We start from the raw sequence: 72089 nt of genomic DNA, 5'->3' as shown, positions 1-72089 counted from the left end.
CCTTGAGTCGTAAATCGTTATTCACTTTACGACGATGAATGTGCACTTGTCCGTCCGATCCGACGGTGTGTTAGTGGCTGAATTGAAAGCCAAACCATTATTGACACACCAAATTCGAGAAGCTCGTAAAGTCGACGACGAGTTGGTTGCAAACGGGCTGCATGTGTTCGAACAAGGACTCGGAGTTTCAAATCGACGATGACGATTGTTTGAGGTTCAAAAGTCGTCATGTGTCCCAAAGAATTGAACTCATTTCGATAATTCAATGAAGCCCATTGTAGCCGAATGGCAATCCACCGGGAGTACGAAGATGTACAATGAATTGAAACGTCGGTTTTGGTGGCATGGTATGAAGTGAGACATCTCCGACTTTGTTTGAGATGTCTAATATGTCAACAAGTGAAAGCGGAACATCAGTGCCTTGAGGATTACTTCACCAATCACGATACCCGAGTGGAAATGGGATCGAGTCACAATGGACTTTGTATCCGGACTGCCATTGTCAGCAAGTAAGAAGGATGCGGTTTGGGTCGTGGTAGATCAATTGACTAAGTCGGCCCACTTTGTCCCCGTACGTACGGATTTTTCAATGGACAAATTAGCGGAATTGTACGTTTCTCAGATTGTGAGATTACACGGGGTGCCTATTTCTATCGTGTCGGATAGAGATCCGAGATTTACCTCGCGATTTTGGAAAAAGTTGCAAGAAGCTTTGGGTACCAAGTTGCATTTCAAAGACCGCCTTTCACCCCCAAACCGATGGTCAATCCGAGTGGATAATTCGGATACTTGAGGATATGTTAAGATGTTGCGTCCTCGAGTTTAGTGGTTCATGGGAACGGTATTTGCCGTTGATTGAATTCGCTTACAACAACACTTTCAATCAAGTATTAAGATGGCACCCTACGAGGCCTTGTACGATCGTAAATGCCGTGACGCCATTGTTTTGGACCGAACTCGGTGAAAGCAAGATTTTCGGTGGATTTGATTAGGGATGCTGAATGAAAGTGAAAGTAATCCGTGAAAGTCGAAGATAGCCTCCGATCGTCGGATGTCGTGCGCGGATCTAAAGCGTAAGGATATCGAGTATCAGGTGGGTGATAAAGTGTTTCTCAAGGTATCGCCTTGGAAAAAGATACTCAGGTTCGGCCGTAAGGGCAAGTTGAGCCCGAGGTTCATTGGACCATATGAGATATCAGAGCGAGTCGGTCCAAAGTGGCATATCGCTTGATTTTGCCCCTGAACTCAAAAGGTTCACGATGTCTTTCACGTTTGATGCTTCGACGCTATAGATCCAATCCATCGCACGTGATTAGTCCATCAGAAATTGAAATTCAAGCTAATATGAGTTATGAGGAAGAACCGATTCGTATCTTATCACGAGAAGTGAAAGAGTTGCGAAACAAGCGGGTTCCGCTAGTGAAAGTGTTATGGCTCAAGCACGGGATAGAAGAAGCTACTTGGGAGACCGAGAACTCTATGAAAGAACGATATCCAAACCTATTTACGGTAAGATTTTCGGGGACGAAAATTTCTTAAGTGGGGAGAGTTGTGACACCCAAAATTGACCCTAGTCGGAATGTGGTTTCGGGACCACAAAACCGAGGCATAAAATAATTAAAAATTTAATTTGATGCCTATGATATGTGTTAAATTGTGTATGACATTTTGATGTTTCAATTTAGAATTATAAATGTGAATTTCACTAGAAAGGACCTAGTAGTAAACTTTGAAAGTATGATGGGAAATGTGTGATGACTAGTTGAGCATGCATGCAAAAATAAGGGATTTGCATGTCAAATTTCCCCAAGGATGGTATAGTGGCCGCCATGACAAGGAATATGGGCAAGGAAGACATGTTATGACATGTTTTGTTAATGCATGATGTGATAAATGATAAAAAATTAAGCATGTAGGAAGAGAAACAAAAAATCAAAATTTGCTCATCCTTCCCCCTTTTGCCGTGAGTGAAAGAGAAGCAAAGAAAAAATTTTGTTCACCTATTTTCTCTTCTTTGGCCGAAAATACTAAGGAAGAAGGAAGGATTTTTGCTTCATTTTCTTTGTTTAGAAGAGATCTAGAAGGAAATTTGGCTAAACTTGCAACAAGAGTAAGGTATGTATGAGGTTGTGTTGGGAGTTTCATGCATGTTTTGGTTGCTAATTTGATGTGCATGTTAGCCATGGCTCAAATCTTTGTTATGCCATGGAAATGGCATTTGGCCAAAGTTGTTATGGTGATAAAGCCATTGCATGCTAAGTGTGAAGCTTGATGATGATGCATGCAATGATGGATTGTCTACTCATGAGTAAGATTTTGAGCTTTCTTTTTGTTTTATCATGATTGAAGTTGAAAAGGAGCATGATTGTCATATTCGCCATGATGCATTCTTGAGCATGATTCATGCTTCTTGCATGTTAGTTAAAATTTGTGTTTTGGATGGCTATGGACACCTTGAAATTGCCACGCTCATATATGCATATATATGATTGCACATTATGTTTTGGTTATGAACTAAGTGATGAATAAATTGGTTTAAAGAAGAAGATGTGGAAGAATGCTTGTGAAATTGCAAGCACAATTGCCTAGCACACATATAAGTGCTTGATGCTATATTATAAGTTTTGGGCCACAATGTGCAAAGCATTAATTAGTAAATTGCATGCTGTTTTGTGAGGTATTAAGTGCAAAATTGACCTCAACATGTACATGAATATTCGGCCTTGGGTAGCCTATTGAAGGCCTTAGCATTTCCTTGATGCTCGAATAAATTGTATTGAATTGCTTGATATAGTATAAAATGTGCATGACCGTTGTGTATTCAAGCTAAAGGGTGGCCATATGACCATTTAAACTCCTTGTCATATTCGGCCATAAGCTAGCACAATGAGGTTTTAATAAATTGAATTTGTTTGAATTAGCTCAAGAGCTTAGAGGGCCACAATTGGACAAGGGGAAGGAGAAAGTGATCGAATAGCCGAAAAAGCCGTTCGACAACATCCGAGGTAAGTCCTCAAGAAGTGACCCTACTTGAATTATGTGAAATAAAGTATGGATGTGTATTGATTATTGATTATGTATGCATGAGTATTTGAATTCTACCCGGCAAAGTCCCAAGGCGAATATGCTTGTGACTATAATTGCGTTTGAGCCTTAGTAACGAAAATGAATTATGTATGTCCAATGATAATTGATGTATGTGTTCATGGGAAATTGAATGATATCCGGGCTAAATCCCAAAGACAATTATGCTGGAAATTATATCCGGTTAAGACCAAGGCAATTGTGCTAGTGGCTACATCCGGCTAAGACCAAGGCATTCGTGCGAGACATTCTATCCGGGCTAAGACCGAAGGCATTTGTGCACATGGTTATATCCGGTTATGTTCAAAGAATCTTGGGCTGGAGGTGAGTGTTGGTTGCTGTAATAAATTCAATGAGTACACTCAAAAGCCCAAAGAATGAGGTGCGATATATGTGCATTGGAAAGTCGACATGTTTGAGCAACATTCGCTCAATCGACTAATGAACTTCAGTTATTGAATTGATTGATACTTTGTGAAATTATATAATGATGAAGTGTGAAGTAAGAATGTGTATTAATGAAATGATGCATTTGGTTATGTGAATGTATTGCTGTAATTAGAGTTGATTATATTCCTTGAGACTTACTAAGCATAAAATGCTTACCTGTTGCTTTGGCTCTCGCTTTCTAGATTTCGCTCAAGCAATCGGATTTGGGATCGTTGAAGTCAAGTCATCCACACTATCAAGCCTCCATTTTGGTATAAATTTTGGTTGAACTTGAGATGGCATGTATAGGACTACCCTTGTTTGTTAAATATGTTGTGATGTAAGTATGTACGGCCATGCGAAAATGGCTCGAAAAGGAAACATGAACTTAGAATAATTGTGGTTTGTATGTATATATTTGGTGTCATGATGTGGCTATGGCTTGGAAATGGGAATGTTGGTCATATGATCAGCCATTGGCATGGTTAAAATGATCATATATGAACCTATGTATGGCAAGACTAGTTGGTTCATGGAGACTACCAAATAGGTAAGACCTACCTTAAAACAGATGCTTCCAGCTGCAGTGACGTGAATGTGAAAAATCACCAAAATTCGTAGGAATGGAATTAAATAGTGAATAAGCTATGTAAATGAACCTTGATGAGTCTATTTTCATATGGAAGAAACGAAATGGTCATAGGAGTTACATGTTAAGAGATATTAAAGCTATTGTGAGACAGGGCCAGAACAGTTTCTGGGTTCCCTGTCGCAACTTTAAAAATTTACTATAAATTATCCAAAAAGAATTAGGATACATACCTTATATTTACAGATTCCATTTTGAGTCTAGTTTCATTAGGAACAAACGACACCAGCATTAAAGCCCTGTACAGAGAGATATTCAAGTTATACCGAGCGAAGGCAGAGCAGTCGATCCCTGTAACATGGGTAACTTTAACTAATAAACTGTACCAATTGGCCCGACCAAAAATCCTAGAAATAAATCCATGGATGGATATATGAGTCTAAATTCAGAGAAAATTTACGAAACCAGTTTCCGAGTTTTGAAACTCGAGATATGATTTTTAAGGCGACAGTGATGCAGTTTTCCAGCCTGACTGGAAATGTCAAATTGGTGGGCAAAACATGTGAACTTGGCTTGTTAACCCCTCGTGTCCGACACCGGCGATGGTCTCGGGTTTGGGGTGTTACATTGCACCTATATGTGTATACATGTTTGCACATGATGTATTGGCATGACATATATACTATTTCAAGGTATATATTTGCTTGTGATGATGTTTCGGTTATGAAGTACATGAGAGATGTGTATTGAGCTACAATATGTAATGCGTTAGTTAGTAAAATGCATGCTGTTTTTGTGTGGTATTAAGTGCATAATTGGCCTCAACATGGACATGCATATTTGGCCACATGAGGGGAAATTGGTGTGCATGCATTCGGTTAGAGGCAAGCATATTGATGCCTATTCTTGGCTTAGAAAATTCGGCTAAGAGGAATATTAACTAATGTGTTGAGTTCGATTCGTGATTTCGTACATATGCGACTTTGATGCCTAATGAGTATATATACTGGCTAGGTATCTTGAATTCCCCTTTCGATGCTCAAATGATAAAACCAATTTATTTGTTAAATTAAGCTCAAGAGCAAAGGGGAGCTAAATCCGATAAGGGGAAGGAAAAAGTCGTCGAATAGCCATCGAAATCGTTCGACCACGTCCAAGGTAAGTTTTCGAGTATCGAAACTTAGATTTTGATTCGATTGAATGAAGTAATAAGCAATCGAAATTGTGCCTTTGTATGTGGCCATTGAGCCGAAATGATATTTTTGCTAAGTGAATTGTGCATAAAAGTTGTGTTATGAAATTGAAACAAAGTTGTGTATAAATGTTCGAGTGATATCCGGGCTAAGCCCGAAGGCAATTGTGCAAATTGTGACATCCGGGCTAAGCCCGAAGGCAATTGTGCGAGTTATGATATCGGGCTAAGCCCAAGGCAATTAAAGCGAGTTGTGATATCCGGGTTAAGTCCGAAGGCATTTGTGCGGGTTACCATAACCGGGCTATGTCCCGAAGGCGTTTGAACGAGTAGCTATATCCGGATAAACTCCGAAGGTATGTGATTCGAGAACTTTGAACTTGCTGTAAAAATTTTCAGTTAATACGCTTGTGAAATTCCCAACAACAAGGTACGTTTCGTGTGTGCTTTGCACACTATGAGTAAGTGTATGTGCGTATTCGCTCCGATGATAAATGAGTTATCGGCCTTGACTAAGCCGTTATTAGTGTATGAATATAAGAGTTGGGATTGTGAAGTAAGCATGTCTTTGAGAAATTGTGCATATGAATTATTGTTTAGCTACTTGAATGCTATGCTTTGGTTGTGTGTATATTATGGCTCAAAACTTACTAAGCATAAATTGCTTACTCCGTTTCTTTGTTTCTCTGTTTATAGATTTTGCTCGTTAGCGATCGGATTCGGGATCATAGAAGTTGAAGTCAACCACACTATCAAAGCCCTTTTGGTACTCCTTTAGTTGAGTTTTGGATATGGCATGTATAGGACTACCCTCGGTTGTTTTAAGTACTTTGTGATGTATATGTGTGCCCATGCGAAAATGGTTCGTAAAAGTGGAGTATGGAATTTGACCATATGTGGTTTGTAATTATATTTGGTTTCATGATGTGATTATGGTTTGGAATGAGAGAGTTGGTCACATGATCAGCCATTGGAATGGCTAAATATGATCATATGTGGACCTAAGTATGACTAGACTATAGTTGGTCCATGGGAACTACAATATAGGTAAAGCCTACCTTAAAAACAGATGCTGCCAGCTGCAGTGACGTGGATGTGAAAAATCACCAAAATTTGTAGGAACGGTGTTAAATAGTGAATAAATTATGCGATCGAACCTTGACGAGTCTATTTTCATATGAAAGTAACGAAACGATCATATGAACAGTATACCGAGAGATATTAAAGTTCTCGTGAGACAGGACCAGAACGGTTTCTGGGTCCCCTGTCGCGACTTTAAAAATTTACCATAAATTATCCAGAATGAATTAGAAGTCATGCCTTATATGTACAGATTCTTTTTTGAGTCTAGTTTCATTAGAAACAAACGGCATCAGTATTGAAACCCTGTACAGAGAGATATTCAAGTTGTAACGTGCAAAGGTCAGTGTAGTCGACCCCTGTAACATGGGTGACTTTAACTAATAAAATGTACCAATTGGCCTGACCAAAAATTCTATAAATAAATCCATGGATGAATATATGAGTCTAAATTCAGTGAAAATTTACGGAATCAGTTTCCGAGTTGTGAAACTCGAGATATGCTTTTTAAGGCGACAGCGACGCAGTTTTCCAGCTTGCCTGGGAATGTCAAATTGGTCAGTGCCATAAGTGGTTTTGGCTTGTTACCCCTCGTGTCCGACACCGGCAACGGTCTCGGGTTCGGGGTGTTACAATTTTATTGGTACCAGAGCTACGGTTTAGTCGATTCTAGGACTACCGTGATATGTTTGGTGTCTATCTATACATGCCATTAAGTGATAATTGATAGTGTGGTGATTTCTGACAATTCGAATTTGTGTTTGTTTATAGCAATGGATCCCGATCCCAACCGAGCAATAGCTGATGATGTGGAGAGTGTGGCGCCTACTCCCGCGAAAGGGACAGCGCCGGCGGACTCTCAACCTATTGCCAGCAATCCGAATGATGAGGCTAGGCAAGCCTTTTATAACGTGATGAATGATTGGTTCAACCAATACATTCGAACTAACACTACTGTTCCACGCCTCAATTCCCGACTAATGCAACCCCGCACCTACAATACCTCCGAGAATCGACCAAGTAAGGTCAAGTAAGCCCCGATCGATAGAATTGAAAACATGGGGCTACGAATTCAAAGCTACGGATAGCGACGATGCCGAGCAAGCTGAATTTTGGTTGGACAACACTATCCGGTGCTCGATGAGCTATCTTGTACACCGATGAATGTTTAAAGTGTACTATCTCCTTGCTACGCTATTCCGCCTACTATTGGTGGAGTACTCGACTTCGGTTGTGCCTAGAGAGCAAGTAACTTGGGAGTTCTTCCAAACCGAGTTCAAAGAAGTATATCGATCGAGATTCATCGACCAAAACGAAAGGAATTTCTTGATTTTAAGCAAGGCTCTATGTCCGTTCTCGACTACGAGCGAAAATTTGTTAGACTCAGTAGATACGCTCGGGAATGTGTTTCATCCGAAGCTATTATGTGTAAACGCTTCGAGGATGGACTGAATGAGGATATAAGGATGTTCGTTGGCATTCTCGGAATACGAGAGTTCGTGGTACTTGTTGAGCGAGCTTGTAAAGCCGAAGAGCTTAGAAAGGAGAATCAAAAGGTTGATGTGGGAACTGGAGAATTTCTAAAAAGGTCCTCGGGAAAGTCTCTTCAACAGGCATCGAAGAGATTTCGAGATGATGTGAGCCGGTCTAGAGGCGCTTCGGGCTTTTCTAGACGAAATCGCGATCGACCCCCTGTGACCACACGAGTCACTTCGATCGCCAGTGGTGGAAATGATCGTCGAGAGAGAACGGAGTGTCAGCATTGTGGCAAATGGCATTCGGGGAGCTGTAGGTTCCGTGATCGCTCCTGCTATAAGTGTGGATCGGCCGACCACTTTATCAAGGATTGCCCGAGGTTGCTTGAACAAAACGTAAGTCAGAGTGGAAACCCGGTGTTACCACTTTGTCAAGTAGGCCATCCGAAATACGGGCAATACTAGTGGCGGTCGAGAGGGCGAGAGATGCTACAACAAGACCCGAGGCTCGTGCTCCGCTAGGACCTATGCCATACGCTGCAGACGCCGAGGATGCTTTGCCTCATCGATGTCATTACGGTACATTCACTCTTTTCGATACTAATGTGATTGCTTGATTGACCTGGTTTTACTCATTCTTATATATGCGAAACCTTAGCATCCAAGAAGACTTTGCCTATTGAGTCTCTCGAGTTTGTAATTGGTGTCAAACCCTTGGGTCATTACGTGCTCATCAACAAAGCGTGTAAGAAAAGTCCCCTAGTATTTCGAGGTTCTTGTTTTCCGGCGGACTTGATGCTTTTTCCATTTGACGAATTCGACGTTATTCTTGGTTTGGATTGGTTGACCATGCACGATGCGGTTGTAAATTGCAAAAGCAAGACTATTGATCTGAGGTACACGAATAACGAGATAATTCGGGTTGAGGCTACGGACTTAAAGGGGTTGCCAGCTGTAATATCAGCAATGTTGGCTCAGAAATACGTAAGAAAAGGGTGCGAAGCGTACCTTGCGTATGTGCTCGATGACAAGGAGTCGAAAAAGAAACCCGAATTTGTGCCGTGGTTTGTGAATACCGGATGTTTTCCACGAAGAATTGCGGGTTTACCACTGTTCGGAAATAGAGTTTGGCATCGAATTGGTACCGGTACCACTCCAATTTCGATAGCTCAGTATCGTATGGCACCAACGGAATTAAAGGAGTTGAAAGCTCGGTTGCAAGAATTGGTGGATAGAGGTTTTGCTCGTCCGAGTTTTTCACCTTGGGGCGCCGGTGTTGTTTGTGAAAAGAAGGATGGAACCATGAGGTCGTGCATCGACTATCGTCAGCTTAATAAAGCGACGATAAAGAACAAATATCCGTTACCGCGTATCGACGATTGGTTTGATCAACTAAAGGGAGCCTCAGTGTTCTCGAAAATAGATTTGAGATCGGGCTATTATCGATTCTGAATTCAAGATTGAACGTACCCAAGACCGCCTTGAGCGAGATATGGTCACTACGAGTTCCTAGTGATGCCGTTTGGGCTTACTAATGCCCTGCGGTATTTATGGATTTGATGAACCGGATCTTGGACCATATTTGGATCGGTTCGTAGTCGTGTTCATTGATGACATCTTGGTCTATTCAAGAAATGAGACCGAACATCTTGAACACACGAGGTTAGTGCTGCAAATTTTACGGGATAAGCAATTATATGCTAAGTTCAAGAAGTGTGAGTTACGGTTAAGAGAGGTTAGCTTCTTGGGTCATGTGGTATCTGCATCGGTATTCGAGTCGACCGAAAAAATTTCAGCCATATTTAATTGGAAGCCTCAGAAATATTACCGAGGTTTGGAGCTTTTGGGGCTTGCTTGGTTATTACCGACGATTTGTAAAGGTTTCTCAATGATAGCCACGACAATGACGGCTACTCCAAAAGGATGTTAAGTTCGAATGGACGGAGAAATGTCGAAAAGTTTCGATCAATGAAAACTTATTTGACTGAAGCCCCAATTCTAGTGCAACCCGAATCGGCAAAGAGTTTGTCATCTATAGTGACGCCTCCTACTTGGGTTAGGTTGCGTATTGATGCAAGAAGGTCGAGTTGTGGCCTATCGTCGAGACAATTAAAGCCACATGAGAAAAATTATCCGACCCATGATCTCGAATTGGTCGCCATCGTATTCGCCTTAAAGATATGGCGACATTACTTATTTAGTGAGAAGTGCCATGTGTATTCGGATCACAAAAGTCTCAAATATTTGATGACTCAAAGAGACTTAAATCTTCGACAAAGACGTTGGTTCGAGTGTTAAAGGATTATGAGCTGGTCATTGACTATCACCCGGAAAGGCGAATGTGGTTGCGGATGCCTTAAGTCGTAAATCATTATTCGCTTTACGAGCGATGAATGTGCACTTGTCTGTTCGATCCGACAATGTGTTAGTAGCTGAATTGAAAGCCAAACCATTATTGATACATCAAATTCATGAAGCTTAGAAAGTCGACGACGAGTTGGTCGCAAAACGGCCGAGTGTGTTCGAACAAGGATTCGAGTTTCAAATCGATGATGACGGTTGTTTGAGGTTCAAAAGTCATTGTGTGTTCCAAAGAATTTGGAACTTATTTCGATAATTCGAACGAAGCCCATTGTAGCCGAATGGCAATCCACCCGGGAGTACGAAGATGTACAACAATTTGAAACGTCGGTTTTGGTGGCATGGTATGAAACGAGACATCTCGACTTTGTTTGAGATGTTTAATATGTCAACAAGTGAAAGCGAACATCAAGTGCCTTGAGGATTACTTCACCGATCACGATACCCGAGTGGAAATGGGATCGAGTCACAATGGACTTTGTATCCGGACTGCCATTGTCAGCGAGTAAGAAGGATGTGGTTTGGGTCGTGGTAGATAGATTGATGAGTCGGCTCACTTTGTCCCGTCGTCGGATTTTCAATCGTCAAACTAGCCGAATTATACGTTTCTCGATTGTGAGATTACACGGGGTGCCTATTTCCATCGTGTCGGATAGAGATCCGAGATTTACCTCGTGATTTTGGAAGAAGATGCAAGAAGCTTTGGGTACCAAGTTGCATTTCAGCACCGCCTTTCGCCCCCAAACCGATGGTCAATTCGTGCGGATAATTCAAATACTTGAGGATATGTTGAGATGTTGCATCCTCGAGTTCGATGGTTCATGGGAGCGGTATTTGCCTTTGATTGAATTCGCTTACAACAATAGTCTTCAATCAAGTATTAAGATGGCACCCTACGAGGCTTTGTACGGTCGTAAATGCCGTACACCATAGTTTTGGACTGAGCTCGGTGAAAGCAAAATTTTTGGGGTGGATTTGATCAGAGATGCTGAACAGAAAGTGAAAGTAATCTGTGAAAGTCTGAAGATAGCCTCCGACCGTCAGAAGTCGTACGCGGATCTGAAACGAAAAGACATCGAGCATCAGGTGGGGGATAAAGTGTTTCTCAAGGTTTCGCCGTGGAAAAAGATACTCAGATTCGGCCGTAAGGGCAAGTTGAGCCCGAGGTTCATTGGGCCATATGAGATATCCGAGCAAGTCGGTCCAGTTGCATATCGTTTGATTTTGCCCCCTGAACTCGAAAAGATTCACGATGTCTTTCATGTTTCGATGCTTCGACGCTATAGATCTGATCCATCACACGTGATTAGTCCATCAGAGGTTGAAATACAAGCCAATATGAGTTATGAGGAAAAACCGATTCGTATCCTATCACGTAAAGTGAAAGAGTTGCGAAACAAGCGGGTTCCGCTAGTGAAAGTGTTATGGCTCAAACACGGGATAGAAGAAGCTACTTGGGAAATCGAGAACGCTATGAAAGAGCGATACCCAAGCCTATTTACGGTAAGATTTTCTAGGACGAAAATTTCTTAAGTGGGGAGAGTTGTGACACCCAAAATTGACCCTAGTCGAATGTGGTTTCGGGACCACAAAACCGAGGCATAAAAATAATTTAAAATTTATTTTGATGCCTATGATATGTGTTAATTTGTGTGTGACATTTTGATGATTGATTTAGTGTTATAAAGGTGAATTTCACTAGAAAGGACTTAGTAGTGAACTTTGAAAGTATGAAGGGAAATGTGTGATGACTAATTAAAGCATGCATGAAAAACAATGGACTTGCATGTCAAATTCCCTTTTATAGGTGGTGGCGGCCATGACAAAGAATATGGGCTAAACATGTCATGAAACATGTTTTGTTGGGCATTAGGGAGAAATAATAAACAAATAAGCATGGGTAAGAAAAGAATGAAAAAAAATGTGTGTGAGTGTGGTATCTCCCCATTGCCGTGAGTTGTAAAGGAAGAAAGAAAAAATTTGTTCATCCTTTCTTTGAGCCAAAACTAAGGAAGAAGGAGGATTTTTGCTCCATTTTTGGTTTAAAAGAGATCTAGAAGGAGAGTTGGCTATACTTGCATCAAGATTAAGGTATGTTGAGGTTGTGTCATGAGATTCATGCTTGTTTTGGTTGCTAACTTGATGTGCATGTTAGCCATGGTTCAAATCCTTGCTATGCCATGAAAAATGGAATTTGGCCAAGGTTGATATTGTGTTAAAGCCATTGCATGCTAAATGTGAAGCTTGTTGATGATGCATGCAATGATGGATTGACTACTCTTGAAATTTCTTTTAGTGTTCTTGAGTAGGACATTGAATTCTTTGTTTAACCATGACCGAAGTTGAAAGGGTATGGTTGTGATGTATTCGGCCATGGTGCATTCATGAGCATGATTTATGCTTGTTACTTGATTGGTAAAAAAAATTTGTGTTTGGATGGGTATGAACCCCTTGAGATTCGACCTTGCACCTATATGTGTATACATGTTTGCACATGATGTATTGGCATGACATATATACTATTTCAAGGTATATATTTGCTTGTAATGATGTTTCGTTATGAAGTACATGAGAGATGTGTATTGAGCTACAATATGTAATCGTTAGTTAGTAAAATGCATGCTGTTTTTGTGTGGTATTAAGTGCATAATTGGCCTCAACATGGACATGCATATTCGCCACATGAGGGAAATTGGTGTGCATGCATTCGGTTAGAGGCAAGCATATTGATGCCTATTCTTGGCTTAGAAAATTCGGCTAAGAGGAATATTAACTAATGTGTTGAGTTCGATTCGTGATTTCGTACATATGCGACTTTGATGCCTAATGAGTATATATATTGGCTAGGTATCTTGAATTCCCCTTTCGATGCTCAAATGATAAAACCAATTTATTTGTTAAATTAAGCTCAAGAGCAAAGGGGAGCTAAATCCGATAAGGGGAAGGAAAAAGTCGTCGAATAGCCATCGAAATCGTTCGACCACGTCCGAGGTAAGTTTTCGAGTATCGAAACTTAGATTTTGATTCGATTGAATGAAGTAATAAGCAATCGAAATTGTGCCTTTGTATGTGGCCATTGAGCCGAAATGATATTTTTGCTAAGTGAATTGTGCATAAAAGTTGTGTTATGAAATTGAAACAAAGTTGTGTATAAATGTTCGAGTGATATCCGGGCTAAGCCCGAAGGCAATTGTGCAATTGTGACATCCGGCTAAGCCCAAGGCAATTGTGCGAAGTTATGATATCGGGCTAAGCCCAAGGCAATTGTGCGAGTTGTGATATCCGGTTAAGTCCGAAGGCATTTGTGCGGGTTACCATAACCGGGCTATGTCCCGGCGTTTGAACAGTAGCTATATCCGGATAAACTCCGAAGGTATGTGATTCGAGAACTTTGAACTTGCTGTAAAAATTTTCAGTTAATACGCTTGTGAAATTCCCAACAACAAGGTACGTTTCGTGTGTGCTTTGCACACTATGAGTAAGTGTATGTGCGTATTCGCTCCGATGATAAATGAGTTATCGGCCTTGACTAAGCCGTTATTAGTGTATGAATATAAGAGTTGGGATTGTGAAGTAAGCATGTCTTTGAGAAATTGTGCATATGAATTATTGTTTAGCTACTTGAATGCTATGCTTTGGTTGTGTGTATATTATGGCTCGAAACTTACTAAGCATAAATTGCTTACTCCGTTTCTTTGTTTCTCTGTTTATAGATTTTGCTCGTTAACGATCGGATTCGGGATCATAGAAGTTGAAGTCAACCACACTATCAAAGCCCTTTTTGGTACTCCTTTAGTTGAGTTTTGGATATGGCATGTATAGGACTACCCTTGGTTGTTTTTAAGTACTTTGTGATGTATATGTGTGCGGCCATGCGAAAATGGTTCGTAAAAGTGGAGTATGGAATTTGACCATATGTGGTTTGTAATTATATTTGGTTTCATGATGTGATTATGGTTTGGAATGAGAGAGTTGGTCACATGATCAGCCATTGGAATGGCTAAATATGATCATATGTGGACCTAAGTATGACTAGATATAGTTGGTCCATGGGAACTACAATATAGGTAAAGCCTACCTTAAAAACAGATGCTGCCAGCTGCAGTGACGTGGATGTGAAAAATCACCAAAATTTGTAGGAATGGTGTTAAATAGTGAATAAATTATGCGATCGAACCTTGACGAGTCTATTTTTATATGAAAGTAACGAAACGATCATATGAACAGTATACCGAGAGATATTAAAGTTCTCGTGAGACAGGACCAGAACGGTTTCTGGGTCCCCTGTCGCGACTTTAAAAATTTACCATAAATTATCCAGAATGAATTAGAAGTAATTCCTTATATGTGCAGATTCCTTTTTGAGTCTAGTTTCATTAGAAACAAACGGCATCAGTATTGAAACCCTGTACAGAGAGATATTCAAGTTGTAACGCGCGAAGGTCAGTGTAGTCGACCCCTGTAACATGGGTGACTTTAACTAATAAACTGTACCAATTGGCCTGACCAAAAATTCTAGAAATAAATCCATGGATGGATATATGAGTCTAAATTCAGGGAAAATTTACAGAATCAGTTTCCGAGTTGTGAAACTCGAGATATGCTTTTTAAGACGACAGCGACGCAGTTTTCCAGCTTGCCTGGGAATGTCAAATTGGTCGGTGCCATAAGTGGTTTTGGCTTGTTACCCCTCGTGTCCGACACCGGCAACGGTCTCGGGTTCGGGGTGTTACAATATCACTCATGGGTAAATTTTTAAACATGAATTCTAACTCAAAATAATGGTAGAAATAGATAAATCGAGTTACGAGGACTTCAAAAATGTAAAGAACATTAAAAACGGGGCTCGGATACACTTACTATGGAGCTTGGAAGCTTGAACCAAACTCTAGCCATGGCTTCCATGGTAGATTCGGCTGGAACAAGAAGAAGATGGACAATTTGGCTTATTTTGGCTTTTTAATTCTTTTAATTATTAGTTATCAAAATGCCCTTAACTTAAAAATATTTTATTTGACCTATTTCGTGCCGATTTTTGTCCAACAAATTAACCACTGGTATAATTACCATATAAGGACCTCCAATTTAAAATTTCATAACAACTGGACACCTTTAACATGTAGAACTCAACTTTTATACTTTTTACGATTTAGTCCTTTTGACTAAATTGAGTGCCCAAACGTCAAAATTTTGAACAAAATTTTCACGAAATCATCCCGTGAATTTTTAGACCATAAAAATATAATAATAATAAATTTTCTTACGTCAGATTTGTGATCCTAAAACTACTATTCCGACTAAGCCTAAAATCGGGCTATTACAAAAAAATTATGGCTTAAATACTCATTTATCTCCTGAATTTCTCACTTTCTCCCAAGTTGATACTCATGGTTTCTTTTGTTCAAATTGATATCCAAATTTTTATTTCGTTAAGGGATTTCATACTTTTTTTGTAATGGTGTTAAATTTGGTATACTTGACATTTTCAAACAATGACATGTGACAATACAGATGTCATTATGATGTTATAATTCAATTTTTTCAAAAAAATAATATCATAAAAATATAGATAAAAAATTTAAAATTTAAAATTTCTTAAAGTTACAAAAAATTAAAATAAATTAAATCGTGTTTAATTTTAAAATTTCTAGTTCAACATTTTTAATTCACGGTTTGACCCATGTAAGGCTCGACGACCTTGTTCATCTTGATCAACACCATGAAGAAATTTCTTCAGCAGTTTAACTGTTTCTCTTCACACTTGTAAGCAACGACGATCATCGACTTATCACCGGGGCTAACAACAACCATGAAAGGCTAATGCTTCATATTGCATGCATGGCACGGATGGGTAGGACAATTGATGACCGATGAGGACTTTAGCATCGAAACAGTATTCTGGGGGTTCTTAGCGATTTGGTTTTTGGCAGCATCACCGATGAAACGCTAGTCGTCGGTGACAGCAAAGTAAGACGGCATCCTTCCGTTACCTTGGTTGTTGGGGATAATCTCCACTCGATCATTCTGCCATACCCCAACACAACTATACGTCATCCCGAGATCAATCTCAATTGTTGTGCCTTCAGCTTTGGTTGCCATTCTTATCCGTTAAACAAAAATAAGGAAACAAGTACACAACAAAAATAAAAGAGATTTTCGAGAGAGCTTTTTTTATTTCTTTGATGAATTTGTGATAGTGACTGATGATTAAGCAAGGGAAATCAGAAGGGGGAGGAGATTTGGAAATTAATTTTAGTTTAAAAATTATTTTATTTAAAAATATAAAAATAAAAAGATATTAAAAGTTAAAAAATTAAAAAATTGAATTAAAATTTTAAAATTAAACACAATTTAATTTAATTTTATAACTTTAAAACTTTTATAATATTTTTTATTTATGATTTTTATTATTTTCAAAATTTTATATATACTTTTAAATTTATTTACTTTTTAAAAAATTAATTTATTTTTAATTTAAAAAATCAAGACGTCATACTGAAATCAACATTGTCATGTGCCACTGTCTAAAAGTGCCATGTGTACTAGACTTAACACCATAACAAAAAAGTATCAAAACCCTTAACAAAATGAAAATTTAGGTGCCAACTTGGGACAAAAAAATTCATAAGTACTAACTTGAGAGAAAGTGATAAATTGAAGGGACACATGTATATTTAAGTCAAATTTTTATATATAGACAACTTAGCATTTTTTAATATGTTTGCATTATAGTATAAAAATAACATTATATAATATATTATAAATTTAGAAAAATCGGTTGGCCAAGCCAAGCTGAGCCTTGGATGCTTGAGCCCAAACCTAAGCATAACTTATATTTTAGACGAGCTTAATTTTATTTTTGCTTAAATCTATTTTTTGGGTCTAATATTTTTTTCTAAACTTTCTCAATTTTTGGATTGACCTTTGAATTTAGACAAATGACTCGATTTTTAAATAGGTCTAATCGATATGTACTAATCCTTTAGAGGACATTATCTCTTAGTAGATATGATGCAATCAAATATATTGAGTTATTCCAAATTTACTCCAACTAAATTGATAATGTTGTGTCTCCCAAAGGATACAATACCACAAGAAATGAATTCAAGCCATGGAACTTCGACCACCACTAGGAATTACTATCAAGTCAAGGACAAGAATAAGATGAGAAATAACAAAACAAGGACATCTATTGATATTTGTTTGCTTCTAACATTACATAATCAGAATGAGGAATTTCTTAATTGTCTCTTGCAAGTTCTTATTAGATCACTTTATAATTTATTTTATAGATTTAAAGGATGTCATGTTATATAGTCTTAAGAGAATACACTCCAAACTCAAAAAAATCAATAAAACCCAAAGTCCAAGCCTTGCAAGATGTCTAGTTGGTATGCAACAAGCAAACCACAAATAACCATCTATCCAACAACGGTACCTATAATATGCTAGAAGGAAATATTAATACAATAACATGTCTTTCACACATTCTCATTCAATCAGCACCCTAAAAACACTAAACAAGCTCTAAAAAGATATCAATTTTCAAAAATATATTTATTAAATATTCTTTCAAGCTTTCACCACGTCTTTTTTCTGACTTAAATATCAAAGAACTCGAAAATATAAGCTATGTTTCCCATAGTTGTTTGTCTTATAAAATGTCCGTACTACCAAACAAAGTAATTTAAATTATCATCTAATAAGTTAAAAATAAAGAAATGGGAAGCCGTACTAGAAAACCAAGTAGCTTAAAGCTACTAATGAAATTGGTACACATCATGGGTTGATGGGAGTATCTAAGTCAGTCTTGAAAGACCCAATGCTAGTATGGAACAACAGGCATATGTGCTTCTCCCATGTGAACAAGATTTTATACAAATCCGTGCAACTTCCTTACTCCTCTTATCTTTTCAATGTTACGAATCTGTCGTCTTTTTTATAGCTGAGTGTGAGGGCCGTGTTAAGGTTACTTTTCGAACATATATATAATTTTTAGATTCCAAGCTGCCTAAGGATATATCTTTTTCTTTTGCTTTCTTATAATCGCTTTCACCATTTCATTACAAAGCATATCTTCCAACACTAAAATAGAATTTCCATCAAACAAGGAAAATCCCCAACTCTAAACCCAATTTCGTTGCTCTATCAAATACAAATTAATTGTATTTCAACTCCACCAAATTTTGCTTAAATGTAATTCAAATCGATCAATTGAATCATAATTAAAGTAGTAAAATATTTATGTTCAAGTATTCAATTGATATAACTTTATTTTTGTTCGACAATCTGACTCTTTAATCTCTTATCAAATATATATGTAGCATATTAGTCGTGAAAATATAAGTATAATATATATTAGATTATTTGACACCTACAATATAAATAAAAGAAAATACATTATAAAATGTGGTACATAATATTTCTTTGAAATATTGGTTGTCATTTTTTATAAATACCTTAAAAGGTTTCAAGTTTAAAAATAAATTCTTTAAAAGATTGTATGTAAATTATTAAAAGACATAAATAATTATTTGTTAAAAATATTTTGTATTTTGTATTTTTAATGTAATAAAGAAAAAAAAGACTCCATCTTTAACTCAAGTGGTTCATGTACTTTATTTTAAAATTATTTTTCTCATTCTATTTTCTTTTTAATTTTAATTTTAATTTATGTACAAACTACAGTGCACTCCAATAGCTGGATCAAGTATGTATGGTTGGAGGAATTGTTGTTTAAATTGACGAAAAGACATTGAGAGAGAGAGAGGAGTTAGCCTGACTTTTGTTGTAGGGTAATAGCCTAGTAGGGTTAGCATTTATTTTTGGGTGAAATTGATATTTATTTTTGTTCAAAGGGAAGCTTGCTAAGTGAGAAAGGCGAAGGCTCATTGGTGTTCACTTCTAATTTGCGTTCCACTGCACATAAGACTAAAAGATGAAGATGGAAGCTTTAGACAATTTTGGAAATGGAATTAAACCTGAAATGAAATCAAATGGCTGGTCCTACAAAAATCCTTTTGGGAACATTCAGTATCACCGTACACAATTTCAACAACAAACAATTATATATTTATCTTCAAAATACATATTCACTCTGATTTAAATATATTTTGATAAATAGTTGTCTAAATTTATTTTATTGTCAAATAATATTTTTAATATATTTATAATTTCTTCTTAATTTTTTAAAAGATTTTAAGATTTTATGTATTTTAAATTTCAAAATAATAATATGAAAAATGAAAAATAGATATATATATATATATATATAAATACTATAAGAGTATGTCTAGAATGAACCTAGATAAAATGTTGTCCACATTCAAATGAACCTAGATAACCATTTGTCCAAATTCATTTCCAATATGTAAAAATTATAACTTTTTAAAAACTTTTGCCACGTGTCAACATGCGAGACTTTTACGCGTCACCATGCCAGTAGTCGTCAGTGTATTTTTAATAATATTAGTCAGGTATTTAAAAAAACAGTACCAAGTTGACTTAAGTTTTTCAAATTTAAGTGCCAATTAAATCTAAAAAAAAGGTTTAAACACCAAGTAGATACAAAGCATCAAGTTCAGATACCTCTTTATATATTAACCCTTTATTTTTTAAATAGAACTTGAAACAATTATGATAATGTCTTAAAATTATTATTTTACAATAAATTATAAGATTACATCATAAATAATCGGTAATTTTTATTAATTATTAAAAAATAAATTTATGATTTTATTTTTAATTCAGCTTTTTCCATTACCATCCTAATAATAATCATAACACACTATACGAGATAGTAAAAATGACACCCACTCATCTAAGACCTAACAGCCAAACCTAACTTGATTAAGGCCTAATATTACATTACAAGCCCATTAGTGACTACTATGTCACCCTTCCATTTTTGCTATAAAAGATTTTATTAAAGAAACAAAATAGGAAGATAAAGTCATGAACCCAAAAGGAAAAAGGGATTAAAGGAATATTTTCCTTTTCAGTTTTTGAGTATTTAATATAAAAATAATTTATATTAAGATGATGCTAAAAAATGTTAATTTTAGATTCTCACAAAATAATGTAGCGTCAATGATTTTTAAAAGTTAAAATATGTTATAAGTTTTATATTTTCTACAAATTTGGAATTTAGCCTCTCTATTATTTAGATTTTAAAATTTAGATCTAACTATTAAAACTGTAAAAATTATTTTGTTAAATTCAGTTTCATTAAAATGTTTTCTTTTTTTTAGTTAAATAGTTACTAAGTGAGTACTTTTTAATTTCAAAATAATACATTAACAATCTTTTATAAAATTAATAGTATTAATAATTAGATCTAAATTTTAAATTTTGAAAAAAAATAAAGAAACTAAATTCATGAAAATAAAAATATAGAGACTGAATTCTAGATTTGTGGAGAGAACAAGGACCTACGACACATTTTATCATTTTAAAACATACAAACATTATTATACACTTATCTATATCTAATAATTTCTTTAACTTAATTTTCTTTTAATTAAATCACTTAAAATTAATATCTTGAAAATGTAGGAAAAAACTACAAAGAGAAAATTGAAATTTAAAAATTGATATCAATAATTAAAAATTGAGAAAACGGATAAAAACCAAAAGGAAAAAATTAAAAATTAAGTAAAGTTAAATTAAATTAGAGAAATTATTAAATATGGATGAGTGTATAATAATATTTGCATGTTATTAGAACTTCATATGATGACATAATGGTCAAGGGTGGTCATTGCCCTGTATGACCAGGGTTCGAATCATACTAATTGCATTTGTTGTTTGAGATTTGTCTTATTGTAATTCACCAAAAAATTATATGTCAATAATGATGTGACATTATTCTTATGATGGTCAAGGATTATCCTAATATAAATTATTCTTTACTGTTTGTGTATGGTACATCTTCTTATGATGAGTGTATAATAAAATTGCTTATTTTCACGTAAAATTAAAAATATATTTTATAATTTTTGTATAATTATTATTTTAATAATTCAAGGGTAATTTTTTATATTCCATTATCAAAAATATATATATTTGAAACTTTTAATTATTTATTTGACGTAAGAAAACTTCACCCCTAAATATATATATTAATAAGTACAATAATCTTAATTAGCATGATAGAAATATCATATCAATTTAAAAACTTTATGTTCATGACAAGTATAGTTATATTGATAAATTCAATCAAAAGTATGGATAAAATATATTTTTCTAATGATTTTATATAATATTAGATTATAGTACAACTACAATATGGGTGAAATTATTATGTAATATATTTATTAAGAATTTACATAAAAAATCAAATGTTACTTTGGTTGAAATGGTAAAGTTGGAAGAGTGTATGTTTGGTGTATTGGGTTCAAATCAGTAAAAGCACTATGGAGGCCCCTATACTAAAACTCAGATTGCATTTTGCCCTTTTATTAAAAAAAAAAAGGGTCAAACTAGTCCCTGTATGGTAACTCAAAGAGCAAACTAGTCATTTCTGTTAAAAAATTCATCCATTTTTTTTTTGTTAAAATTGGTGAAGCTGACAGAATAACTAAACAGTTACACGTGGTGTGTCATGTGTGCCTTATTTTGACATACAGGGACCAATTTTTAATAGTAGATTGGATGAAATTTTAAACAGAATGATCAATTTACTCTTTGATCTAATGTGTAAGGATTAATTTACCCATTTTTTTACTAGAGGGGCCAAAATCCAATCTAATTTTTAGTAAAGAGCTATAAGGTACTTTTACTTGCTCAAATCTTATCATAACCATGCATTTCTTTTTTGATCTTACGTGAAAAGGAAAAAATACCATTAAGTTAATATTCAATTCTTCCTTAAATAAGGATCTTTCGATAATTTAATAATTGAGTTGAGACTTAATTATGAGCGGCACAAACTCAAAAAAAGAATTTATATAGAGTATAAATACTAAATTTTGTCACACCTACGATGTAAGCAGAAATACAACTTTTATGTTGAAAAAACTTATATTTTAGAATTTATTCAAGGAGTGGTAATATACTTATATTTTAATACAGTTGAACACATGTTTGATCCACCTCTTTTATAATTTTAAAATTAAGTTGGTGACCCAATAAAAACAGACACTGCTTAAATATAAGTTTAAATTTAAAAGAAGGGATAATTCTATAATTTCATAACTAATTTGGTTAGCCGATGAAAGATAAGTATGTAGAAATTCTGTTAGAGAAAATATAAGGAAATTAGACAATTTATTGTAGGAAAAAACCTATACATATATTGTATAGACTATAGGGTAGGTAAGAATTTGAAGCTTTACCTTGACTAGGAACAGCATTCGATAGACACAAACATGAATATTGGAAAGGTGTATTAACCGGTGTATACACTTTTAGCACAAAAGAAAAAGTGAGACATTCCAACTCATCAGAAATTCAGAATCTTGATTTATATACTGCTTTCAACCCTGAACTTTCTGACTGCTAACAATGGACAGCGACAGAAGAAAAAAACCAAATATATACTATTCCCTGGAAATTTTTTATGTAAATCTTTGATTGCATGTCAATGTCACGTCTCCTTTGCATATTTTATATGTATGTATGTATGTTTGTATGTATGAACAAAGGGAAGTTGTCTGAAAAATAATGCAGATTCCCTTACATCAACAAGCTACTTAGGAATGTAAGATTATAAGTGAATAATTCACTTTATTTTTTATTAATCAACTTGATTGGATTACTGACCTTGTTCGCAATCTTGATAAACATGAACGTTGAATGAATGCAAGAGCAGAATCAGTTGTTCAAAATTAAACAGAAAGTTTAATAAAATCTGTCTGTCTTGAATTTCCGATATATGCTTAAAGAACTTTGACTGAAAGCTGATCCACACATAAGGTTATGAACCAGACAATAAATATGTGTTTGTGTTAAAAAAATGGATTCTATGTTCTAACACTGACAAGACTGTTGGATTGGAGTACGAGTTTTGGAACAAATCCATCTATCTTTTAGAATTTGGGAATGGTGCTTTAAGGAAGCAAAGGATGGGACAGCAATTTGGCTGTTGAGAAATCATTGGATGGAAAGGAATATTGATTAATGTAAACTTTTAGGGGTTTATTTTTTTTGGTGTTGAATAATTAATTATCATTTCTTTTGAAAACATTGTTGTGTGTATATATATATATTAGTCAATAACTAAAAGGGGAGTCAAAATAAAACTTTTGAGTAATTATTAATTTATTTGTCAAATCTTTAAAAAAGTAACAGGGGCAAAGAATGTTTCTTCACTCCCATAATTTTTAACTGGTTAAAAGATTTTATTTTTCCTGTGAATGGGGGTATCTTTTTAAGTTTTGCCTCGACAAAATCTTTTATTCAACTTTCATAAATTATATCATTAGTAATTAGATTATGGATAAATTTTTATTTTGGTCATTTAATTAAAAAAGTTACAATTTCATCATTGAATTACTCGAAATTTGAAAGAATATTTTATTCAAATTCTCTGAATTAACCAAAAGTTCTTATTTAAGTCACTAGGTTGTCAAGTGTTTTTTCCATTAAAAAGTTCTACCAACAAACTCCAAACAACAATTCAACGATCGATGCAATCGACCAATACCTATCGGCGAATAAAAGAATATACCTTATATCCAAGTTAATTTGACAATCAATGTCGAAGATAAAAAAAAAGTTGTTTGAATTTTGGTTTGCAAATTTGTGACATCCAAAGCTGTTTTGTGGAAAAAAATACTAAATTGTAAAAGAGAAGGGAGAAAAGAGCTTTTAAATTGGTGCAGGTAATGCGAATAGAGAAAGTCATATAACATCGATTTTTTTTTTTATTTCTTAAGGTATCTTTACTAGAGCAAGCCTAGTAACAAATCTTCCGTATTTTGTAGACCCATTAAGGGGGTAGATGTTGGCCACGAGTTTTAAAGCTACTCCCTACCTAGGACGAGGATCGAACCCTCAACCACTAGTTAAGGTAGGAGCATTTAACATCAATTTTAAAAGACCAATGATTTAAATAAAAACTTTCGAATAGTTCGATGATCAAATTATAACTTTTTTTGAATAAGTGATCAAAATAAATTAAATTTTTTTTCTTCAAGACCCCAAATTCAGAATAAATAAAATAATAATTCTTGTTATAAAATGAATTAAATCCAACAAATAAAATCGATACATGGTGAGAGTTATTATATTAGAGTTCTAAAGTTAAATGGAAAAAAAAAATATATATATATATATATATATATATTTATGATTGATGAAAAAGTTCTCACCATGCATCCAAATGCAGCTAAAAAACCTCTCAAAGAACTGAAAATACCAACTTATTATTTTGAGGAAAAAAAGAAGCATAAAAGGCCTTCAAGAGCAAAGATCATGGAAGGTTTGGGCACATGGAGGGATATGAAAACATGGATACCTAACTCATATGTTCAACCTTAAAATGTATGTATGATTCTGGTCTATGGACTATATATGCTACTATAGACAACAAATATAGCCATGCAAGCTAAGAAAGATATTTGATAAAAGCACATATAAAAAAAAATTAACCTGGAAGCTTGGCTAGATTAAAACTAGATTTACTTTTTTAATGTGGAAAAGTTATTCCACACGGATCTATAGTGGGGGGTGGAAAAGTGACCCAAAAACAGCATGAAAACACAAGTTTTACCTTAAACAAGCAAAAATTTCCAGAATTTAGCACTTCTTTTCTAGACCCTTTTGATAAGTAGAGTTAAATAATGAACCCTCCTATTCATATATATCCCCCACCCACCCACCTTCGCTTAAAACATAGGCCCTTTTCCTTTCAGTTAAACCTGTAAAAAGGCATTCAATCTGGTTTCATAGTTGGAGCTGCTTCTTCTTCTGATGTTCTTAAGAGCTTTTATGTCGGATATGAAGCCTGTGAGCCATTTCTAATCTCTATTTATTTATTTATTTGTCTTTGGAGTTGTAAAGGGTAAAATGAGAATGATTGTATGGTTTTGTTTTCGTTTGTGAGAAATAATCCACGTTGAAAGTGAGTAAAAAACCCTTGGTTCATCGCAATTGTCGTGTTGACGCAGAAGAGAGTGCCCACTCTCGGATTTTCACAAACCCATATTTAAAACTTCCCTAAACTCCCTATATATAACTAAGTTTTGACACCCCAAACCTTCCATTTTCTTAGCAAACGTTTTTCTATTCTCAAAATCCAATAATTCGATAACATAACTAGGAAATTTTTTAAAATTTTCTTTCTATCTCCATGAACTGAGAAAAAAAAGGGAAAGAAGAAAAAAAGTTCCCTTGTTTCTTTTCTTCCATCCTCTTTTATCTTTTTCTTATTTGAAATGAATTTGTCTTGTTCTTCCACCTTAGTCTTATTACATTTTAAGCTTAGGGGGGTGTAATTCAGTAGTTGTGTAATTTTTTTTCTTTCACATTCAAAAGGAAAGGTTTGAAATTAACCATGTTGCAAGACATGATTCATCCACAACAACAACAACAACTTTCCATTGTAATTCTCTCATTTCTTCTTGAATGTAATTTTTTTTTTCTTTGCATTTTATTAATGTTTTAGAAAATCATAATATTTCTTTTGTTTGATGTGTATTCAAAATCATAACCAAGATTCTTTTCGTTAATGGCTAGGTTATCATTCTTACTATTACAAGGTTTACGTGAGTTTTTGTCTAATACTTTCGTAGGATACATTTCACAGATTTATATATATATATATATATCATCGTTCTTTTGTTTCTTTATTATTATTTTTTTGTTCTTTTCATGTCATTTTAAGTTCAATCATTTTCAGGCCCTACTTTATTTCTATTTTTAGCTTCCATTAGTTCTTCTTTTGTGTGAAATATTACAAGTTTATATTTGACCAAATTAATACCACTGCGTTAGTTTTAGGCTTTCCTTCATTTCATCCATTATCCTTTATTAAACAAAATTGAATCAAATAAGCAATCAAAAAAATCATTTTTAACAATTTTTTTCAGAAAATAGATTAAATTTTTATATATATATATATATATATATATATATATATATTGCCTGACCCTAATTTAATTCACTTTTTTGGGTAATCATATTTTTTTTTCTCATTTCAAAAGTGTCATTTTCTTAAGGGTAGCATCATCTTCCTAATCTAATCATGAATTTTTCCCCTCCATTTTTGTCCCAACTTTTCTTTTGATCACTATGGAATAAGAAACTTTTCATGCTTCTTGTTTAAGCTTTTAAATTTGTGATTCTCTCTCCTTTTTCTTTTTTTCTCCCTTACATTTGGTGAAAGACCCTAAAGACAACATTTCACATGGAAAAACATAAATATGGGTTTCTTGGTAGTGTGTGTGTGGGTGTGTGCGCGCTTTAAGTTGATACATGTCACGTGGAGCATAAATACACAAAATGAAACTATGTCTATTATAAGGTTATCTTCCTTATGAGATTGATCTTATATAGGTTCATAAGTCCATCAAGTTGATCTCTTTCAAGCATCCATGGCTGTGTTTTTTCATTGATATCTAAACATGGTTTTTTCTTACAGGAGGATATACCAAGCCCCATCAGTGGTCCAAATTTTTATTTTTCAGACAATGATCTTTTCTCTGACACCCTGCAAAACTCTGAGATCACTGATGAAAACTCTTCCTATGGCAATAATCTTAACATACCACCAGACATTGAACAACTCAATAATGGCTACCAAAACAACAATCGCAATACAAATCCGACCACCACCACCAGCACCAGCAACACCGCCACAAGCACCAACAACACAGTCGCCACCCCAGCCGCTAACAACAACAACAACAACAATCTGTCTATAATCTTTGATTCACCAGACGAAATGGGGAATGACATTTCGGCTTCTATAGACTTCTCTGAATCTCCATCTTTTTCAGTCCCTCCATTTCTGACACATCAAGACCATTTCAACCTGTCTTTAGTGCAGTCTCAAATGCAATTACCTGATGTTTCAGCTGAGGGGCTCTCACAGTACACTACCGACACTGTTGGACCTCTTTTGGGGCCTCCACTGCCATCTGTTTTTGACGAAGACTGCTTGTCTTCGGTGCCTTCGTATGTGCCTTTAAACTCTTCATCTCCATCAGGCTCCTTTCTTGGTCCTCCCATGACTAGTTTCATGCCTGCTGGGACTATTGCTGATAGTTCCGGGGTTTTCGCTGAGAGGATTCTTTTGAATTCTGAACTTCAACCACAAGACTTGGAATTTCAGGGTGATAATGCTGGAATCTTTTGCCCTGATACAGTCCAACGAGTTTTCAAACCAGGAGATTTGCAGGTAGGTACTTGTTTAACATTCATCATTCGATTTAGTACAATAAAGCAACTATAAATTATTCATTTGAATTCATTTGTAAACTTGCTTCGAATAGGGCCTGAGCAGTGACAATCAACAACTGGTTGGAGTGGCAACAACCAGCTCTACTCCTTTAGCTTCAGAGATGTCTAGCTTGGAAGATTCAACTTTCAACAAAGTTGGTAAACTGTCTGTTGAACAAAGGAAAGAGAAGATCCATAGGTACATGAAGAAAAGGAATGAAAGGAACTTCAGCAAGAAAATTAAGGTCCCTATAACTCCCTCTCATATCAACATTTATACCATTTAAAGACTGAAGTACTAATGTTTTATAATCAAATGTGTGTAGTATGCATGCCGCAAGACATTAGCCGATAGCAGGCCTCGAGTGAGAGGAAGATTTGCAAAAAATGACGAATTTGGAGACACCCATAGGCAAGCTTGTAGCAATCCTGAAGAAGAATATGATGATGAAGTAAGGGTCTTCTTTCTTTTCTTCATAAAATTCCCAAGTTCTCTCTCTCTCTATATGAATTGATAATGAACTTTTGCTTTGATTTGAGCAGGTGGTAGTGAAAGAAGAGGAAGACATGGTTGATTCCTCAGATATTTTTGCTCACATTAGTGGTGTCAACTCTTTCAAATGCAATTATCCAATCCAATCCTGGATTTAATTAGTTTTAAACAATAAAGCTACTACAATTTTGCAGGGACCCCTGTTTCAAACTGGGTTTTCTCCAAGTTTGATGTTAAAAAAAAAAACAAAAAAAAATATTAATAATAATTGGGTCCTATGGTATACAAATAATCAAGTCAGGGTCGCTATAGATAGTAAATAAAACTGTAAGTTTTGTAGATATGTATGTATATGATCATTCCCCTTGTATCAAGTTCAATTGTATGTGATCAGCACATTTTCACAATGATATTATGGCATTCCTTAATTGCCAAAGTCACTTGTTGAAGAAATTAATTTTATGTTAGATTGTGAGTGTAACCAATAGTTTGCTTCAATTGCTTGGCTCATGTATAGTATAAATTTAACTTCTTCAAAGTGAAAAAAAAAATAAAAAATTGGATGTTGGAAGGTGTTTGATGCCATTTTAGTTCATATTTTGTAATTTTGTAGTTAAATTCATCTTTTGTGTATTATTTTTGGTTGTTCAATGAAAATATATATATTTCATGAATCGAGATGTGAGTTGGCAAAAAGAAAATTTTCAGGTTAAAATCAAATTTAACACGATTCACAACTAATTTTATTATTAAAATAATATATTAGTATATATTTTACAATTAAACTTAAATAAAAATATTTGTACCATTTAATTTTGTATACGAATTGGCAGGAAAATTAGACAAATATGATGATTTAAAAAGAAAATTAGAGATTTGGGTCGAATTTAAGGAAATTTAAGAACCTGCGAATTTATTTGGAAGTTCCTCCCATGTACCAATGGATTTTGGAGCTTGCAAATCTAACTAATTCAACGCGTTATCACATAATGAGAATAAGAACACCCGAAGATGAATAACATCATCGATGATCCCATTAAATTTAAATGTATCGCATAGATGCAAGAAATATTTAAAATGTTGATTCGGGTCCTCATGTATTGAGCCCCAAAATTGCAGGTTACTCTGTATCATTTGTATAATTGCTGATTTAATCTCAAAATTGTTTGCATTCATGGCTTGTCTGTTGATGCTGCCTTGCACAACATCCAAATTCAACATTGCATAATCACGCAATGTGTGATTCTGCTCTATCATCGGCTTTACAATTCGTGGAATTGGTTCTACTAGTGGTGTTAGTGGTATTTGCTCGGGCTAGTCCTCGTACAACGGATTTTCATGTAGTGGATCTTCTCTCTGAATGAGAGCTCTTCATGCTCGTCTTAACGTGTGTTCTGGTTCAAGGTCAAACTCGATCAGATCTCTTCTGTTTCGAGTCATACACAACAAATAAGAAACATAATTGAGTTAATAAAAATAAATAAGTTTTAGATAAATAAAAAAAATATCGTATCTATGAATTTCAATTTTCCTACTTATCCTAATTAGCATATAATTATTACTAAAATTTGTGTTTAACACAGAAACTTCCTTGACAACTACGCCAACAACTCGATCGCGCCCCAACATGCGTGTCTTTTTGCTTAGGAATTATGCAATGAAATATGTAATTAAGTGCGGTGTCTGCGAGTGTACAGGTCAAATTGTAATAGAGTTAATTATAAAGAAATACTGGAAGTACTCTAAGGATCGTACGCAAAAGAGGTTTGTTTAAACTAAATGATTAGCAATGAATAACACACTACCTAGGTCTAAATAGATACTCATGTACTCATCATATTATGGCAAAATAATAAAGAGATGAACTGCAAAACAAAAATACATAAAATCCAAATACCAAAATCTCAATTAATTCAAGTAGACAAAAGGATGACTAACTTCCGTGTTCTTGATTAACTTAGATCCAGAAGTTTTACTAATTAACTAACAATTAACCTAATTAACACCTTTCAACCTATAACTAGATCATTCGATCGACTTTTCTTTTGGATGTCGCAACATCTATGGCAGTCCACTAATTTCTTGGCCACAATGTTTTACTACACACTTAATCAACTTGTCAGTTCTTCCTTAAGCTAGATTGGCCTAAAAGGTCATAAAACAACACTAAAAGCTCAATTTATTCAACTTAACTTGAAAAGTAAGTAATTCTTAAAATGAACTTAAAAGATAGAAAATCACTTGAATACAAGCTCCATAAGTAGTGAAAAGAGCTTAATTTGCCACAATGAATTATGACAGATCAACTCAACGAGCCTAATAATTTTGCAAGGGTGTTTTCATCCGCACAACCTCAATTAACTTGTAAATCAATTTGTAACCGACCTAATTAGGTTAAAATACATGAAAACTATATATATTAGCTCAAAACAACAGTTTAGAGAGTTCATTTTAGAGTAGTTTAGAGATTATTTTAGGGTTTTAATAGTTGATTAGTTATACTTATTTTTCTTTCAATTCTTGTTCAAGTACTTTTAATTGTTAATCAAATTTCTTTTCAAATTTCTTTATTCCTTTCTTCTATTTTATTTTCGCTTCGTTCCAATCGATAATCAATCATCAATTGTGGGTTAAAGTGGTCGCTCATCAAATTGCAACTCTTGGATTCTCAAATTCCTAAGCAATTATTATCCCCTCTCTCTTATTTTACATTTATTTGAATGTATGGTAATTAGGAAGGATTATCTGCATTTAGAATAGTCAGTAACTAAAACCTTAGGAAGGTTGATTGATCGAAGTGGGAGTGGTTAGCTTAGACTTATGGTTCACAAATTGATTATTGAATTAGGTTGAATATGTATAAACGCTAGACTTGACGAGTCTGGGAAGTAATTTAGGTAGATGAGATCAAAACGGTATTCTACTCAGAACCAATTCAGCTTAGCTCGGTTTAATTCATCAAGTTAAAAGATAAGTCGATTAAGCTTATTAATTAATTTAGTTATAGGCGAAAAGTATTAACTAGGTTAGTTCTTAATTAATCAGTAAAAGTTCCTGAATCTAGGTTAATCACAACCATGGAAGTTTATCATCCTTCTACTTGTTTAATTTGATTGTTAATTTGGAATATCGTTACTTTATGCAATTTAGCCTTTATTTCCTCAAACTCTTAATTTTAATGTTAACAGTAAAAAAATGGTTATATCGGTAGCTATTTAGACCTAGTTTAGCATGTTAGAATTTCCTTTTAATTTAGTTTAGGCAACCTCTCTTGTGTATGATCCTCGGAATCATTCTAAAGTGTTTCATTGTAATTATAAACTATATTACAATTTAACTTGTACACTTGCAGACACCGCACTTAATCTCATATATAATTGCATATTTCTAAGCCCCGATGCACACACACCGAGTTGTGATCACTACTCTAAGTAGAATAGGGGTAGGCAGCACACCCTAGATAAATACACAAGGGTTGTTGCCCCTCTCATGTAATGTGAAGGCTTGGGGCCTTTCATGTATTGAGTCCAATTATATGAGTTTCTTGGACTTTTAACCCAACACTTTATAATTTAATCAAACCTAATATTTGTTTTCTATTATCAAAATAAATATTATTTATTTAATCGTTTTAATTAATCAAGTAATTTTTAATTAAATAATTTTCTCAACCCAATTCTAATTTCGTTAAAGTCATGATGACTTTACCGTAAAAGAATCTATAAGGAAATATATTTAATTTCCATATTATATGGATTATTTAATTATTTAATTAATTATAATACAATAATAATTCGAAAACCTTAAATTAAGTCTCAAGCCATTTCTATACTTAATGAGAAAACGCATTAATTTGTGAATGCAACTCATTTCTCTAACTTCATCATTTTTATTCATTTATGTTGATTTGGTTCTAAATGCAATTCATTTCTATACTCAATGAGAAAACGCATTAATTTGTGAATGCAACTCATTTCTCTAAGTTCATCATTTTTATTCATTTATGTTGATTTGGTTCTAAATGCAATTCATTTCTGGTTTGAACCAGTTAACGGAGGGACTGATTGAACATTTGTAATTAAGACTCAAATAATTTATAATTAAGTTTCAACTTTTCGCCTATTAATTATAAGCTTATTTAGTCACAAAGTCATCCCACTACAGAATCGTGACTGAACTTTCCCTAATTACATACCATTGCAAAAGCTACTTAATAAGTGCTCATCCAATGTCATTGTCATCAGTGTATTTTTCTCATAGGATATCTTTAATCTCTTTAGGATAAATTTGTTCCTCCAATATGATCTTATTTTATATCATGGTAACCATTACATATTCTTTCATGAAAAGTCAATTAATATTGAATAGTAAATAAGTCATTTATCACAAAAACAAACGACTTGTGACCACGTTTACTTTTTATCTATCATGTAATGCTGAAGAGAGGATATCATTTACCCGTTAGTTGGGTAATAAATTCCACTATTATGAATGATGCTACATACTGCAGAAGTCGTATACCCAACGCACCAGCTTTCTGTTCCTTATTTATTTGAACTTAGGCTTTTACTTACATCAAAGTATACGAGTCACGCATATATAGTTCATCATCCACTCAGGATTAAGGTATAACATGCTATAAACTTCATAAGTAGACCTATTCATGGGCTACACTATCCGCCCAGGCCCGAAGGCCCACCCAAAAATTTGGGAGGGTTTGGGTAAAAATATTAGTTTCGAAAAATGGGTTTAGGTAAAAAATTAGGCCAATTTAAAATATGGGTTGGGCTCGAGCTTGAACATTCAAGATCCGAGCCCAACCCTGCTGACCTGTTTTTAAGTTTATAATACTTTATATTATGTTATTATTATATAGGATATATCTCAAAACTATACATGAACTACGATTTAATGTGCAATTGTATACATGAACTTTGATTTTCTGCAATTTTATACATGAAATTTTAATTTTATCCAATCTTGTAAATTATTAGCACAATTTTTATATAACATCATTTTATGTTTAATATTGCATAAATAAATAATTATATTTATCCAATAAAAAAAATTGATGTATTTATTTCTTTAAATATGTAGGATTAAAACAAAATTAAAGTTTCAAGTATACATTTGAACCATTAGAGTTTCACATGTATAATTGCACCAAATTAATCAAAGTTCATGTATAATTTTGAGATTTATCTCTTTTATATATTATGTAATTTATAACACATTTAAAAATAAACCTATACTAAATATATAATACTACTCTAATGTAAACATTAAAATAATGTTAAGATGACTATATAAAAATTTCAATAAATAAAAAATATATAAAAGTATTTAAATTAAAATAATATAAATATTTTTAAAAAATTAAAAATAATATGGACGAACATAAAATGGGCTTGGGTTAGTCTTTTGTAAAATATAGGCAAGCTGGGGCAAAATTTTAGGTCCATATTTCAGGTCGGGTTGGGCTTGGGCAAGCATAAAGTATATTAATATCATGCTTAGGCCCGACTCGAACCTTGCCCAGCCCAACCCATGAGCACCTCTAGTCATAAGTGAATAAATCCAGAAATAGATCTAGGATCTATTTTACTTAGGTCTTATTCGATATATTGTCAGTCCAGTTAGTCACATCTATATATCTATATTTTAGGAGTCATCTACTCCAATACTAAAGACAAAGCATCTCCCTACTTGGACTTGATAGACTACATATTAGTCTTTTAATTAGTTTGCTCATTTCCAATTAGACTAAGGACATGTTTAAGTTAATCTACTAATACAAGTTGTCTTATCGTATTACAATTTGACCACATAATACCACTTGGTATTAATTAAACGTTAGATAACCAGTGAGCCAATATTTGCTTCCATTTTGCTTCGTATGCAAAAACATTGAGACAATATACAAAGTGTATTAATGTAATTAATGGATGTTATTGTTAAACTAATTTGTTTGAAAAATACAAGTATGCAAAATGAATATATACTTAGGGAACTAGATCCAACAGTTAGTTCCCCTTACTCCTTGTTATTTAAGTTGTTTGTTTGTGATTTAATATGTTGAGGATCCTAGTGGTTAAGTTTGAGCATAATATGTTTGGAGAACTACCTAAGTAGAAATTCATGTCACCACTTCTTCATTTAGGTCATGTTTAGAATATTCTTGAACATTTTTGAAAACATTATGCATGGTCATAGTAGTTTTGTAATACCCCATACTTGACCAAATTGTCAGGTTTGAGGTATAGTGTAACACCCCAAACCTAGCCCAGACGTTATGGCCGAATCCAGAGATGTCACAAAGAATGGGTTTTGAAAACGGAGTCGTTACGTTAAATCATTTTAGCTTAATAACTCATATTCTTTTATATCCATTGTCGAAAACATTAAATAATTGATTTATTTGCCAAAACGTAATTTACAACTGAAGTTATAGCAAACGTTATTTTCTTAAAAACCCATTCATAAATTTGGAAAACCTTTGTTTTAGTAAAACCATGTTTTTAAATAACCATCCCCCCAAAAAAATTAAACCAAGAGTCTGAAAAGACCAATTAATACAAAACTCCTAAAAATAATCCTTAAATAAATAAAACATTTATTCAAAGACAATTCGTAGTCTAGCGATCACCGCAAGACTCCGCCACATCGATCCACCTAAGTCTGTGGATTACCTGAACAGAACAAACAAACAGAAGTGAGTTTTCGTAAACTCAGTGTGTAACCCAACAGAAATAGACATGCTATGTAATATCCTAAATTAGGGCTTAATCGGAATAGTGGTTTCGTGACCACAAATCCGAGATAGAAATAATTATTTTACAATGATTTTGATGTTTATGATATGATTGCATGATTGTGTGAAAATTTCGTGATGAAATTCTATGCCTAAAGTGCTTAAATTGAAAGTAGGGACTAAATCGAATAAGTTGCAAAACTTGCATTCTAGAAGTTTTAGTATGAAATTGTTTTGGAATATTAATGAGGAGGTCTTAAATAGCAATTTTACCAATTTTAAGTTCATGGAAAAATTAGGACATGGAAGGAATTTTTGGAAAGTTTAGTAGTAAGGGTATTTTGGTCATTTAGTTATTAAAATGAATTAAAACAAAATTAAAAGCCAATTTTGTCCATCTTCTTCATTAGGCCGAAATTTCAAGGGTTCTCCATAGCTAGGGTTTGTTTCAAGCTTCCAAGCTCCATAGTAAGTGATTCCAAGCCCGCTTTTAATGATTTTTACGTTTTTGAGATCCCTAACTCGATAAAGCTTATGTTAGCAATAATTTAACCTAGGGTTTATATTTGGAAAAATACCCATAGGTGAAATTTGTGTATTTTGATGTTTTATTATAGAATATGAAGTTTTAAATTATGTTAGACAACTTGTACTACTCGATTTTAAGCAAAAACGAGTAAAGGGCTTAATCGGTAAAATACCTAATAGTCACAAGTACATGTTAGAGTGAGAATTTGATGTTGCCATAGAAGAGAAAAGTGATCAGCATGTTGTAAAACATAAGAATAAGGAATAAAGTTTAATCCAGAGCCTAGGGGCAAAAATGTAAATATGCAAAAGTTTAGGGGTAAAATTGTAATTTTGCCAAAATTTGAGTTAAGGATTAATTTGATAATGTGAGTATTAAATAAGCTAAATGTGTTATTTTAGATCAAGAAAGACGTGGAATCGACCTCAATCGAGGAAAAGAAAAGATTGTGGACTAAATTGCAAAATCTTTGTATTTTGGTACCAAGGTAAGTTCATGTGTAAATAATGTAGCATAATTGTTATTTTTAAGTTATTGATATTAATTATGTGTTATGCTGAATTTTATTATGAAATGTATGCTTTGTGGTTAATTTCAAATAATATGTAAATTATGTGAACTACTTGTTAAATATAATTGTTCTTGAGTATTGATTTGGCATTCTACGGAGACGGCAAGGATAAGTGTTCGAGGAAAAGCCCGTTTGAACCTTAGGAATAGATTAGGATACAAGTGACATGTCACTAGGATGGTTGAGCATCCGAACTCGTTGAGTTGAGTCCGAGTTCACTTATGGATGCGAATGTCCGAACTCATTGAGTTGAGTCCGAGTTCGTGAGATGTAACTAGGCATCCAAACTCGTTGAGTTGAGTCCGAGTTCACTTATGGATGCGAACGCCTGAGCTCGTTGAGTTGAGTCCGAGTTCGCTATGGGCGGGTTACATGATTGCTTGATTGAATATGTGGCACTTATGTGCAAGTTATCCATGTATCCGAATTATATTCGATGTGTTCAACGGGTAAAGTTCTACTCAAATGGAGGAAAATTTCGAGATGTAAAGAGACGTATTGGTAAGTGATATGAAATGGATATTTTGGACAGGTATGTATTTAACCCTTGGGTTGAGTATTGATACAACCACGATAAGGTAATAAGATGATGAAGAATGATTAAAAATGTGATATGTGTTTTAGTGATGTATGCTAATGTTGACCGGTATAACTGTTTGTTATGTTACTTATTATTTGCATATGAACTTACTAAGCATTTATGCTTACTCCTCCTTCTTACTCATTGTAGTTTTGGACAAGCCAGCTCAGAGTCGAGATAGGTCGAAGGCTCACCACACTATCCGTAAGATTTTTGGTAAATGGCTTGTAAATTTAAGTATGGCATGTATAGCAATATACCCATTTTGTGTAAATGATCTTATGGTATGGTTGTGAAATGGTTGAGGAAATGCTTGATAATGATAAATTATGAAAATGGTTAGTTTAGATTATGTTTGATGTTAAGGAAAACTATTAAGATACTTAGTGCATAAAACTCATAAAAGGATGAAATTTACCATAAACAGAATACCGCAGCAATACTAACGCGAGTTTGAAAATTTACTAAAATCATAGAAATTGAATTTGGTGGTGAAATACATATCAAATTGAAGCTTATTATGTCTAGTTTCACATGAAACAAATGAAACAAGTAAAGGAAGTATATGTTAGAAGATATTTTAATTTTAGTGAAACAGAGTCATAGCAGTTTCTGAATCCCTTGTTCCTACTTTAGAAATTCACCATAAATTGTAAAGATATAATTAGGTGGTGTATTTTATATCCTCAGAATCCTTATTGAGTCTAGTTTTAGTATAAACAAACCTCATAGTCATATGAATTTTTTACAGAGAGAAATGTGGTTCGTAGTAAACAGAGGTCAGACCAGTCGAGTCTTGAAACAGGGGTAACTTTAACTAATAAACTGTACTAATTGGCCCAACCAAAAATTCTAGAAAAAAATTAGTAGATAGTTTTATGAGTCTAGATTCAGGTAAAATTTACGGATCTTAATTTTGAGTTTTGTAACTCGAGATATGATTTTTATTGTGACTGTGACGCAAGTAGATTAAAAGCTGTGAATGTAGAAACAAATAATTCAAAGTTCTAAAATGTTAAACTAAGCTTAGTAACACCTCATACTCGACTCGTGACGGTCTCGGTGTGGGGCGATACATTTAGTGGTATCAAAGCAGGTTTAGTCGGTTCTCGGACTACGTGTTGTATGTACGGATTTTGCTATACATGCCATATGTATGAATTGTGATAGTGTGACGACTTCTGACCTTTTTAAATGAAATTTTTTATATAGTAAATGGATCCCGATCCAGTGTGGCGATGAAGTCTGAGTAATGCGCCACTCGGCTGATGGAGCAGCGCGATGAAAACCCACCCCTACTGTTGGTCGTGGAGGAGGGAAAGGGATCGAAGCCTTTCTCCAAATGATGAGTGCATGGTACATCGAGTTCGTTCAGACGAACCCAAATGTACGACCTCCCCACCTCCCCAATTCCTCAACCTATGCCTCCAATGCCTCAAGGAGTGGATATGATAAAATTTCACAGAATCCCCATTGATAGAATTCGTAAACAAGGGGCTGAAGAATTTAGAGCAAATATTGATGATGATGCAGAAAGCGAGTTCGGCTTGAAAATTCTATCCGGTATTTGATGAATTATCTTGTACACCAAGAATGTTTGAAATGTGCTACATCTTTGTTGAGAGATTCAGCCTATAATTGGTGGAAGACTTTGATTTGGTGGTACCGAAAGAGAGGGTAACACAGGAATTCTTTCAAGAAGAGTTTGGAAGAAATATATTAGTGAAAGATTTATTGATCGAAATGTAAAGAGTTTCTTGAGTGAAGCAAGGTAATATGACGATCTCGAATATGAAAGAGAGTTTGTTCGATTAAGTAAGTATGCGGGGAATATGTTCCTCTGAAGCCAAGATGTGCCGACGATTTGAAGACGGGCTTAACGAAGACATTAAGGTATTTGTTGGGATCCTTGAACTAAAAGAAATGGTGGTACTTGTCGATCGAGCTTGCAAGGTGAAGAATTCTTGAAGGAAAAGAAAAGGTAGAATCAAACACGAAATTGGAAGAAAAGACCAATGAGTAATGCACCTCACAAAGAAACCGGAAAGTCAAGAAATATGAATCCTCGTTCCCAAGTTTCAAATGGGCAATCATATGGAAATTTTAAGAAGCGAAATGTGGGTCCTAAATCTCGGACTATCAAGGCTAGTGTGGGAAATACGAGATTTGTTAAACCCGAAAGTGCCGTGTGTGGTAGAAATCATTTTGGTCCGTCAGAGCAAATGAATGTTTTCGATGTGGTTCTCCGGATCATTTTATTAGAGACCCCAGAGAGAGTTGAGAAAGAAAATTTCGAATGTAAAAGCTAGTGGTGCGGACTCGAGGGAAGGTATCCGAGAAAAGTTGGAAGTGAAACAAGCAAGAAGAATGTAGCTGTGGATGCAGGTTAGACTCAAGGAAGGGCTCCGGCTAGAACTTATGCTATTAAAGCGCGTGAAGATGCTTCCTCATCGATGTGATTACCGTACATTTTCTCTATAATGTTAATGTTATTGCTTTGATTGATCCGGTTCTACTCATTCATATGTGTGCATGAAATTGGTGTCTAGTATGAATATACCTATTAAGAATACTGAATTTATGATTAGAGTGTCGAATCCGTTAGGCAAATGTGTGATTGTTGATAAAGTATGTAAGAAATGTCCTTTAATGATTCGGGATCATTACTTTCCTACCGACTTGATGTTGTTGTCGTTTGATGAATTTGATGTTATTTTGGGTATGGATTGGTTGACATTGCATGATGCTATAGTAAATTGCAAAGAAAAGGTTATAGAATTAAAGTGTGGAAATGGTGAAACTCTGGGTTGAATCGGATAAATCGAGGCATTGCCTAGTGTGATTTCTTCAATGTCGGCTCAAAGATATCCGAGAAAGGGTTATGAAGCTTATTTGGCGTATGTAATTAATACAAAAGAAGTTGAAAAGAAAGTTGAATCGGTCTTGGTTGTGTGTGAATTTGGACGTATTTCGGAAGAATTGCCGGTTTGCCTCGGTCGGGAAGTAGAATTTGGTATTGATTTGATACCGAACAGCTCCGATCTCGATTGCTCCATATAGAATGGCACCAATAGAGTTGAAAGAATTAAAGTCGCAGCTTGCAAGAGTTGGTGATAAAGGCTTTGTGAGACCGAGTTTTTCACCTTGGGGTGCTCCGTGTTATTTGTGAAAAGAAGGATGGTTCTATGAGATTATGTGTTGATTATCGCAGTTAAACAAGGTGACAATCAAAACAAGTATCCGTTGTCGAGAATTGATGATTTGTTTGATCACTAAAAGGAGCGACATGGTTTTCAAAGATTGACTTGAGATCCGGGTATTACCAACTCGGGTAAAGGAGTCGGATGTACCTAAAACCGCTTTTAGAACAAGGATGGTCATTATGAATTTTAGTTATGCCATTCGGATTGACAAATGCTCCTACCGTGTTTATGGATTTAATGAATCGCATATTTCGCCATACTTGGACAAATTTGTTGTGGTGTTTATAGATGACATTTTAATTTATTCAAAAGATGAGACGAAATATCTTTGAGCATTTGAGGATAGTTTTGCAAACTTTGAGAGATAAGCATTTGTATGCTAAGTTTAGTAAAAGTGAATTTTGGCTCCGGAAGTTGGATTTTTGGGTCATATTGTTTCGTGATGGTATACGGGTTGATCCTAGTAAAATTTCAGCCATTGTTGATTGGAAACCACCGAAAAACGAATCAAGCTAGAAGTTTCTTGGGGCTAATGGGTATTATCGGCGGTTTGTAAATGGATTTTCTATAATTGCTGCTCCTATAACTAGATTACTTGAAAGGATGTTAAATTTGAATGGACGGAAGAATGTCAACAGAGTTTTGAAGAATTGAAAAGTTATTAACAGAGGCACCGGTGTTAGTACAGCCCGAATCGGTAAAGAATTTGTGGTGTATAGTGATGCTTCTCTAAATGGTTTGGGGTGTGTGCTCATGCAAGAAGGAAAAGTGGTGGCATATGCTTGAGGCGATTAAAACCTCATGAGAGGAATTATCCTACTCACGATTTGGAATTGGTGCGGTGGTGTTTGCTTTGAAAATTTGGCGACATTATTTGTATGGTGAAAATGTCGGTATATACCAACCACAAAAGTCTTAAGTACTTGATGTCACAAAAGACTTGAATTTGAGACAACGAAGATGGTTGGAGTTGTTGAAAGATTACGAGCTTGTTATTGATTATCATCCGGAAAAGCGAATGTGGTTGCCGATGCTTTGAGCGAAAAGTTGTTGTTTGCTTTGAGAGTTATGAACACTCGGTTGAAAGTGTCAAATGATGGTTCGATTCTAGCGAGTTAAGAGCAAAACCAATGTTTTACAAGAGATTTCGAAACTCGGAAAAATGATCAAGATTTGCTAGCCAAAAGAAAATAAATGTGAAGTCGACACGGGATCGATTTGAATTGGTTCGATGGGTGCTTAATGTTTAAAGATCGGATTTGTGTATCAAGAATGAGGAATTGATTCAAAAGATCTTACAGAAGCACATAGTGGTTATTTCTCGATTCATCCGGGTAGTACGAAAATGTATAATGACTTGAAGAAAATGTATTGGTGGAATGGAATGAAAAGAGATATATCGAGTTTGTGTCCAAATGCTTAATTTGTCAACGGTGAAAGTGAACACCAAGTACCTTGAGGATTACTCCACCTATTATGGTTCCTGAATGGAAATGGGATCGATTACTATGGATTTTGTTTCAGATTGCCATTGACTCGGAAAGAAAGATGCCATCCGGGTAATAGTTGATGATTAACTAAGTCGGCTCATTTTATCCCTATGCGTTTAATTATTCTCTTAACAAGTTGGCTGAATCAGTATATTAAAGAAATTGTTAGATTACAAGGAATACCATTATCGATTATTTCAGATAGAGATCCAAGGTTTACCTCGCGGTTTTGGCAAAAGTTGCAAGACGCGTTAGGTACGGTTAAATTTCGATCGCTTTTCATCTACAAACCGATGGACAATCGAGAGAGTAATTGATTCTTGAAGACATGCTCGGATGTTGTGTATTGGAATTTCAAGGAAGTTGGGAAAGATATTTGCCGTTGGTAGAATTTGCTTACAACAATAGCTATCAGACGAGCTTGAAAATGGCACCTTATGAAGCATTGTATGGTCGCAAGTGTCGAACGCCTTTGTATTAGACTGAACTCAAGGAAAATCAGATTTATGGAGTTGATTTAATAAAAGAAACTAAAGAAAAGTGAAGATAATTGAGATTGTTTGAAAGTCGCTTGGATAGACGAAATCTTATGCGGACCTAAAGCGAAAGGACATTGAGTTTCAAGTTGGTGATAAGGTATTTTTGAAAGTGTCTCCATGGAAGAAAGTCCTTAGATTTGGACGAAAGGGCAAGTTAAGTCCGCGTTTTATTGGACCGTATGAAATAATTGAAAAAGTTGGACCGGTAGCATATCGGCTAGCTTTACCACCCGAATTAGAAAAGATTCATGATGTGTTTCACGTATCTATGTTACGTCGGTATCGTTCAGATCCTTCACATATAATTTCACCGACAGAAATTGAACTGCGACCTGATATGACTTTTGAAGAAGAACCGATTAAGATTTTAGCTCGAGAAGTCAAACAACTAAGAAATAAAAGTGTTGCACTTGTGAAAGTGTTGTGGCAAAAGCATGGGGTAGAAGAGACTACATGGGAAACTGAAGAAACTATGAGAAACCAATACCCACACTGTTTATGGGTAAGATTTTCGAGGACGAAAATCTTTAAAAGGGGGGGAGAGTTGTAATATCCTAAATTAGGGCTTAATCGGAATAGTGGTTTCGTGACCACAAATCCGAGATAGAAATAATTATTTTACAATGATTTTGATGTTTATGATATGATTGCATGATTGTGTGAAAATTTCGTGATGAAATTCTATGCCTAAAGTGCTTAAATTGAAAGTAGGGACTAAATCGAATAAGTTGCAAAACTTGCATTCTAGAAGTTTTAGTATGAAATTGTTTTGGAATATTAATGAGGAGGTCTTAAATAGCAATTTTACCAATTTTAAGTTCATGGACAAAATTAGGACATGGAAGGAATTTTGGAAAGTTTAGTAGTAAGGGTATTTTGGTCATTTAGTTATTAAAATGAATTAAAACAAAATTAAAAGCCAATTTTGTCCATCTTCTTCATTAGGCCGAAATTTCAAGGGTTCTCCATAGCTAGGGTTTGTTTCAAGCTTCCAAGCTCCATAGTAAGTGATTCCAAGCCCGCTTTTAATGATTTTTACGTTTTGAGATCCCTAACTCGATAAAGCTTATGTTAGCAATAATTTAACCTAGGGTTTATATTTGGAAAAATACCCATAGGTGAAATTTGTGTATTTTGATGTTTTATGATAGAATATGAAGTTTTAAATTATGTTAGACAACTTGTACTACTCGATTTTAAGCAAAAACGAGTAAAAGGGTTTAATCGGTAAAAATACCTAATAGTCACAAGTACATGTTAGAGTGAGAATTTGATGTTGCCATAGAAGAGAAAAGTGATCAGCATGTTGTAAAACATAAGAATAAGGAATAAAGTTTAATCCAGAGCCTAGGGGCAAAAATGTAAATATGCAAAAGTTTAGGGTAAAATTGTAATTTTTCCAAAATTTGAGTTAAGGATTAATTTGATAATGTGAGTATTAAATAAGCTAAATGTGTTATTTTAGATCAAGAAAGACGTGGAATCGACCTCAATCGAGGAAAAGAAAAGATTGTGGACTAAATTGCAAAATCTTTGTATTTTGGTACCAAGGTAAGTTCATGTGTAAATAATGTAGCATAATTGTTATTTTTAAGTTATTGATATTAATTATGTGTTATGCTGAATTTTATTATGAAATGTATGCTTTGTGGTTAATTTCAAATAATATGTAAATTATGTGAACTACTTGTTAAATATAATTGTTACCGAGTATTGATTTCGCATTCTACGGAAGACGGCAAGGATAAGTGTTCGAGGAAAAAGCCCGTTTGAACCTTAGGAATAGATTAGGATACAAGTGACATGTCACTAGGATGGTTGAGCATCCGAACTCGTTGAGTTGAGTCCGAGTTCACTTATGGATGCGAATGTCCGAACTCGTTGAGTTGAGTCCGAGTTCGTGAGATGTAACTAGGCATCCGAACTCGTTGAGTTGAGTCCGAGTTCACTTATGGATGCGAACGCCCGAGCTCGTTGAGTTGAGTCCGAGTTCGCTTATGGGCGGTTACATGATTGCTTGATTGAATATGTGGCACTTATGTGCAAGTTATCCATGTATCCGAATTATATTCGATGTGTTCAACGGGTAAAGTTCTACTCAAATGGAGGAAAATTTCGAGATGTAAAGAGACGTATTGGTAAGTGATATGAAATGGATATTTTGGACAGGTATGTATTTAACCCTCGGGTTGAGTATTGATACAACCACGATAAGGTAATAAGATGATGAAGAATGATTAAAATGTGATATGTGTTTTAGTGATGTATGCTAATGTTGATGGTATAACTGCTTGTTATGTTACTTATTATTTGCATATGAACTTACTAAGCATTTATGCTTACTCCCTCCTTCTTACTCATTGTAGTTTTGGACAAGCCAGCTCAGGAGTCGGGATAGGTCGAAGGCTCAGTCACACTATCCAGAAGATTTTTGGTAAATGGCTTGTAAATTTAAGTATGGCATGTATAGCAATATACCCATTTTGTGTAAATGATCTTATGGTATGGTTGTGAAATGGTTGAGGAAATGCTTGATAATGATAAATTATGAAAATGGTTAGTTTAGATTATGTTTGATGTTAAGAAAAACTATTAAGATACTTAGTGCATAAAAACTCATAAAAAGGATGAAATTTACCATAAACAGAATACCGCAGCAATACTAACGCGAGTTTGAAAATTTACTAAAAATCATAGAAATTGAATTTGGTGGTGAAATACATATCAAATTGAATCTTATTATGTCTAGTTTCACATGAAACAAATGAAACAAGTAAAGGAAGTATATGTTAGAAGATATTTTAATTTTAGTGAAACAGAGTCATAGCAGTTTCTGAATCCCCTGTTCCTACTTTAGAAATTCACCATAAATTGTAAAGATATAATTAGGTGGTGTATTTTATATCCTCAGAATCCTTATTGAGTCTAGTTTTAGTATAAACAAACCTCATAGTCATATGAATTTTTACAGAGATAAATGTGGTTCGTAGTAAACAGAGGTCAGACCAGTCGAGTCTTGAAACAGGGTAACTTTAACTAATAAACTGTACTAATTGGCCCAACCAAAATTCTAGAAAAAATTAGTAGATAGTTTTATGAGTCTAGATTCAGGGAAAATTTACAGATCTTAATTTTGAGTTTTGTAACTCGAGATATGATTTTTATTGTGACTGTGACGCAAGTAGCTTAAAAGCTGTGAATGTAGAAACAAATAATTCAAAGTTCTAAAAATGTTAAACTAAGCTTAGTAACACCTCATACTCGACTCCGGCGACAGTCTCGGGTGTGGGGGCGTTACATGCTACACATACATAAATCACATACACCGTCATATTCGGACTTAAGTCCTTTACAAATTCAGATAACAGTAACAGATATGTAGAACAGATTCTAAACTTCACCAAGTTGACGTTGCAACATCAAATAGGGAATGTCGCGATGTTGAAAGCTAGTGTCGCGACATCCATGAGGTGATGTCACGACTCTGTAGGCAAAGAAAAACACAATAATTACAATCCTTATTAGTTTCAACCTACCATTTAACATAATATGCATCATCAACAAACTTAATGACAACACTATATATATGTTCAATTTCATGATTCAACCAAAATAGGCTTTAGCCATGCATAAACTATTACAATATCATTCATCCATTACTCAACTACACAAAAATGGACCATTTGCAACCTAATAATCATTTCAACCCTAGGTATATGTCATTTGCTTATATGTAAAGAACTATTCAAACTTTGTTAAGTCGATGACTATTGGCTGGATGTTGAATCAAGCCTCAAGACTTTAAAATTCACCTAAACCTAAGCATGAAATAAACAAACCGTACGCAAAGTAATAGAACTCAATGGTACTTTAATGATTCAAGTCAATGATACATTACCAAGTGAACACAATCAATTCAAGTATAACGTTTAACTAAACCACATGCCATTTATGCCAATAGTTTCCATTAACATATGACATGAACATATATAGCAAATTTTCACACCAATTCACTAAACATTTGCATTTAAACTTATCATATCATACTATTCAACATTAGATACCAATACTTTCATTTTATAGCATACCAAATTGAAACAGAATCTCATTGACCAATTCATATGATTGTGTCATACCATACTATCTAATACTTACCATACCATTTTCCATTAATTTCATATCTTAATTATTCATTTTATATCAATCACATATATGATTAAACTTATACATCGTTATTCATCAAATTGAATGCCTGATTCGAATGGTTTTTCACATGCTGTCGCTTTTCACATATCACATGTATACAAGCATACTAATTCAATCACATTCACCTCATTTATCTTATTACCATTTCATGTTTTCATAGCCCTACTAACTTGATATGGACTAAGAACAGATACGCAGATCTAATACTTTGTCATCCCAAGTTGCTCGACAACAATGACTTTGAAACATGTACACACTACCACCCCGAGTTGCTCAGAAATGATGGTTTTCATAATCTAATTATTCTGTCATCCTGGGTTGCCTAACAATGATGACTATGTTGTAGTTTAGCAATACTTCTCAAAAGTGCTTTTTGGGAGAAGCTAAAATTTTCAACTTCTCAAAAAAGTACTTTTGAGCCAATTTTTGGTTTGGGAGAAGCACTTTTCACTCTAAAAAAGTAACTTGTTTAGGAATGCTTTTGTCTCAAAAGTGCTTTTTGTCGCAAAATGCTTCTTAGAAGCAATACTAAACATACCCTATATGTGCACATTCTACTACCTCGGATTGTCCAACAATGATGGTTTCATAATTTTATTATTCTTTCAACCCGGGTTGCCTGGAAATGATGACTATATGTGTACATTCTACCACCTCGGGTTGCTTGGCAACGATAGTTTCTAATCATTATACCGGACCCTATGGCATGCCAACTATATCTGACACTGTCTAAATAGTTAATAGGGTAATCAATGTTCCTATTACATTATATAACCAATTTTCATATCATTATTAATTCATTTCATTATCAATTCACATATAAAACCAATAACACATAGCATAGTTCAAACCATTTCCATTTCCATTTCACATTCTGTTTCAATTAAACCATACTACTTTTTGTTTTGTTCAATTCAGTCCATTATCTTGATATTCAATATCAATCACAACAAATCAATTCATACGAACATTATATACTCACCTTGATACTCAATCATGCAATTAACATGAATATGAAAATAATTAAATTGATCTTGAATCATAAAAGTACAAACTGATTCTTCACATCATTCGTTGACAACTTTCGCTTTTTCATTCCCTCTCGAAGTCGTCTTTAGCTATGATCGATAATTAATAAAGGAAAAATATAAGAATTCATCTAATTCACATTCAAATATAAAACCAAACATCTTTTTCATTTTATTCAATTTAGTCCCTAAACACTAGATAAGCATATCTTTCGATATTTAGCATCGAATTAAAATCTGATTTCACATTCTTTCATTAGGGACCCTATAATTTATATTTATAGAAAAAGTTCATAACAAGTTTTAAATTTATTCAATTCGGTCCCTAATGTTACAAAGTTAACAACCAAGTTTATTAAGATTTACAATTTAGTCCTTATCATTATCCAAACTTAATTTCTATCAATTTCAAGTTTAATTAGTCAATTTCTCAATAATGGAAACCTACTAAATATTCAAAAATTGAACAAATTGATACATGGGCTAGCTAAATCAAGCTCCCATGATCATAAGTCTATAAAAACCAAAAGAAAATGACTTAGAGACTTATTTAAATTTTTGGTTGATTGCTCAAGCTCCAAATATGGAGTTTTCTTTATTTTGTTGCTAAGGGATGGTGAAGAAGATTATAACTCATCATCTTTCTTTCCACTACCAATCCATTTATACTTTAATTAATCTTTATTAATTAAATCAATCATGTTTTATTTCATTAATTTACCATTAAGCTAAACTAAGTGACCATTATTAATATCATCCATTAAGTCATGCTAACATTTGGTTTACTTACCATTTTATTACTTTAGGTAATTGCTATCTAGCTTCCTAAGACTTTTCTTAATTAAAACTCTATAGTGATTGAATTTCTACAATTTAGTCCCTAAGCCTTAATTAACTATTTTTTTGGCTTGTATTTTAATATATTTTTATATCAACTCCACAAATATTCCTATTTTATATTTATAGGCTTGGTTTACGGAAATGAGATTCCAAAACTACCTTTTTCACACCATTAGAAATTGAGTTGTTACAAGTTTCTCTAAGTGTGTTTCATAATTACAATGTTTGGAGGTGTTTTAATAGTTGATTTTGGTGTCTAAAATTTGATGTTTGAGTCCTATAAGTCCAAGATTTGGTATTGAGCATTTAAGTACAGAGGAGTTTCAAGTCAATTTTTGGCTCTAAGCATAGAGGTATCGATACCTGAGCCTTGTGGTACCACATCAAGTAAGATAGAATGTCAAGATCTTCAATAATTGGGAGAAGTCTTTGTACTACTCCTTACTTGTATCGATACCATAGTGCAAGGCATTGGCCACTACACTGTTTTGAGCCTTATTGGCCTTCTGAGGCCCAATTTGAGTCCCAAACACCTTCGGTCCACTTTGAAACATTTTTAAATTATTTTAAATTATTTCTAAAGTCTTTCAATAATCCAAAACTTGATTTAAATATTTTATAAAAATGTTCTAAATTATAACCCTTAAATGAATACAAGGTTTCTAGCTTGTATATGTTCTAATAGCATCTTCCATCCATACTAGTCATCGAAGCGAATTAGGGATACAATTTAATAATAACCCTTTTTTCTTCTATGTCATCCATTTTTAGTTAAATTTAGATTCATTACATCAACTTTTTAATTACATGGATACCATGTGTGTGTTTTTTATTTCAAAATGTCACAAAAAATTAACGATATTAATAATTAGACTTAAATTTTAAAATATAATAAGTAAATAGGTTAAATTCTGAAAATAAAAATATAAAACTAAATTTCAAATTTACAAAAATATAAAAATCTATAATATGTTTGAGGGTCTAGTTGGTTAACCAACTTTTAAGGCGCTTTCATTTTAGTCACCCAAGCATTAAAATCTTAATGGTAGTTGATTGTACATATCACATCATGTTTACTTTTTTATTTTGATCACATAAAAAAAATATCATTTTTCAAGTATTGATCAAGGTAAAAAGAAAATTTGGGATTAAAGTAGAAAAACAATAGAAACTAAAAACAATGATGCATTAAAAAAATTGTCAATTTGTGCCTATTTACTCCTTTTCTAAACTTTCTAATTTTTTTTAAAATTATTGAATTTAATCTCCTTCTAAATTTTAAAATTTTATTTTATGCTTTCAAATTAAAATTTCTTCAAACAACTCATCTTTAATAATTGTCTCTGAAACTCAGATTTGTTTTGATAATATGATATTTTAAGTTTTTCATGCTAAACTAAAAGCAAAAAATAAAAAATAAAAATCATTGTAATTAATTAAATTAATTAATTTTATCTTCTATGTCCAAAATTTTTCATCGATTCATTATCCAAATGAAAAACAATCCAAACAAAGAACAAGAGGATTTTTTTGTTTTTGTTTTTAGCTTAGTATGGAAGATTTGAAATTATATAATCAAAATAAGTTTAAGTTTCATAGAAAATTATTAAATATGAGTTATTTGAATTGATTTTATTAAGAATAATCGAAACATAAGATAGAATATTAAGATTTAAAAGGAGTTTAATAGTAACAAATCAATGAAATTATCAAAGGATAAAACATTTCATTCATTTATTTAATTAATTTGATGTATTAAAATTTAAATTTTAAATAAAATTAAAATTAACAATTTTCGCAATGGAATAAATAAGTACAATTTGACAATTTTAATACCTTATTTTAATTTCTATCACTTATTCACTTTAATCCTTAATTTTTTACCTTAATCAATACTTTAAAAATATTTTTTTATGATTAAAATGAAAACATCCTAAAAATTGAGTGACTAAAATAAAAGTATATATATAACACGTACGGCCAAACACAATTAAAAATTTAAGGCTTGAAAATGATTAAAATAAAAACATTTAAAAATTAAGTATAAGCTTATAAAGATTTCATTTTCAATGCCTAAGGGACCAACTAAAATGGGTTTAGGATTGCTTATTGAGTCCCAAAAGCTTGAAGCAATCCTAATAGGGTGTGTTTGGAATGTAGAATCCCAAAAGCACAAAGCAATCCCAATACAGTGTGTTTGGAATGTAGAAGCACTTCTCCAAAAAAATTTTAGGATGTGTTTAGCATTATTTTTGAGACAAAAAAAATATTTTTAAGACAAAAGTATTTCTAAATAAATTACTTTTTGAGAGAAAAATGTTTAAAAAAAAATAATCCAAAAACAATTTTTTCAAAAGCTCGAAATTATAGGTTATCCCTTTTCTAAAAAATACTATTAAGAAGCAATAGTAAACAAACATCATGTTTGGTTGGCTGTAATGCTAAACCATTACAGCTGAATTCAGTGGCCCATCCCTATTCCATTGTTTGGTTAGCTGTAATGGGCTATTACAACTCTATTCCATACAACCTTATTCAAGGCAAAACTGTCGTTTACTATTTGACACTCTACCCACGGAATACCCATTTAGCGTGTGTGAGTTTTAACTTTACCCTTCTCCCTCTTTTTCATTCTCATGTCTGAAGCATCTTCTTTTTTTCATTCTTCTTCCCATTTCCTTCCAAACTTCTCTATCTTTTTCATTCTCACGTCTAAAGCATCTTCTTTTTTTCATTCTTCTTCCCATTTCCTTCCAACCTTCTCCCTCTTTTTCATGCTTCTATACTGATCAACCCTTTGACAAACCCTATAAGTTTTGTTCATCTTCTCCATCATTTAAAATCTCGTTCCCCATCAACGCCTCTGCTTATTGCATCATCAGCCATGGGAAGCAAAACCCTTAGATTATTTAAAATAATATTTTTTCTACATTTTTAGATTTTCTTTTATATATACAAAACTATTTGAGGATACTTTAGACATTCATCTCAATTCATTTTAATTTACTCGGGCAATTTCAGTTTGGCTGTCGAGAAAATGAGTGTGAGATTAGGGAGAAAGATGGCGTTAAATTTTTTTTTATGTTTGTTTTTACTTATTATGATCAGTTTAATCGAACAAAACACTTGATTTCGAGATCAATAGCTTAAACACTAAAGAAAATTAAAATGGAATGTAAACTAATAAAGTATTAATAGATGTTTAGAGCAATGCATTTTCATTTCACATCTAAGATTATGTGTAAATCTTAGTCTTATTTAGTATAGTAACTCAGGCTAAATTACAATTTTATCATTTTTATGAGAGCTAAAATGCAATAATATTATTTTAGATTTTCCTTGATATATACATGAAACTATTTGAAGAAGCTTTAGACTTTCATTTCGATGCATTTGAATTTACTTGGAAAAGTTACATACAGTTCTTGAGAAAATGAGGATGAGATCGGGGAGAAAGAAGGTGTTTTTATGTCGGTTTGTAAGCTTATTATGATCAGTTTAATCAAACAAAACACTTGATTTTGAGATCAATAGCTTAAACACTGAAGAAAATTAAGATTGTGTGTAAGTCTTAGTCTTATTTTGTATAGTAACAAGGGCAAAGCTAGGAAAGTTTTTTGGGGTTGAGATTAGGGTATATATTTTTATGAGAATTAAAATGCAATTCTACCATTGTATTATCTTATATCTTTATAGTTTTTAGGACTAAATCAGTATTTTATCATTCTTAGGGGCATACTATAATTTTATAGATTTTGGTGTCTAATGCCTGAATGTTTACTTGTCAATTCATGTATGCACTTTGTGCTTGTGTATTTGCCATATTATAATCAAATTTAATTTAGATTTTGAAAAATTCATGTATCAAGTCTAGCTAAATGTATACTATGGTTAGCATTAGCAATGGTATTCTTTTTCCTTTGTTTGAATCTTTATATGAACTTTTCGGATTTACTTCTATTTATGCTTTACATAAAACTCATTATGTTGGTGATTTTGTAGTTGAGGAGCAAGGTTAGGGAGCCAAAGGAAGAGACTATGACCCTTGGGCCTGTTGTACGAGACGGAGAGCATGTTTTCAGTGTTGCCCACACTTTTGCATCTTTTAATCACAGTTTCATTGTAAGTTACATGGTTTTTGAATTCTTTTACTTAGTAACACATATTTCTTGCTATTTCGATATGATTTTTTTAAGCTGTGAATTTTAATCGGTTTTATTTTTTTCCTTTGGTACTTTAAAAATGATATCATGTGACTGATTTGTCTGGAAGAAAGACTATGGTTCGTATTACAGGTACGATATCGGGATTGCATTAACATATCATTTAGCTGCCAATTTTTATATTCTAGTGGAAATGGATTGTTTGAAATATCTATAAATAATAATAAAAATTGAACGTTGGGCTTATGTTACTCTAACTTGGGTGTGAATGTGAATAGAGCATGTGTTTGACACAAGTATATCCATATATAAATGTGTTAGATACAAGTTTGTAGGTACTTAAAGATAGCTTGACATTTGTATTATTGAACATTTGTTCTTTAGATTGAGTTTGAAATTCTTGAATAAATCCAGGTGGTATGAAGGTGAAAGCCGACAGGGATGAGCACAAGATGTTTCCTAGAGATGCAAGGTCATATACCATTCCATTCGTTTTTATCATTTAAGAAAAACCCGAAATTGTCACATTACATTACATTACATGAACTCATTACTAGAAGACATACAATATCCGACTTTACTGCTAGATTTATGTTATTGTTGACGAGTTACAAATCTTTATGTTGAGCAGGAACTCAGAATTACGACACTCTATATCAAATTACGTACTACAGGAGGTAACAAAACCAAGACCCCTGGTTCGGGTGCTCAGTCAGCTCTCAGGGCTCTTGCTTGCTCTGGGATGAAAATTGGCCGTATCGGTAAGGCCACAACTAATTGAAACTATTTTAAAATGCAGAGGAACAATCTTTGTTTTGCAAATTACTAGGGGAGAGCAATTGGTTTAATTGGTGGGTTCGGTTGGTTTTTTTGGTTAATTGACCTTGTGTTGTTCGGCTTATATGGTTATATATCTATTATATATTATAAATATAAATATATTTTAAATAATTTTAAGACGATATAAAATCAGTCTGTTTTTTCAGTCAGTTTAGTTTTGAGATTAAAAACTGTCTGAATTAACCAATTAAATCAAGGTCAAAAGTGACGTTTTTTTCCAAATTTTTTGGTTGAGACAGAAAGTTGCTCTCCCTTACATATTACTGTTGAACCCTTACGATGTTATTCTTTATGTTATTTCAGAGGATGTTACGCCCATTCCGACTGATAGCACCCGAAGGGTTGTAGAAGAGGGAGAAAGCTATAAACTAGCACATTATGTTCTAGCAAATCTATCCTTTAAGTGTTTTTTTGGTGGCATTGGCATTTGGTTATTTGGTAATAACCGTTCTTTATGAGCCCTTTTTCATAGTTTTATATTGGTATATTTTATATTGGAGTTGTAGAACATAATGAACTACGAATCTATCAATCGCATTTTTTCATGTTTTTGGTAATGTTTTATATGAATATCATGTTATAAGTAGGAATGTTTAATGAAAATAGTATGGTGATATTTTTATTAAAAATTTGTAGGTTTTATCATTGTTGTTCATATCATAGGTAGTCCATAAACAAAAATTGTAACTTGTGATGTTACTTTTACAAGTGCTCATGTGGAATTTATTTATAAAAAACTCAAATCGTGTTTGATTCTTGCAAAACTTTTGTTTTCGTCATGGATGTTTGAACTTGATCAAATTGGTCCATCATGGATGTTTGGATTTGATCAAATTGGTTGGTTTAATCAGGAATTGATTGGGTATCAAGTTGGAAAAGACATCAAATTGGTTGCCTTAAGTTGGATATCAAGTTGGAAAAGGCATCAAATTGGTTGCCTTATGTATTTGTATAAATTGTTGAATTAGGTCAAAAACCTAGTTAATCGGTTTTTAATTTTTTAATAATTTATTAATTAATTCATTGATAAATTAGTGGTAAAATCAATTTGACTATCGACTTGGTTCTTAAAACTTTTGGCTTGTAACTTTTGTACTATTATGCTTGGATATGAAATATAATTATCAAGTTATTTATTACTTTCAATATTTTATTTTTATTGTAGAATAATTAAATTATTTGTTTTACAAATGATATTTTAACACATTAAATATATATTGTAGTTTAAAAATAATAAAATAGATTATATATATATATTTTAGTATTATATATTTTGATTTTTTAATTCATATAGTAATAATTATATTAAGAATGTTATTAAATTATATTTTTATTAAATTATATTTAATAATAATTATGTTAAAATATAATTAACTTATTTATTATTTTATTAAATTATTTTCAATAATAATCTTATTAAAATTTAATAACAATAACAATAATTATCTATCCAAACAAATTCTACTAAGGCTGTTGTGGTCATTTTAATTTTTTTCCTTATGCTATTATAATATCATTCTATTCAACCAAAAATAAGAATATTATTACAGTTCTATTTCATTCCATTTAACCAAACAGTTAAATTACTGATTATAGCTTTTAACTCTATTCCAGTGAACTAAACGATAGGTAAACATTTAACCCTTTTGCCTTCATTCAAGCAAAGTTGTTGAGCATATCTGCAACATTCATTTCTTTCCCCCGTTTCATCAAGAAATTGCACAGCAAGTTAATAAAATAAGAGAATCATAAGAGAGAAGGAAGAGATGGAATAACGAGATCATTATAAAAACCAAGATGCAAAAGATGGGTTTTTCTTTTTTTATTCGAGAACATTATTTATGAAGACAAACAAGCAAAAGATGTTTCAGTTTGTAATAAATGAAGAAATCTTACAACAAAAAACAACTGATATGTATCATGATGTTCAAGCTTTGAAATAACAAATGGTGGTCAAACTTAAAAATACCAACTTGTCAGCACTTTGACCATTTCCCCAGGTAATAAAAACCGATATTCTTTTCTCTCTCTCCTTCACATGCCCTCTTGAAAAAAAAAAAAAAAAAGAATCAACCAAAACAAATAAACAGGAGAGTCCATCTTCCCCCATTCAGCAGGTTTTGTTCCCTTGTTACTTTCCAGCTCAATTCCTTTTCTTTTTTCTTTTGTGTATTTTTAATGGTTTCTTTGAGAAGATTTTCCTTTCCTCATCTGGGTCTTTTTCAGTTTCCTTTACTACTTCATTTGCCTAAAAGTAAAACCCTGAAAGAAAATGTGGGTCATACTTGAAAGGTGAAACCCCGGAAGAACATGGAATCAATATTCCACAATGGCCTTGAAAGTCTTACAACACCATTTTTCCATCCCCCACTACTTTTGCTTCACCAGTTTTGGCCTTTTGGGTTCTTTGCTTTGTGGTTATCACTTTCTTAATTAAATAATAATAATAATAATAAATCCCCTTGATTAGTGTCCAGAACAGTTCATAAAATAAAGGAAAAAAGTGCTATTGGGTATCTAGAATGGTTGTTTGCTTTACAAACACAAAGCTGTCTTTGAGTTTCTAAGCTCAGGGCTAATGGATGATTAAGCCTTTTTTACTTTATTGAGAATCAGCTGTTGCTTCTCATCTTTGCTTGTCTGTTGAATTGGATTGGGGTGGTTCATCTTTGTTTCTTGGATCCATTTCTTTGAGGTACGAGACCAAAAAAAACACAAGTTCTTCATTTTACTTGGTCCATTCAGAAAAGTTTGCAAAAAGTTGGTACTTGGTACTTGGTAGTGTAAGAGAAAGAAAGAAATTTTTGGTTTAAGTGTCTCATTTTCTTTTTGTTCAAAACTTGTATACCTAACTGAGTTGTTTGGATTGATGGAAGCTGGTAGTTCCATGTTTGACAGTGTTCAACACCCAACCACATATCAGTGTTCTTTAACATGTTTGCTTTTTAAATTTGGTTATATGTAAGAATTGTGATTCATAAATTAAAAAGAAAGAAAGAAAGAACTGTGTCTTGATTTGAATTGCTAAGTACTAATTCACTTTCAATTTACATTGTTTATATTTCATTTAGATTCCATGAGAATAATTTGTTCTTGTCTTTCTTGTTCATAACTTCACATATTAGGATTACATATATAAAAAATTAAAGCTCCATAATTACTTAAGTTGTTCGAGTTTGACAAGTTCTGTATTGCTGCAATCTAGGATTTGTCTTAATTTGGCCATGGTGTTCTTTCCCTTGGTATTTTTGCTTCCCTTTTGTGTCATCTTGTGCAATTCTTCATTATTATTTTTTCCTTCGGATTTGTAGTGAAGCAGAAATTAGATAGTTTGGAGGCTTATCAACCATTTTGAGGCCAAAAATAGTAACGGGGTGTGGCCGTTATTGATGTGTTATACTTAATTTTTAGCAGATGATGGACAATGCATTTGTTCGTGGTCCGGAAGATGACAGGGGAAAAGAAGATTCACTGCAAATTTTGGAGGATAAGAAGGATACATTGGGAGACGATGGAATGAATTGTTCTGAACTAAAATCAAAACAGCTGGGGAGTCCAATAAATCCACAGCATGCTCTGATATTAAACGTTAGAAGAATACAAGCTGGAAAAAGTCTTATAAATGATGCATTGCTTCGAGCTGTTTTTCGCATGGGGAATAAGATTCCGAGGCATGTGGTTGCTCTAGATGAGAAATACCTTCGTTATTGCCTCGAGTTGATTCATGTCAATGCAGCAAAAGCAGCTCGATGCAGTATCTCTGTGAACTTGAGCTCCACAAAAACGAGCATTTTATCCAATGGACAGAATCCAGCTAAAATCGTTGATGAAAATACAGGTGACTTGGGCAGGTTTATTTTCAAATGTCCATTGGAAGTCAGGACTGATAGTTTATTCCTTGATTCTGCAGAACCATGGGTTGTAGGTTCAATAATGGGCAGCAGGAGCATGGCAAATATATTGAAGAGCCCATTGTTAGAGAAATCGGGTGCATTCAATGTCAATCCAAGTTTGAATGATGTTAAAAGATTGGTAAGTTATGACTTAATGAGCTCTCCGAGTGGTTTCAGTAGTTATTTCTCATATAAGCTAGATAGTGAAACATACATATTGGATGACTGTAAATATGGATCCAAGACCATGCATAAAAGGCCTGTTTCCATGTCAAGTACAAACTCAACATGCTCGGATCAGTCCTTTTCTTTAACTTCTACAACATTTTCTCAAGGAATGCTTCAGTGCACGTGGAATGGTGGGATTCCGTACTTTGTTTTCTCGCTGGATAATCAAAGGGAGGTGTATGTAGCCAATTTAGAAAATGACGGAGCTGCTCGAAATAAGGGTCTGGACTATATGTACTTGTTCCATTCCAGCAAGAGTAGCCATAAGGAGCATGGGATTAGCGATCACGAATTTGTTGGTAAGATGACGGTGTCAACTTCTTTCTCAATCTGCCCCCAAGATTCTAAAATCATGGAGACGGAGTTGGTTTTGTTCAGTGGTAATATAACTTCTATTCGAGAGATCCAAACTTCAAGCAATAATCACAGGAAAAATAAGGGCCTATCGGAAAAGGTGGTGGAAGCATTCAAGAGTAGTCATTTGTCCAAGCAGAGCACATTGTCTAGATTTCGTCGATCAAGTTCCATAATGGAAGATTCTTCTTGGGATCCATGTCGAGATACAGTGAACAATTCTGATTCACTAGATGGGATGAACCTTTTTGAGGAACAACTTCCAAGAAATTTGGAATTGACTGCCATCGTTGTGAGGGACCATTTCCCTGAGAATCCTCGACCAGAAGTTGGAGGTTGGGGCTTAAAATTTCTCAGGAAACCAGTGGCAATGCAAAACATCAACCCTTTGGAAGCGCCGGTTCATTCCTTTTGTTCTTGCAATAATGGTGTTTGCTCAACGAGTATGGATGTACTAATTCCAGCAGGTATTCATGGTGGCCAAAGAACCAGAAATGGTGGGCCCTCTAGTCTTATTGAAAGATGGAGATCTGGTGGACATTGTGAGTGTGGTGGCTGGGACTTAGGCTGTCCTCTGACCGTACTCAAATCCGGGCCAAGTAAAGGAGGTTCACCTGCAACAGATATGCCAGAGGATTGCAAGCTATTTGATTTTTCCATTCAGGTATGTCTATAAATTTTCCCATCTGTTACAATCTAAGATGGCTGATTCTGGTATGTCTATAACCTGAAGCACAATACAGGGTCCCGAGCACGGTTCTCCGACCTTGAGGATGACAAATGTTCAGGACGGGCTGTATTTGATTCATTTTCAATCAGCACTCTCAGCTCTGCAGTCCTTGGCGATTGCGGTGGCCTACATTCATACTCAAAGTCCCACTTTCCGACCCAAAAATGTACAACAATCGAGGTAGTAAGAATGGAGAGTTGCAACCCTCTCACTGCACCATAGTGTGCAAATTTATACAGTAACTCCAGCAGCGTATCAGTAGGAAACATAGCTGTCGTCATTTTTATGTTTAGTTTGACTATTTTATGATGGTAATTGTATCCTTAATTTCTCATTACAAAAGATATATAGTAGAACAGGTTATAGATGGAGTGAATTTTATTTACTCCAATGCTCAGTTTGTATGAACTAGAAAATGAAATTGACAGAGTTGATGACTCTTTACTAATTCTTCATTTTAAAGAGATTGATGGAATTAATGAGATGAAATTGAATTTCATTTTAAAGATGGTATTGTAATAGCATTAATGATGTCTTTAGTTGCATGAAAGATGAAACTAATGCATGATTAGTAAGGTTCTGACTCATCTTGTTAGGAACTCAAAAACCGTTTATCCAAGATTGTTCTCAAAGTTTAAAACTTCTATTATCATAACCATGTTTTATCCAAATTAAATTTAGATTAAGTTCAAATTCAAACATGAAAAATTGAATTTGATTTAATTCAAGTTAATTGAAAAAGTCAAAAGCTTAAGAAAAAAAAATCATGCTTGAAACAACACTTGAGCTCAAAAAAAAAAAAAAAAAATTTAAAACCACGACAATTTGAGCTTGAATCCATTTTAATTTTAAGTTGAGATTGATTCGATTTAAAATTATAAAAAATATATTTGAATTAAAACTAAAAATGTAATAATATAATTATAAAATAATATTTAAAATGAAAATTATAACTAAATAACAATTATTTAATTATTTAAAATATTTATAAATATTATATAGTTATATTAACAACTTCTTAGTAATAGAGGTATATAATAATGAATGTTTAGGTTATGTTTTCTTTTTTCTCAAATATCATTATTTTAAAAGATTGTGAAAATAGTGACTTTACCGGACGTGTGCATTCGCACCATGTAGGTCAAAAGTCCACCCCGTTATCAACGCTTTTGAAAAGCATTGTTAGTTACAAGTGCTTTTTTATGTTATCAAATGTTGTTTAGTCCCTTTAGTTAGAAGGATGCATAATTAATATGGTTATTATATTTGTTTTTATTTTTTTATAATTAAGAAATCTTCATATTTATTTTATAATTTATTAAATCTAGTTTTATAGTTGTCCTTTTTAACAATATCACTTTCAAAGTTTGAACCTAAATTTGTATACTTTTAGATGGAGTGCAATGTGTCTTACCACTATACTCAACATTTATTGGTTGGATGCCCTATCTTTTGAATTCATATAAAGACAATGTTTTAGTCATTGTTTGGTTTCAAGAAATAAAGGTTGTTTGCACTTGAAGGGAGCTAGGTTAGACAAGTATGGGTTGGAATTCATGAGGATAAGGCATGCAAGAAAAGACTATGGGGACATTAGAGCTTGTGCTCTAAAATATTTTTCAATGCTTAAGTTAGTGGGATGAGATTTTAGAATATCTCAACAAACGATAGGCAATTAGAATAAAAGGTAGTTATTCTCCTTTTATAGCTAAATTCGACCTTTATTTTAGTAAATTATGACTCATTATGTGAGTGTGTGGTCTAAGCTCAATTGGTTGGTATGTTCGTCATAATTCTCTTGGCTAAGATGTCCTTATCTTGGCATGGCTTTAGTCTAGGCCATCCTCTGTGGCTAAGTGTCATGGGCCACGGTCCAAAGCCCGTGATTATTGCACAAAGAGCGTCTCATGGAGATCAATCTATTAAATGTGGCTCATTTGACCACTTGAACTAGCCTGATTCGAAGAACAAGTGACAAAGCCCATTTACTTGAAGCCTTGGTGGCCCAGCAAAACACTTATGGAAAGTTAGGACTACATTGATAAATATGGAAAGTAATCTTAGAAGATATGTAATATTAAAGGATTGACTAAATCACTTAAGAATATCAATTGTAGTTAGGTTTTAATCTCAGCTGTTGATGTAACTCAATCTATACTATTAGTTTTGAGGGAGGTCAACTATAAATAGAGTTCTTCTCCCTCATTTGTAAGCATTCGTTGTATCCTATTCTTTTAGTCAAAGAATTTATTGAGAATATTTACTCAAACACCTTGCGGGCATTATTTTTCTATGGTTATTTTGTTATTTTGAGCCTTTTTTTTTAATCTTTGTATTGCTTCTGCTTTATCACGAAATAATACTATATGTAGTGCTATAATGAATCATATTGATTTTTCTTTTCTTTCTTGAGCCACTTTGTCCTTGGGTTTCACATTTATTCTTCTAAGGTCGTATAACGTATGTCCCTATAAGTCTAAAGCTTAATGAATACTTAAAGCTGCATAGAGAACATCTAATTAGTAATGGCATTTAGCTTGATAGCTTCTTCTAAATAATGAAATTTTACCACATTTTTGTTTTTGTGTCATCTAGTTTAATGGTATTGTCGTATAAATCCTAAGTAGTGGTCATTTTGTATATCGTAACTTCTGATGTTATGTTGTTTTTCAGTTTAATTGTCCTACTTTCTTGTGAAGTGGTGTTATTGTAATATCCTGAATTAGGGCTTAATCGGAATAGTGGTTTCGTGACCACAAATCTGAGATAGAAATAATTACAATGATTTTGATGTTTATGATATGATTGCATGATTGTGTGAAAATTTTGTGATGAAATTCTATGCCTAAAGTGCTTAAATTGAAAGTAGGGACTAAATCGAATAAGTTGCAAAACTTGCATTCTAGAAGTTTTTAGTATGAAATTGTTTTGGAATATTAATGAGGAGGTCTTAAATAGCAATTTGACCAATTTTAAGTTCATGGACAAAATTAGGACATGGAAGGAATTTTGAAAAGTTTAGTAGTAAGGGTATTTTGGTCATTTAGTTATTAAAATGAATTAAAAACAAAATTAAAAGCCAATTTTGTCCATCTTCTTCATTAGGCCGAAATTTCAAGGGTTCTCCATAGCTAGGGTTTGTTTCAAGCTTCCAAGCTCCATAGTAAGTGATTCCAAGCCCGTTTTTAATGATCTTTACGTTTTAGAATCCGGTAGCTCGATTAAGCTTATGTTAGCAATAATTCAACCTAGGGTTTATATTTGGAAAAATACCCATAGGTGAAATTTGTGTATTTTGATGTTTTATGATAGAATATGAGGTTTTAAATTATGTTAGACAACTTGTGCTACTCGGTTTTGAGTGAAAAGCGAGTAAAAGGGCTTAATCGACAAAAATACCTAATAGTCACAAGTATATGTTAGAGAGAGAATTTGATGTTGCCATAGAAGGAAAAATGATCAGCATGTTATAAAACATAAGAATAAGGAATAAAGTTTAATTCCAGAGCCTAGGGGCAAAAGTGTAATTATGCAAAAGTTTAGGGCAAAAGTGTAATTTTACAAAGTTCAGATAAATGTTGTAACACCCGTGCACCGAGACCGTTGCGGAGTCGGACACGAGGGTTTGCAGACTTAAATCACTTATTTGCACATCCATTTTAAATTTTCAGACGAAATGGCTAATCTGCGTCCTTTGTCACCTTAAAAATCATATCTCGAGTTCCAAAACTTGAAAACCAGTTCCGTAATTTTTCCTGAAACTAGACTCATATTTCCATGTACAAATTGTTTTCTAGAATTTTTGGTCAAACCAATTAGTACAGTTTATTAGTTAAAGTCTCCCCTATTTCAGGGTTCGACTACACTGACCTTTGTGCATTATGACTTGGATATCTCCCTGTACAGGGCTTCAATACTATGCCGTTTGTTTCTATAGAAACTAGTCTCGAAAAGGAATCTCTACATATATGGCATAACTTCTAATTATCTCTGGTTAATTTATAATGAATTTCCAAAGTCGGAACAGGGAATCCAGAAACCGTTCTAGCCCTGTTTTGCGAAAACTTAAATATCTCATAATATACTGTTGATATGATCATTTCGTTACTTTCCTATCATCAAGGTTCGATTACATAATTTATTCACTATTTAATTCCATTCCTACTATTTTTAGTGATTTTTCACATTAATGTCACTTTGCTACTATCAAGATCTATTTTAAGGTAGACTTTACCTATTACATAGTTTCCATGATTCAACTAGCCCTTTAGCATATATAGCACAAAATATGATCATGATTAACCATTCCAATGGCTAATCATTCCCAAACATTCCATACCTCTTAACGAACATCATACAGACGATTATAATACTAAGCTCAAAGTGTATATAAGCCATTTTCGCATGGCTATCCAAATTTATACAAAACCAATGGGTCCATGACCAACAACAAAACAGGTAGTCCTATACATGCCATTTCAAAGTTCAACCAAAAGTGTACCAAAGGGGCTTTGATAGTGTGGGCGACTTCGACTTCAATAATCCCGAGTCCGATGGTGACGAACCAAAATCTATAAAAGAGATTCAAAGAAATGGAGTAAGCATTTAATGCTTAGTAAGTTTGAGCCATAAAATTAGACACAACTAAAGTGTAGCATTCATATGGCTAAGCAGATAATTTCATATGCACAAATTCTCAATATCATACTTATTTCACATTACCAACCCTTATATTCATACACAAAAGATCAACTTAGCCAAAGGCGGTAGCTCATTTATCGATTGACGAATACCAATTGTAAGGGATCAACTAAATCAATGCATATCTGAGACATACCTCATTCTTTGGGATTTTACGAGCATATTAATTGAAACTATTACAGCAAGGTCGCTCATTCCCAAGCCAAGTACCTTGAGTTTAACCGGATATAGCTACTCGCTCAATGCCTTCGGGACATAGCCGGATATAGTAACTCGCACCAATGCCTTCGGGACTTAGCCGGATATAGTAGCTCGCACAAATACCTTCGGGACTTAGCCCGGATGTAATAACTCGCACAAATGCCTTCGGGACTTAGCCCGAAACTAGTCACTAGCGCAAAATGCCTTCGGGACTTAGCCCGGTTATCATCTAAATATTCATGCACATATCAATAAATCATGACACATCTATATTTCATTTTCATAATTAGAGTTCAAACACAAGTCACGTATTAAGCAATCCCATTTTCGGCTCACTAGCCACATACAAATAGCATGGTTTAGTTTGCTTTATGACACGATCTCTATGCACATACAGCTACCGTCATACGTATAGACTAATTAACTCAACATATAATTCAAGTAGAATCATCATATCAACTGTATATTTGTTATGCTCATACGTCATGACTTAATCAAATCGTAAACTAAGTCTCGTTACTCGAAAACTTACCTCGGATGTTGTCGAACGATTCGATGGCTATTCGACCACTTTTTCCTTCCCTTTATCGGATTTAGTTCCCTTTGCTCTTGAGCTTAATTTAACAAATAAATTGATTTAATCATTTGAGCATCGAAAGAGGAACTCAAAGTACTTAGCCCATATATATACATTAGACATTAAAGTCACATACATATGAAATCATGAATCAACTCAACATATTAACCCACACTCCCTTTTAGCCGATTGTCTAAGCCAAAATAAAAGCATCAATATGCTTGCCTCTAACCGAATACATGCAACACAAATCTTCTTTCTATGGCGAATATGCATGTCTATGTTGAGGCCGATTGCAACACTTAATACATTCTACAATTATGGTTACTTGTATTGACTAAATACCAATTCGTTTTAAGTTCAAAACTAAGCTAATACACATATATACTCTAGAGATCAAATACTAACATTTGCACTTCACCTTACTACCATTTTCATCCAAATAACATGATCAACAACCATGCTTCTCTTCTACTTCCTAACATGGCGAATGCATCAAGACACCATACCACTTAAATTTTGGTCATGGGTTAAACAAAGAACTTAAGGCCTAACTCAAGAATGCTAAAAGAAAATCCACTACCACATGTATCATTACAAAGCTTCACATTTAGCATGCAAATGGCATCAATCACAAATCCTCCTTAGCAAAACTTAACCCATCTTCATGCCTCATCACCACAACATCAAACATCAACCAAGAAGACAACACCCATGGCCGAATATCATCTCCATCACATAGCAAAGATCTAAACCATGGGCTAGATAGAACTTAAGCTAACAAATAAATAAAATAAAATAAAAAAAAAATATGCATGAATCTCATGGAACAACACCAAACATACCTCCTCCTAAACACCAACCAATCGAACAAGAAGCAAGAAAATCCTTTCTTCTTCCTTTCTCCTTAAAATTTTCGGCCAAAGATGTTCAAGGATGAACACTTTTTTTTTTGTTTTCTTTCTTCAATTCACGGCAATGGGGGGGCATGGGTGAGACAATTTTTTTTTCATCACTCCTCCCTTTGCATTACTTTAATCCTAACCCCTTTTTTTTATTCTTTCTAACATAACACACTACACAACATGTTTACAACATGTTTCCACCCATAGCATGGCCGGCCATTATGCTTTAATTTTGGGTAATTTGACATGCAAACCCATCATTTTCACAACATGCATTATTAGGCCACTTTACATTTGCCTAGCATATTTCTAAATTTTCTCACATAAGTCCTATTTGATAAAATTCACTTACAATTAACAAAATTCAAACATGAAATTTTCACACATGCATATGTACATATAATGAGCATCAACTATGATGGTTAATTATTTTTATGACTCGGTTTAGTGGTCCCGAAACCATTTTCCGACTAGGGTCAATTTGGGGCTGTCACAAATGCTGTTTTGATGAATGTATGTATTAAATAAGATTAATTTGGTATTATAGATCAAGAAAAACGAGATTCAAGTTGCGATCGAGGAAAAGAAAAGATTGTGGACTAAATTGCAAAATCTTTATATTTTGGTACCAAGGTAAGTTCATGTGTAAATGTAGTAACATAATTGTCATTTTAAGCAATTTAATGTTGTTTATATGATATGATGCTGATTATTATCATGAAATATTATGCTTTGTGGTTATTGTTGAATAATATGTAATTATGTGAATTACTTGATGAGTATGAACTATCACCAAGTCTGGATTTCGATATTCCGTGGAAGACGGCAAAGATGTGTGATCGAGGAAAACGCCTGTTTGAACCTTAGGAATAGATTAGGATACAAGTGACATGTCACTAGGATGGTTGAGCATCCGAACTCGTTGAGTTGAGTCCGAGTTCACTTATGGATGCGAATGTCCGAACTCGTTGAGTTGAGTCCGAGTTCGTGAAATGTAACTAGGCATCCGAACTCGTTGAGTTGAGTCCTAGTTCACTTATGGATGTGAACGCCCGAGCTTGTTGAGTTGAGTCCGAGTTCACTTATGGGCGAGTTACATGGTAGCTTGATTACATATGAGGCACTTAGGTGCAAATTATCCGTGTATCTGAGTTGTATTCCGATGTGTTCAACGGGTGAAATTTCTAGTGAAATGGAAGAACACTTAAGATGCAAGCGACGTTTTGGTAAGTGTTGTGAAATGGAAACTTTGGACAGGTATGTTCTTAACCCTTGGGTTGAAAATAGATACAACAATGATAAGGTGGTAAGATGAGGAATGATGTTTAGAAATGTGATATATGTTTTGGTGATACCATGCTAAAGTTGTTTGGTATATTTGTATTGTTATGTTACTTGTTATTTACATATGAACTTACTAAGCATTTATGCTTACTCCTCCTCTTTATTTACTGTAGTTTTGAACAAGCCAGCTCGGGAATCGGACGGGTCGAAGGTTCGATCACACTATCCAAAGGACTTTCATCTGGGTAAATGGCTTGTAAAACTTAAGTATGGCATGTATAGTAATATACTTATTTTGTGTAAATAATTTTATGATATGGCCATGTTTGGTTGAGAAAATGTTTGATATTGATAAGTCATGGTGATGGCTAATTTAGATCATGTTTGATATTATGGAAGTTTAATAGGTTATCTAGTTCATAAAAATTCATGGAAAGATGAAACTTGCCTTAAAACAGAATATTGCTGCAGCAATGACATGAATTTGAAAAATCACTAAAAATAGTATAAATAGAACTAAATGATGAGTAAGTTATGAAATTGAAGATTAATGAGTCTATTTTCATGTGGATTGAACAAAACAGGCATATAAGTTATATTTTATGAGATATTTAAACTTTTGTGAAACAGGGCGAGTGATTTCTAGATCCCTGTTCGACTTTAAAATTCATAATAAATTTAAAAAAATAATTAGAAGTTTTTATTTATATGTAAAGTTTCTTTATTAAGTCTAGTTTTAAGAGAAATAAACCTAATAGTAATTTAATTTCTGTATAGAGAAATATCTGATTAAGTAATACAGAGGTCGAGCGATCGAACCACAAGCAGGGAGACTTTAACTAATAAACTGTACTAATTGGCCAAACCAAAATTCTAGAAAAATTAGTAAATAGATATATGAGTCTAGATTTAGGAAAATTTACGGATCTAGATTTGAGTTTCGTAACTTGAGATATGATTTTTCTTGTAACTGTGTGCGGGTAGTTAGAAAGTTGTGAATGTAGAAATAAATGATTTGAAGTTCTTAATTTGATAAATATTGTTCGGTAACCCCTCAAGCTCGACTCTGGTGATGGTCTCGGGCGTGGGGGCATTACATTTAGTGGTATCAGAGCAGGTTTATTCGGTTCTCGGACTCGTGTTGTATGTATGGATTTTGCTATATATGCCATATGTATGAATTGTGATAGTGTGACGACTTGACCTTTTAAATGATTTTATATAGAAAATGGATCCCGATCCAGCCGTGGCGGATGAAGTAGAGAGTAATGCATGACTTAATTTGAAGAGGCGTGGCCGACTAAAACCCACCTCCTCTTGTTGGTCGGGGAGGAGGAGAAAGGATCGGAAGCCTTTCTCCAAATGATGAGTGCATGGTACCTTGAGTTCGTTCGTGCGAACCCAAATGTCGACCTCCCCACCTCCCCAATTCCTCAACCTATGCCTCCGATGCCTCAAGGAGTGGATATGATAAAATTTCATAGAACCCCGTTGATAGAATTAAGTAAACAAGGGCTGAAGAATTTAGAGCAAATATTGATGATGATGCGAGAAAGCGAGTTACGGCTTGAAAATTCAATCCGGGTATTTGATGAATTATCTTGTACACGAAGAATGTTTGAAATGTGCTACATCTTTGTTGAGAGATTCAGCCTATAATTGGTGGAAGACTTTGATTTCGGTGGTACCGAACGAGAGGTAACACAGGAATTCTTTCAAGAAGAGTTTGGAAGAAATATATTAGTGAAAGATTTATTGATCGAAATGTAAAGAGTTTCTTGAGTGAAGCAAGGTAATATGACGATCTCGAATATGAAAGAGAGTTTGTTCAATTGAGTAAGTATGCCAGGGAATATGTTCCTACAGAAGCCAAGATGTGCCGACGATTTGAAGACGGGCTCAACGAAGACATTAAGGTATTTGTCGGGATCCTTGAACTGAAAGAAATGGTAGTACTGGTTGATCAAGCTTGTAAGGCTGAAGAACTACTGAAGGAAAAAAAAAAGGTAGAATTTGAAACACGAAATTGGAAGAAAAGACCAATGAGTAATGCACCTTCACAGCAACCCGGAAAGTCAAGAAATATGAATCCTCGTTCCCAAGTTTCAGATAGGCAATCATATGGAAATTTTAAGAAGCAGAATGTGGGTCTTAAATCTCGGACTATACTGCGGCTAGTGTGGGAAATCTGATTTGTTAAACCCGAGTGCCGGTGTGTGGTAGAAATCATTTTGGTCCGTCGAGCAAATGAATGTTTTCGATGTGGTTCTCCGGATCATTTTATTAGAGACGCCCGAGAGAGAGAGAAAGAAAAATTTCAGTGTAAAAGCTAGTGGTGCAAACTCGGGGAAGGTATCCGAGAAAAGTGGAAGTGAAACAAGCGATAAGAATGTAGCGGAGATGCAGCGATTAGATCGAGGGAAGAGCTCCGGCTAGAACTTATGCTATTAAAGTGCGTGAAGATGCTTCCTCACCCGATGTGATTACCGGTACATTTTCTCTTTATGATATTAATGTTATTGCTTTGATTGATCCTGGTTCTACTCATTCATATGTATGCATGAAACTGGTGTCTAGTATGAATTTACCTGTTGAGAACACAGAATTTATGATTAGAGTGTCGAATCCACTAGGCAAATGCGTGATAGTTGATAAAGTAAGTAAGAAATGCCCTTTAATGATTCGGGGTCATTACTTTTCGGCCGACTTGATGTTGTTGCCGTTTGATGAATTTGATGTTATTTTGGGTATGGATTGGTTGACATTGCATGATGCTATAATAAATTGCAAAGAAAAGGTTATAGAATTAAAGTGTGAAAGTGGTGAAATTCTGCGGGATGAGCCAGACAAATCAGAGGCATTATCTAGTATGATTTCTTCGATGTTGGCTCGAGAGATATTTGAGAAAGGGTTATGAAGCTTATTTGGCGTATGTAATTAATACAAAAGAAGTTGAAAAGAAAGTTGAATCGGTCTTGGGTTGTGTGTGAATTTGCGGACATATTTCGGAAGAATTACGGGTTTGCCTCGGTCGGGAAGTAGAATTTGGTATAGATTTGATCTGAGGAACACTCGATCTCGATTGCTCCATATAGAATGGCACCAACAGAGTTGAAAGAATTAAAGTCGCAGATTGCAAGAGTTGGTGATAAAGGCTTTGTGAGATCAAGTTTTCACCTTGGGGTGCTCCGTGTTATTTGTGAAAAGAAGGATGGTTCTATGAGATTATGTGTTGATTATCGGCGGTTAAACAAGGTGACAATCAAAAACAAGTATCCGTTCTTAGAATTGATGATTTGTTTGATCGGCTAAAAGGAGCGACATGGTTTTCAAAGATTGACTTGAGATCCGGGTATTATCACTCTGAGTAAAAGAGTCGATGTGCCTAAAAGCGCTTTTAGAACAAGGTACGGTCATTATGAATTTTTAGTTATGCCGTTCGGGTTGACAAATGCTCTACTGTGTTTATGGACTTAATGAATCGCATATTTCGCCATACCGGACAGATTTGTTGTGGTGTTTATAGATGATATTTTAATTTATTCAAAAGATGAGACGAGCATCTTGAGCATTTAAGGATAGTTTTGCAAACTTTGAGAGATAAGCATTTGTATGCTAAGTTTAGTAAAAGTGAATTTTGGCTCAGGAAGTTGGATTTTTGGGTCATATTGTTTGGTGATGGTATACGGGTTGATCCTAGTAAAATTTCAGCCATTGTTGATTGGAAACCATCGAAAACGTAACTAAAGTTAGAAGTTTCTTGGGGCTAGTTGGGTATTATCGGCGGTTCGTAAATGGATTTTCTATAATTGCTGCTCCTATGACTAGACTACTCGAAAGGATGTTAAATTTGAATGGACGGAAGAATGTCAACGAGTTTGAAGAATTGAAAAGTTATTAAGCTGAAGCACCGGTGTTGATACAACCCGAATTAGGTAAAGAATTTGTGGTGTATAGTGATGCTTCTCTAAATGGTTTGGGTGTGTACTCATGCAAGAAGGAAAAGTGGTGGCTTATGCTTGAAAGCAGTTAAAACCTCATGAGAAGAATTATCCTACTCACGATTTGGAATTGGTCTGCGGTGGTATTTGCTTTGAAGATTTGGCGACATTATTTGTATGGTGAAAAGTGCGAGTATATATCGATCACAAAAGTCTTAAATACTTGATGTCACAAAAGACTTGAATTTGAGACAATGAAGATGGTTAGAGTTATTGAAAGATTACGAGCTTGTTATCGATTATCATCCGGAAAAGCGAATGTGGTTCTTGATGCTTTAAGCGAAAAGTTGTTGTTTGCTTTGAGAGTTATGAACACTCGATTGAAAATTTCAGATGACGGTTCAATTCTAGCGAGTTAAGAGCAAGACCGATGTTTTTACAAGAGATTTCGAAGCTCAAAAAATGATCAAGATTTGCAAGCCAAAAGAAAACAGTGTGAAGCTGATACGGGATCAAATTTCAGAATCGGTTCTGATGGTTGTTTGATGTTTAAAAATCAGATTTGTGTACCGAAAAATGATGAGTTGATTCAAAAGATTTTGCATGAAGCACATAATGGTTGTTTAGCGATTCGTCCGGCGATGCGAAGATGTATAATGACTTGAAGAAAATGTCTTGGTGGAGTGGAATGAAAAGAGATATTTCCGAGTTTGTATCAAAGTGCTTAGTTTGTCAACAAGTGAAAGCTGAACACCAAGTACCTTCGGGTGTGACAGCCCAAAATTGACCCTAGTCGGAAGGTGGTCTCGGGACCACAAAACCGAGGCATAAAAATAATTTAAAATTTATTTCGATGCCTATAATATGTGTGTATTCATGTATGACATTTTTGATGATTGATTTAGTGTTATAAAGGTGAATTTCACTAGAAAGGACCTAGTAGTGAACTTTGAAAGTATGATGGGGAAATGTGTGATGACTAATTAAAGCATGCATGCAAAATAATGGACTTGCATGTCAAATTCCCTTTGTACAAGTGATGGCCGCCATGACAAAGAGATATGGGCTAAACATGTCATGAAACATGTTTTGTTGGGCATTAGGGAGAAATAATAAACAAATAAGCATGGGTAAGAAAAGAATGAAAAAAAAATGTGTGTGAGTGTGGTAATCCCCCTTGCCGTGAGTTGAGAAAGAAGGAAGAAAAAATTTGTTGTGTTCATCCTTTCTCATCTTTTGGCCGAAAATCATAAGGAGGAAGAAAGAGGATTTTTGCTTCATGCTTGGTTTAGAAGAGATCTAGAAGGCGATTTGGCTAAATTGGCATCAAGATTAAGGTATGTATGAGGTTGTGTTAGGAGTTTCATGCATGTTTTGGTTGCTAACTTGATGTGCATGTTAGCCATGGCTCAAATCTTTGTTATGCCATGGAAATGGTATTTGGCCAAAGTTGTTATGGTGATAAAGCCATTGCATGCTAAGTGTGAAGCTTGATGATGATGCATGCAATGATGGATTGTCTACTCATGAGTAAGATTTTGAGTTTTCTTTTTGTTTAACCATGATTGAAGTTGAAAAGGGGCATGATTGTCATATTCGGCCATGATGCATTCATGAGCATGCTAAGTCCCGAAGGCGAATATGCTTGTGATTATATTTGCGTTTTGAGCCTTAGTAATGAAAATGAAATATGTATGTCCAATGATTATTGATGTATGTGTACATGAGAAATTGAATGATATCCGGGCTAAGCCCCGAAGACAATTATGCTGGAAATTATATCCGGGTTAAGACCCGAAGGCAATTGTGCTAGTGGCTATATCCGGGCTAAGACCCGAAGGCATTCGTGCGAGTTATTCTATCCGGGCTAAGGCCCGAAGGCATTTGTGCACGTGATTATATCCGGTTATATTCCGAAGAATCTTGGGCTGGAGGTGAGTGTTGGTTGCTGTAATGAATTCAATTAGTACACTCGAAAGGCCCAAAGGATAAGGTACGTTATATGTGCATTGGAAAGTCGACATGTTTGAGCAACATTCGCTCTATCGACTAATGAATTTCAGTTATTGAATTGATTGATACTTTGTGAAAGTATATAATGATGAAGTGTGAAGTAAGAATGTGTATTAATGAAATGATGCATTTGACTATGTGAATGTATTGCTGTAATTAGAGTTGATTATATTCCTTGAGACTTACTAAGCATAAAAATGCTTACTCCGTTGCTTTGGCTCTCAGTTTTCTAGATTTCGCTCGATAGCTATCGGATTCGGGATCGTTGAAGTCAAAGTCATCCACACTATCAAGCCCCCATTTTGGTATAAATTCTTGGTTGAACTTGAAATGGCATGTATAGGACTACCCCTTGTTGGTTAAATATGTTGTGATGTATATATGTACGGCCATGCGAAAATGGCTCGTAAAAGTGAAGTATCGACTTAGACTAATTG

General features: G+C 34.0%; 2 protein-coding genes, 1 long non-coding RNA gene and 1 pseudogene across 7 annotated transcripts; all 4 read left to right on the top strand.

Annotated features, from left to right (window-relative positions):
* Positions 1 to 24896: 24896 nt before the first annotated feature.
* LOC108463342 (uncharacterized) lies at positions 24897 to 28538 on the top strand. The gene is made up of 5 exons (XM_017763289.2): positions 24897 to 25159; positions 26793 to 27551; positions 27646 to 27837; positions 27919 to 28044; positions 28136 to 28538. Exons 1-5 carry the CDS (start codon positions 25124 to 25126, stop codon positions 28241 to 28243), a joined length of 1221 nt encoding a protein of 406 aa, XP_017618778.1. The 5' UTR covers positions 24897 to 25123; the 3' UTR covers positions 28244 to 28538.
* A 14135-nt stretch (positions 28539 to 42673) lies between these two features.
* LOC128281589 (uncharacterized) lies at positions 42674 to 44293 on the top strand. Its single transcript, XR_008271830.1, has 3 exons — positions 42674 to 42751; positions 43214 to 43299; positions 44115 to 44293. It is a non-coding gene; the product is annotated as an uncharacterized LOC128281589 (long non-coding RNA).
* Positions 44294 to 51700: 7407 nt separating this feature from the next.
* On the top strand, positions 51701 to 53283 carry LOC108462033 (40S ribosomal protein S14-like; annotated as a pseudogene).
* Positions 53284 to 54575: 1292 nt separating this feature from the next.
* LOC108461984 (uncharacterized) lies at positions 54576 to 58536 on the top strand. Of its 5 annotated transcripts, XM_053020515.1 has the most exons (5): positions 54591 to 54942; positions 56240 to 56663; positions 56736 to 56857; positions 57065 to 57964; positions 58044 to 58536. In XM_053020515.1, exons 2-5 carry the CDS (start codon positions 56240 to 56242, stop codon positions 58212 to 58214), a joined length of 1617 nt encoding a protein of 538 aa, XP_052876475.1. In that variant the 5' UTR covers positions 54591 to 54942; the 3' UTR covers positions 58215 to 58536. The 5 variants fall into 5 exon arrangements, with proteins under 5 accessions (XP_052876473.1, XP_017617476.1, XP_052876475.1 ...); XM_053020513.1 differs by having other exon boundaries at positions 54576 to 54942; positions 56137 to 56663; positions 56736 to 57964; XM_017761987.2 differs by having other exon boundaries at positions 54588 to 54942; positions 56736 to 57964.
* Positions 58537 to 72089: the final 13553 nt, after the last annotated feature.

Source organism: Gossypium arboreum, chromosome 10, assembly GCF_025698485.1.
Source record: "Gossypium arboreum isolate Shixiya-1 chromosome 10, ASM2569848v2, whole genome shotgun sequence".
Classification (NCBI taxonomy): domain Eukaryota; kingdom Viridiplantae; phylum Streptophyta; class Magnoliopsida; order Malvales; family Malvaceae; genus Gossypium; species Gossypium arboreum.
This window is presented reverse-complemented; position numbering and strand designations above follow the sequence as displayed.

Excerpts from the sequence above, each read along its gene's own strand:
- LOC108463342 (XM_017763289.2), top strand. The coding sequence starts at position 25,124 with ATGTTCTTAAGAGCTTTTATGTCGGATATGAAGCCT. Across the intron at positions 27,552-27,645 it reads TCAAACCAGGAGATTTGCAG|GGCCTGAGCAGTGACAATCA; the intron begins GTAGGTACTTGT and ends TGCTTCGAATAG. Across the intron at positions 28,045-28,135 it reads AAGAAGAATATGATGATGAA|GTGGTAGTGAAAGAAGAGGA; the intron begins GTAAGGGTCTTC and ends TGATTTGAGCAG.
- LOC108461984 (XM_053020513.1), top strand. The coding sequence starts at position 56,240 with ATGATGGACAATGCATTTGTTCGTGGTCCGGAAGATGACAGGGGAAAA. Across the intron at positions 56,664-56,735 it reads AATCGTTGATGAAAATACAG|AACCATGGGTTGTAGGTTCA; the intron begins GTGACTTGGGCA and ends TTGATTCTGCAG. Across the intron at positions 57,965-58,043 it reads TATTTGATTTTTCCATTCAG|GGTCCCGAGCACGGTTCTCC; the intron begins GTATGTCTATAA and ends AGCACAATACAG.